General features: G+C 43.1%; 3 protein-coding genes across 3 annotated transcripts; 1 reads left to right on the top strand and 2 right to left on the bottom strand.

Moving 5' to 3' along the window:
* Positions 1-15,373: 15,373 nt before the first annotated feature.
* Positions 15,374-18,896, bottom strand: LOC138843293 (neutrophil antibiotic peptide NP-5-like). Its single transcript, XM_070047101.1, has 3 exons — positions 18,827-18,896; positions 16,280-16,464; positions 15,374-15,702 (listed from the first exon to the last, which is right to left on the bottom strand). Exons 2-3 carry the CDS (start codon positions 16,449-16,451, stop codon positions 15,587-15,589), a joined length of 288 nt encoding a protein of 95 aa, XP_069903202.1. The 5' UTR covers positions 16,452-16,464; positions 18,827-18,896; the 3' UTR covers positions 15,374-15,586.
* Positions 18,897-41,621: 22,725 nt separating this feature from the next.
* LOC100009136 (corticostatin-6) lies at positions 41,622-44,614 on the bottom strand. Its single transcript, NM_001082300.1, has 3 exons — positions 44,551-44,614; positions 42,418-42,602; positions 41,622-41,851 (listed from the first exon to the last, which is right to left on the bottom strand). Exons 2-3 carry the CDS (start codon positions 42,587-42,589, stop codon positions 41,736-41,738), a joined length of 288 nt encoding a protein of 95 aa, NP_001075769.1. The 5' UTR covers positions 42,590-42,602; positions 44,551-44,614; the 3' UTR covers positions 41,622-41,735.
* Positions 44,615-62,447: 17,833 nt separating this feature from the next.
* LOC100009135 (defensin NP-4) lies at positions 62,448-64,967 on the top strand. Its single transcript, NM_001082299.1, has 3 exons — positions 62,448-62,511; positions 64,123-64,307; positions 64,736-64,967. The coding sequence occupies exons 2-3, from the start codon at positions 64,136-64,138 to the stop codon at positions 64,849-64,851; spliced, it is 288 nt and encodes a 95-aa protein (NP_001075768.1). The 5' UTR covers positions 62,448-62,511; positions 64,123-64,135; the 3' UTR covers positions 64,852-64,967.
* The last annotated feature ends 6,840 nt before the right edge of the window (positions 64,968-71,807 follow it).

The raw sequence follows: 71,807 nt of genomic DNA, 5'->3' as shown, positions 1-71,807 counted from the left end.
TTTCCCAGACATGCGTTGTGGCATCACAAGCTGGGACTACTTGACCCAGAATGCATTTAAGGAGTCTGGGGCTCCTGCTGCACTTCTCACCAGGACTTTGCGACTACATTGCACTGACATGGGGGAGAGTGACCATGAATCAGTGGGTATGTGGGAGAGGGAAGGAGAGGCCATGCAGGAAGTAGACTCATATCCCAACCAACAGGTGTCAGACTGGCCCTAGCAGATGCTGTGCTTGTCAGTGAGTGTGACTTATAGGAAGATAAGAGGGAGCAAAATAGTGACTTCAAGTCTAGGAAGTTCAAGAAGAAAAGCAAGATTCAGACACAAATTGGCAAGAAAATTGCTTTTCACTGCTTGTTTTGATTTATAAGAGAATGTAATAGTGAAGTGGAATTTAAGAAACATTTCTTGAAAGAAGGTTGAGACCATTTGGCTTGGAGGGGCAAAGAATGATTTCTTGGTGTATTTGATAAGAAAAAATAGTGACATTAGTCAGACATAAAAAAGAATGAGATCCTGATAATTATAAGAATATGGATAGCACTGGTCTCTAACGTGGATGGCAGGAGCTGAAGTACTCAGGTGATTTTGCTGCTTTCCCAGGTGCACTAGCAGAGAGCTGGATCAGAAGCAGAGCAGCCAGGACTTGAACCAGTGCTTATATGGGATACTGGCTTCCCAGGCTGTGGCTTAACTCCCTGTGCCACAATGCCTGCCAGCCCCTATGTGTCCTAAATAAAAGCATGGTAAGTTGGAGACAATCTGGAGTAGAATCATCCAATATGTTTTATTTAATCCCACAGTGGAGGAATTCCAGTCCCTCTTCTTTATCAGACTGCCCTTTTGCTGTCCTAATAGCTGGTATCATCCATAAGTTGTGCTGCCTGAAACTGGTGGGGTTTGATCTGGACCCCTGCACCTGTAGCACTACCCTTTCAGTTTGCTTAGTGGTCTCTTGCAGGAGTAAGTCAACACCACTGTGAACTCAAAGCCACATTAACTGTTGTAATGGTTTTCCTCCAATACTGAGGTTTGGCCACACACTACACAAAATTCAAGGCCAGAATACCATTGTAACATTTCTGAGTAGCATCTGGTGTTCAGCAGAACACAGGATTCTCTTTGCAGTTACCAAATCCCTCAGTCCTGACCATCAGGCCCCCAGCCACTTTGCACCAGGCCCACTGTGTATTAATGGGAAATTTTCTGCACATGCCTCCTGTTGGTCCCTGTCTCAAAGGCTCATCTGTGCTATCAGGAGGATGTGCCCTACATGCTATTGGGACCCACACCAGGATCCAGATACAGCTTGTCGCACAGGCCATCTCCAAGGTCATGCCCCTGATACAAGCAGGTTTGGAGATTTGTGTGGAGACCCTCCCTACTGTCGATGTTGTCTCCTGGAGCCTATGAACTGACATGTCCCATGTGACTACCTTTGGCTTCTGGACACATAGACTGTAAATGACATGGCTTGCTATCCCCATGTAAGGCAGGTGTTCCCTGCACATACACCCTCACTGAGACCAAGACACTCACAGGATATGATCCTGTGCCACCGTGGAGCCAGGTGACATTCATGACCTGGGTCTCCACCTTCAGGTGAAGAGCATATCAGGTTAGTCCTGAGGAAGCTCTAATGAAAGTGTGTTTACCTATAGTAGAGTTAGTATGAGATGTGTTGCACTCCAAACACATATGTTGACCCTCGGATTTCCCAGGTTTGGAGTCCTCAGAATGGCATCTTGCCCGTCACCTGTCTGAGAGTGAAGGGCAGGTTAAGCCCAGTTCACTCTGCTTCTAGCCTTATTCACTTTCTCTTATTAACTACCAGGGAACACTTCTTTCCTGATCACCTGGTTTGCAAGACTAATAGTCTTTTGAACTTCATGAGGCTTCAGGAGTCAGGTGAGCTGTGTAGTGGCTTGATGCACAACTTTTTACCAATGGGCAAATTTATAATAGATAATGTTTGGCTGAACAAATAAAGTCTTTCAGATAATTTTTTTCCTTGTTATGTAGAGATAAAGCCATTCCTTGGTAACACAGGGAGCATTGTATCTGCACTGAGGTTAATCATTAACCATATGTTCTTACATGTGCATACATATTCTCTTATTTTCAAAGGATGAAAGGAAATAATTAATGAAGTAATGGAAATTATGATAGGGGCTGCCGCTGTGGTGCAGCAGGTTAATGCCCTGGCCTGAAGTGCTGGCATCCCATATGGGTGCCAGTTCTAGTCCCGGCTGCTCCACTTCTGATCCAGCTCTCTGCTATGTCCTGGGAAAGCAGTAGAAGATGGCCCAAGTCCTTGGAATCCTGCACCCTTGTCGGAAACCCAGAAGAAGCTCCTGGCTCCTGGCTCCTGGCTTCGGATCGGTGCAGTTCTGGCAGTTGCAGCTATCTGGGGAGTGAACCATTGGATGGAAGACTTCTCTCTCTCTCTCTCTCTGCCTCTCCTCTCTCTGTGTAATTCGACTTTTGAATAAATAAATGAATCTTTTAAAAAAGGAAACTATGATGACTCTATCATCAAATTGAGAACATCACATAAACACATTAAAGTTAGAGAAAAATGAGAAATTACTGATTTGAGAAAGACAAAAGTCAGGGACCACAAAGCACACTAACAATCCAGAGGGCACGGGGACAATGACCACACGTAGAAGGACACACAGAGAACTTGATGTACAGCCAGGGCAGGGGTGTATAGAGAAGGACATTTAGAGCAGAACGGAGTTCTGAGTGGTTCTTGTCATGGGGCTGTCAGGGTCTTCTCAGGCAGGGACAAGTGTGAGAGCCTCCTTGTGATGCTGAGGAACTAGGAGGAGGGAGAGCTCAGGGGAAGGTCTGGACAGACAGGGTAAGTTAGTGACAAGGAGCTTTGGACTCGATATTCAGAGAAGGAGGAGTTGCAGGAGATGGCAAGACACAGGGTGATGTTATGGGTTTGGAACTGGAGCAAAAAGAAGGGAGGAACACCGTCCATAAGAAGGTCAAAGTCCTTGAGTTTTGTGGGGTGAGCTGGCAGCTATGTGAGGTCAGGTCCTTTTCTGTGATATTTAAGTTTTTAAACGAGTCCTGGGCTTTTGCTGGCAATGGGGAAACATAGCTAGTAGCCTAGAAAGATAAAAATGATTGTTTTTAAAAGCCCCCTCCATTCTGGTTCTGATTGTCAGCAGAGTTTAAACATCATAGAAGACACGTTTTGCTATTTTGAAAACATTACATCAGACACTTTTTAAAAGCAGTAGGGAAGACTTCTTCAAGACTGTTGCTATGTGGGTCGAGATATTGCGACAGGGAGAAGACTTGAACTGAATTCTTAGGATGCTAACGGCAGGAGCATTTCTAAGCTCTGGACCGTTGCAGGGAAAGCTCTCCATGAGGTTAGTGGGAGTTTGGTAAAGGTGATTACCACATCTGTGTTCCTTAATTTGCACTAACTGAAGTGAGACTCCTAACTGCCCACAGAGCCAGGGGTGCTATGTCCTTGGGCAATTACAGTTTCAAGCTGTGGCTCCTTGTGACTTACCCTTCACCTGCCTGTCTTAGCACATGAGCAGATGATTTAAGATAGAAAATGTCTTTCTGGGTGTTCAGTAGGTACACAATGTGTGTGCATCTCACTGATAAGATTTCTGTCATATGTGAGGTTGAACAGGTGCCCTGGTTGGTGGAGCCTCTTAGACTTTTTCCCCACTGCCTCTGTCCTTGGGTTTGCATCTATCATTTTCCAGCCTGGATTATAGCAGCCACAAACAAATGTGATAATCCCTGTGTTCCACGATCCATGTGGTAGACAGGGATGTCTCTTCCCCCATTTGTCTCTTTAATTGGTGGTGATTCTGAATTTATCTACTTTGAACTCTATTTAATCCTTCTCATAGAGTGATTGATACACTTGGCCTTTCAGTTCTTCTCATTATATCTTTGTGAGCAACCTGTTCTAATCTTAATTCAAGTTGTCCAGAGAAACTGAGGAAACAATAGTTCTTGGAAGGCATTTGTGTAATGTGGGGCACTTTAATGCAACTGCAGCACTTTGAAAAAGAGGATGTCTGGTTCTCCAGAGAAGGGACGATGTCGGGACTGCGTACACTGGAAGCTGACAATAATTGCTTTGTCTAACCCGAGGTAGATGTGTTTGAGAGTCAATCATTCCAAAATGAAGGTGTGGCTAAGAGAGAAGTAGATAGAAGGTTTGTTCAAAAATTTCATCCATAATTAGAGTTAAATTGCAAGCCTAGTATGATGTAAAACATTTTTAAAAATATTTAAAGATATGTTTGAAAGAGTAGCAGAGAGAGAGAGGGAAACACAGAGATCAAGAGATCTCTGTCTGCTGGATCACTCTCCAAATGGCTGTGGTGGCCCAAGGCTGCACTGGTCCAAAGGCAGGGACCTGGAATTCCATCCAGTTCCCTCATGTGGATGGCAGGGGCTCATGTATTGGTACATCTTCTTCAGTTTTCCAGGCTCATTAGCATGAAGCTGGATCTGAAGAAGCACTTCCAAGTCTCAGAAATCAAAATCCCTTTCTTCTTCCAGATCATTTTACAATTATTTACATTTTATTACATTTACATTTATTATAATATCATATTAACATCTATTTTTTATTTGGAAGGCAGAGTTACAGAGGAAAGAGAGAGAGAGAGACAGAGACAGATCTTCCATTTGCTGATTCACTCCCCAGATGGCCACAACGACAAGAGCTGTGCCAATCCAAAGCCAGGAGCTAGGAGCCAGGAGCATATTCTGCATCTCCCAAGAGGGTACAGGGGCCTAAGCACTTGGACCAATGTCTGCTGCTTTTCTGGCAGCATTAGCAGGAAGCTAGATCAGAAGCAGAGCCATCAGGACTTGAATTGGTACCCACATGGGGTGCCAGTGCCACAGGCAGGGGCTTTACCCACTATTTGTGTGAAAGGCAAAATTACAAAGAGTAGGAGTGAGAGACAGAGATTGTTCATCTGCTGTTTCACTTCCAAATTGGCTGCAATGGCCAGGGATGTTCTGGGCCAAAGCCAGGAGCCAGGAGCTTCTTCCAGTTCTCCCATATAGGTGCAGGGCCTCAAGCACTTGGTTTACCTTCTGCTGCTTTCCCAGGCACACTAGCAGGGAGCTAGATAGGAAGTGGAGCAGCCAGGACACAAAGAATTGCCCATATGGGATATTGGGGTTTGCAGGAGGCAGTTTAATGCACTACAGCCACAAACACAGGCCTCTCTAGCTTCGTTCTTCTTTCTTAATGACAATTTTTTAATTCATATAAGGTGAACAAATTTCATGTATTTCATATATACAGATTCATGAGCATACTGATACTTCCAACCCTCCTTCCTCCTCCCTTCCTATTCTTTAAGTTTTTATCATTTTTTACTTTATATATATTTTATTTGATGTATGTAAAGCTACTCTTCCTTCTTTATGTTTCTATTTCCACTGAATTTCTTTTCTGCTTCTACAGTTTTAACGAATCTGCATCTTTACTGGTGAAGTGAGTTTATCTCAGGCATAATAGACATGTCATTTTTTATTTTTGGCATTCATTCATGAGTACTGTATCTTCTAGTTGTGGAATTTAATCTCTTTACATTTGATGTTATTATTTGTTCTCAGAGTTCTTTTATGTTTCAAATTGTTCAGTGAGCATGAATGAATTTAGTAATTTTTAACATTTTGCCATATTCACTTCATACTAACCATAATACTAATTTTTGAAAGCAGGGATATTAATATCACACACTGTGGGAGTCATGACAATAAAGCAAATTGAGTAAAGAAGGGTATATTATAATGTAAGGGGTATAACTTAGTAGAGACAAAATTTATGACTCTCTATATATCAAATATGGCATCCTCATATCTTGTACTATATATTTGGTATATATAAGATATATTGTTACATGTTATATGCTGTGTCTTTTAATTCTACGATATCTTGAGGACTCTCATGCTTGTGCATTGGTAAATAAGTGGCCTTCACTAATTTTGATGAGTGACTTTGGTACAAAAGACCTTCTCCTGGAATTGTGTCCTATGGGGTCAGTTTGGCACCCTGTGCTGCCTTTGGTACTTGTGGCAGTATAGTCTCTGCGTCACTTATGAGATGTAATCAACACTGGGAGTGCCTGAAAATACAGACATTGCCCTGATCCCAGCAACTGGGCTTCTGCGTTTCAACTTCTAACTCTAAGCATTTATATAGAAATTGCTTATATACCAGAATATTCCCTGAGATTTATTGGCAATGATAAAAGTGTGGAACTTCAGGCCGGCGCCGTGGCTCAATAGGCTAATCCTCCACCTAGCGGCACTGGCACACCGGGTTCTAGTCCCGGTTGGGGCGCCGGATTCTGTCCCGGTTGCCCCTCTTCCAGGCCAGCTCTCTGCTGTGGCCCGGGAAGGCAGTGGAGGATGGCCCAAGTGCTTGGGCCCTGCACCCTATGGGAGACCAGGAGAAGCACCTGGCTCCTGCCTTCGGATCAGCGTGGTGCGCCGGCTGCAGCGCGCCAGCCGTGGCGGCCATTGGAGGGTGAACCAACGGCAAAAGGAAGATCTTTCTCTCTGTCTCTCTCTCTCTCACTATCCACTCTGCCTGTCAAAAAAAGAAAAAAAGAAAGAAAAAAAAAAGTGTGGAACTTCATAGGCCATTTCATTTACCAACACTTAATAAATGTAGTTCCATATGGGACAGGTGTTTGGAGTAGCAGTTCAGACGCTATGTGGGATGCCCACCTCCAACACCAGAGTATCTGAACTTGAGTCCCAGATTCACTCCCTGTTCAGCTCCCTGCTAATGCTCACTCTGGGAGGCAGCAGAAAACAGCTCACGTATTTGTGTCCCTGCCTGAGTTTTGGTCCCCTGGTTTCAGCCTGGCCCAGTGATTCCTCTGGTAGATATTTGGGGAATGAGCCAACAGATGACACCATCTTTCTCTCTCTCTCTCTCCCTTTTTCTCTTTCTTTGAAATAAATGAATAAACATTTTACATAAAAGAATTATAATAGATTTCTTAAAATTAACTTTTACAATTTTTATTCTGATCTCTGCCTACATTTTTATTAGTTTATTTTAAATTGCTTGAGTTCCTTACATATTTTGCATATTCACATCAGATCTTTTCTCTAATCATATTTAGTAGTGCATGAAATATAATTGTTTGTATAACACTTTGTATCTAGTGATTTTGCTAAACGAGTTTATGAATTATAGTATCAGAGATTCTTTTGGGTTTTTCTTTAAAAATGTACCATCTGTGAATAAAAGCATTTAGTTCTTTTTTTTATGGAAAATGAATCATTGCATACATTGTTTAGGTGGCCTTTATTCTAACTGAATGTTTCCCTTCCTGCATGGCAGCTTCACATTTCAGTGCAATCCCACATGCTTATTTGCCTTTTGTTTCCTGTGTCTTTGCCTTCATTTCCAAGAAATCATTGCCCACATCTCTGTCAACATTTTGGCAGGAGATAAAGCAAGATAGTGAGTGGTGAAGCAAGATGCTCCAATGATCCCTTCACCGAGACACAAATTTGAACCATTTTTCATGCATCGTTAATTTCAAAACAGTCAAGGAGGCCAAGTGAGAGGCCATGGTGCCTAGTTTGAGAAACATAAAAAAAGATGTCTTGAAGAAGGTAGGGAAGAGTTGCCATGTCACATCTGTCAAGGGGCCCAATAGCCCAGTGTGAGAGGGAATGGGAACAAAGTTGAGACCCTAAGCCTGAGACCCAGCACCATGCCCACTGTGGTGAAACCTAGGGGACACTTCCCCAAACCAGTAGCTGCAGACTGAGCCATGAGATCCTCTTAGCCAGGAGGCTAAAAGCTGCCTCTAACACCCCTCCACCAACCGAAAGTACAGAGCTGAGGAAGATTGTAGGTCCTGTAGAAAAGACTGGAAAAGAGAACATAGCACTTTACCTGAAAGTTCAGTCGCTGCTTCAGGTGGACACCTGTGTCTCAGGGGGACAGACTGGCTTTGGCCTGCGTCACCACCAACAGCATGCAGGCCTAGCACACTGCTGCATCTGTGCAGCAATGGGTAATTGTAAGACTTAGAGTGACTCAGTTTAGCCTAAGTCTGGCCTGAGAATAGCCTGTCCATCTCTCTCGAAACTCTGGCAGACAGCAGAATAAACTCCAGCAACTGGGAAGTAGAGTAGGAACGTGAGTTCAGAGCTCTGCCTGGACACAGAGCTGGGCCTACTGTGCAGAAATCCAGCACCAGGAAAACCCTACAGGTCGCTACACTGCAGGCAGTGCTCAGAGGCACGGGTCACATATTTGCCATATTTGCCCTAGAACCAGGCAGAGACCTGCACCATGGTGAATCCGATGACAGTCTCTGGCTGCACCACCCCCAGCCTACCTAGGTCTGCTGTGCCTCTACAGGACAATAAGAGCCTCATAGCTGTGAGAATCCATAGCACCCAGCTTTACTGTCAGCCTGGGAGGCCAAGGGACTGCCCACATTACCCTCTCCCAGCAACGAGAGATAGGCTAAAAAAATACATAAATGGGAATATTTCAAACTAAGAGGCTTCTACACAGCAAGTATACAACCAACACTGTAAACAGAAAATTTACAGAAAAGGAGAAATATGTTCAAACTATGTGACTGACATTAGGTTAATATCCAGAGAATATAAGAAAGTTAACCAAAAACCCTTAACAACAGGAAGCAAGAATCCAGTTAAAAATGGGCAAGGACTCTGAATAAACAGCTCTCAGTACAAGAAATATACAAGACCAACAAGTGCATAAAACTTCACAATTTAACTAGTCATCAGAGAAACGAAAACCACAACTATAATGAGGCATCACTTCATTCCCGATAAAATTGGTATTATCAAAAAAACAAAAAATAATGGATTCTGGCAGGGGTGTGGTGGGAGTTCAATTATTATGACCACTGTGATGAACAGAATGGAGCTGTCTTAAAAACTAATTTTAGATATATCATATGACGCAGCTATCCCTCTTTTGGGTACATACCCAAAGGAAATGAAATCAGCATATAAAAGATACCTACACTTTCATATTAATCATAAGCATTATTTACAACAACCAAGTTATAGCATGTATCTAAAAGTCCTTTTTGGGAGAATTGATAGAGGAAATTTGGTATACAAACATAATGAAATATTATTCAGCCATCAAACGAGTGAAATAATGACATTTGCTGCAAATTAGTTTGAACTGGAGATAATTATGTCAGGTGAAATAGGACAAAGAAGAAAAGAAAATACTGTATATCTCTCTGATATGTGTAAATTCAAACAAGAGCCAAGCAGAGCTTATAACACTGACTAGCAGATGTCTGGAGGTTGAGGAAGGGAATAGAGAGGTTGTAAGTGGACATCAATAGCAGTGGATAGCAGTCCCAAGAGGCCAATACAGTGGGCTGACGATGATTCATAGTAATGCTTTATACACTGTAAAGGACTGAAAGGAAAGACCTGGCAGGCTGCAAACGTGTGAGGAAGTGGAGACGCCTACTGGCCTGGTTTGGTTGGTTCTTGCAGTGCAGAGGTGTTGAGATATTGAACTTTGCCCCATAAAATGTACAAGTATTGCATGTTAATCAAAAACATCTTAAATAAAACAATTTTAAGGGCTCAAGCTGAATATTTGTGTCATCAGTCTTTTTTTTTAAAGATTTATTTATTTATTTGAAAGTCAGAGTTACGGAGAGAGAGAGAGAGAGAGAGAGAGAGAGAGAGAGAGAGAGAGATCTTCCATCCGATGGTTCACACCCCAGTTGACTGCAATGGCTGGAGCTGTGCTGATCTGAAACCAGGGGCTGGGAGCTTCTTCCGGGTCTCCCATGTGGGTGCAGGGGCCCAAGGACTTGGGCCATCTCCTACTCCTTTCTACTGCTTTCCCAGGCCATAGCAGAGAGCTGGATCAGTTTCAAACCGATAAGGGATGTTAGAGCTTCCGGCCAGGGAGTTAACCCTCTGTGCCACAGTGCCAGTCTGGTCATCAGTCTTTGAGTTGATGTTCCTTTATAGTACAAGACACGTATACATATGTGTGTGTGTATATATATATATATACACATATGTATATATATTTTATATATCAAGCTATCAGGTAATGTATTTTAGATAAATAAAATTTATTATTATCACTAATACATCAGTAAGGCTGGAAACAAACTAGTTTAGTTTACATGAATTCATTATCTCTTTGATCATAGCCTAATGCACTTATTATCCACTCCCTCCTTGCTCCAACAAGAAATTACTCATCCTACAACCTGAAGCCCCACTTCAGAGGCCATTATTCATGAATTCCACAAAGAATTAACTATCTACTCCCCTGAAGTCAATGTGTGGGCCCCGTTTATATATACCAGAGAGTAGCTTGTCATAGAATAAGAAATAAGAGGGTGCCATGACTTATTAAATAAAAGTACTGCTTTACTTTTTTATATTCAAAATAAACATTCAAGCAGATATAAATAAGAAAATATGCAGGGCGTAGCGGCATTATCTACTTATAGTGACGAGCAACATGAAATGTGCTGTGATGATTACTGGGAAAACAAAAGGTCATGAAGACATCAAAGGGACCTGAGGACAATAGCAGCCTCCCCCTCCCCCATCATAGGAACATCTTCTCTAGCTGCCTCCTTTGTCTCTAAGCCTTCTAACAGCCCAAGAACCCATGCTGATTCTTCACTTCCTATATACTCTCAGCTGCTCACAAAGTTGCTGCCAGCCATAAGCACCTTCATCTTCTCACTGCCATTCCCCGATTGGCCCTCCAGGCAAAGGCCAAGCCTCTCCTAGACAGATAGAAGAAGATTCCAGCCCATGCCTGCAAGGGGTAGTGGAAAATGTTGTGGCCATCTACTTTGCAAGGGTGGAAAGCCATGTTCTAAAATCTTCAGGTGAATGATACCTAAATGACCTAGCTATGAAATCTGGAAAGGTAGGATGGGAGATGTGCTCTGGAACCACTTTGTACCCTTCCTGGACCTTCACTTTCTCATCTGCAAATTAAACACTAAGAAAAATAAAGATAAGAGATTTCTTTATCCAGTGATTTTTGACTCTGAGAAATGCGAAGTTTACTGAGTTTAAGATATAGAGTCATAGTAACTAGTTCTCTGGATCTATATGGGTAGAAGCAGTCATAGGGAGAACAGTGCACTCTGTCTTTTAAGAGGAGACATGAGAAACTGGACATGGGCCTTAGGTTGTGTTCAGATGTGTGCGTTATGGGGGACAGGAGCTCATAGAATAAGGACATATGAGAATGGCCCTCAAATACTGTGTGTGACCAGTACTTCCCATATATATTGATTCCTGTTGACAAAATTTGATCATGTTGCTGACCATAATGTCGGCAACATGACAAATCTTACCCCAGCACTTAACCTCTGCACAATTATCTATTGCCGTCTCAGTTGTCTAGTTAATGTCTGATGCTCTCCTTGTTCCTAGTCATCATGGACAGCTTTGGCTGCTGATGCACATGAGCAGCTGATTTACGGTAGAACATGTGTTGTGAGCATTCAGGAGATACACAATGAGTGTGCATCTTAACGATGAGGTTTATGTTTCACGTGCTGCTGAGCAGGTGCACTGGTTCCTGGAGCCTATCACTCCTTTTGCAATCAGCTCTGTCTCTGGGGTTGCATCTGTCACTGCCCAGCATGAATTGTTGCAGCCACGAGCAAATATGATGTTTCTTGCCTTCCTCCATCTACACAGAGTAGGCATGGATGCTTCATCCTTCCTGTATCCCTTTTCCTTTAATTGCTAGAGGATTCTGAACACAGCAGCTTTGACCTTCACTTCACATTCTTGCTTGCAGCACCAGTGGCATGAGACTCTGACCTAGCCCATCTCTCTCCCTTTTACCTCTCTTTATACCTAAAATTCTAGTTTTCTAATCAACCCATTTAACTGTAGTATAGCCATTCTATTAATCTATCCAAGTTTTATGTATCACTTATGCTTCAAATTAGTATTTAAAATTCCTTGCCATACTTTTCCTCCTTCTAAAATTTAAATGCTTAGTGAATTCACATTTTACTTATTATCTTTTAATGCACTTAAGTTGTGAGTGATTTTAAGCCTCTGTTTAAAGATAAACTGTCACAAAATGAAATACATAGATTAATTTATCTCTGTAGGTTATGGTTAATTTCTGTGCAGTTTAGTAGTGATAATGTAATTATATAACATTATATTAAGTCAAATAAAAATAAAATTAATTTTTAAAAATTTTGTTTATTTTCATCTTATTTAAGAGGCAGAAAGTTGGAGATCTAGATAGACACAGATATATTTTTTCAACTTTTATTTAATAAATATGAATTTCCAAAGTACAAGTTTTGAATTATAGTGGCTTTCCCCCCCATAACCTCCCTCCCACCCACAACCATCCTATCTCCCACTCCCTCTCCCATCCCATTCTTCATCACGATTCATTTTCAATTATCTTTATATACAGAAGATCAACTTAGTATATACTATGTAAAGATTTCAACAGACTGCACCCACAAAGACACACAAAGTATAGAGTACTGTTTGAGTTGTAATTTTACCATTACTTCGCATAGTACAACACATTAAGGACAGAGGTCCTAAGTGGAAGCAGGTGCACAGTGACTCCAATTGTTGATTTAACAATTGACACTCTTAAAATAAGACATCAGTAATCACCCGAGGCTCTTGTCATGAGCTGCCAAGGCTATGGGAGCCTCTTGAGTTCGCCAACTCTGATCTTATTTAGACAAGGCCACAGTCAAAGTGGACGTTCTCTCCTCCCTTCAGAGAAAGGTACCTCCTTCTTTGATGGCCCGTTCTTTCCACTGGGATCTCACTCACAGAGATCTTTTATTTAGGTCATTTCTTTTGCCACAAATACCATGGGTTGAACGATTTAATTAGACACAGATATCTTATATATATACTTGTTGACTCTGAAAATGCCTGCAACAGCCCAGGCTGTGCCCAGTCAAAGGCAGGAACTATTCACTCACTGAGTCTCCCACGTGGACATAGGGACTCAAGTCCTGGAGAGTTCACCTGCTGCCTTCATGCAGTATCCATTAGCAGAAAGCAAGTTCAGAAGCAGAGGAGCCAGGAATGAAAATAATCATTTTGATACCAGTTATGCAACTGCTGCACCAGATCCCTGCCACCCAATTAATTTTTCAATCATCTTGTTAAGCAGTGATCTAGGCACCAAAGTACAACAATGAGAAAAAACTGAGCTTATATTCTAGTATAAGGAAACAATGTCTCATAAAGAAAATCATTAAAATGTGTAGTATGTGAAATTGTTTCAAATTTTACAGAGACTAATAAAGAAAAAATAAAGGATTGTATTCACCAGGAGGAACATGGTGTAATTTGATGTAGGGAAACCAGAACAGCTCTCTATGTCAGGGTGAGTGTGTGCAAGAGACCTGGGAACTAGAGAAGTGACCCAGATGCACTCTGGGTTCAGCACAGGTGCCCTGAGATGGGTTCCACAAACCCAGTGGACAGCTAAGGAACAATACAAAGAGCAGAACTTCATTTCAGTGGCAGTTAGAGGAATTTGAAACAAACTTCCTAGACCTCAACCCCAAATCGCGGTGTTTGAGCTTAACCTGGTACACAAGGGGAAGAACACAGTTCTGTGTCCAAACTGCAGGCAGAGACTCTGACCCCCTTGAGCCTGGGTTGTGAGTCCCCAGCATGGCGGGTCTCAGTGGGGTGCCTGGACCCCTGCACTTGCCTCCTGGTACAGACACAGCTGGGACTGGGACCCATGCCAATGTTAAAACAGAGTGGCATGGACAGGATCTGTTTCCTTCCCTGGGTTCTATGCACGTGTTGTTGGTGCTGGTGGTCAGAACAGTGTTTGGGACCCTCGGGTTGTCTAGTGTCTTTCTCTGCACAGGATAGTCCCTCTTCCGTGGGAGGACTTTGGAGGCCTTGTGCCAGTGATCACCCCAATAAGGGCTGTCATTGAGAACTGACATAACGATTTCCAAACATGTGCACTAGGATCACCCACCAAAACTACCAGGTCCAGCATAGACATAAGTGGTGAGAGCACACACTGGACCCCTCCCAGGGGCCAGTGCTCACATCCTGACAGGAACACCTGCTGAGGTTCAAGGGCCAATGGGTATCAGAGGGAGGGAATATGAGGCTCACGTCCTACCCTATCAGGTCTCAGAGTGGTCCTTTAAGGACCCTGTGCTTTTCCATGAATGCGACTTCTCAGAAGGGAAGAGGAAGAAAGGCTCAGGAGGGACACAAGTCTCACACGTGGTCTGTGCACTGTGGTGAGCAACAGTTGGGACAGAGCAGCAGGGGGCGCTATGGTTGTCCCAGAGCAATGACGCCTGCTTGACCAGACCTGGATTCCCACCCTCACTCACTCGTGTGCTTGGTGTTTGGTATCAGAACCTCAGTTCCCTGCAGCTTCACAGGGAACAAGTTCGCACAGAGCACTTTCCCTTCACTTTCCTGGATGCCCATCTGAAGCTGTATTTTTAGACACCATCAAGTTCCCAGAAGCATACATTAACTCAAAAGGAGACACATCTCAAAGTACCCAAAGAATGGAGAGTGTGCATTTTGTGTGTGAAAACCAACTTTTTATGGACACAGTCCAGCTTTTGCAACTGCACATGTGTTACTGAGTTTATCTCTTTGTGGTGCTCCTACTTACTAGGTCTTTGTTAAAAGTCCATTTGAATCTGAACTCAAGTCATTTCAAAGAAGCTGGTAAAATCAAGAACCTCAGGGATTTATATATATATATATATATTTTTTTTTTTTTGACAGGCAGTGAGAGAGAGACGGAGAGAAAGGTCTTCCTTCTGTTGGTTCACCCCCCAAAATGGACACTACAGCTGGTGCTGGGCCGATCTGAAGCCAGGAGCCAGGTGCTTCCTCCTGGTCTCCCATGCCTGTACAGGGCCCAAGGACTTGGGCCATCCTCCACTGCCCTCCCAGGCCACAGCAGAGGGCTGGACTGGAAGAGGAGCAACCAGGACAGAATCTGTCGCCCCAACCGGGACTAGAACCCGGGTACCGGCGCCACAGGCGGAGGATTAGCCTACTGAGCCGTGGCGCTAGCCTGGGGACTTGTCTAGGTCTTTTCAATAGAAATCCTACAACCTGGATAAGAGGATGGTGGTTTTTCATGAAGGATAGCTGGTAACAATTGCTCAATCATACACATGGGAAATGTCTTTGGGAGTGGAGCTTATTTGAATGAAGGCAGTGGGAAGAGGAAATAACGTCTGTAGAGAGATGAGAACCACGTTGGGGTTTTCTGATCACTTTTTGCCTGAAGTCTGAGTTCAAATAAATCCAACCTGTACCCTGGAGCCAGTGTCTTATGTAAAATGGTTTATGATTTTAGAGCTTGCTCTTCCAAGAGCCATTACTAACATAGAGAGGAGCATCAAGGGCAACAGCACTGAATATTCACTATAAGCTCTTTTTTTGGGTAGGAAAGGAAAGGACGTGGCACAGGAGTCATAACATTTCCCCTCGAGATCTCAAGCAAATAAGGAACTCTTTTCTTCTCTGTTTTTGATGTTCAGCGGCGGCAGCAAAGTGAGAGGCGGATTCCACTCTTTGTGCAGTACCCCGCGAAAAGTTCCCCAGACTCACAAAGGTATCGTCTGCAAACACACATGGCCCTTGCCTTTGCACCTGTGGACACAGAGGGAGCATCAGGCATTGAGCATTGAGCATAGAGTCAGTCAGGGTGGCAAAGGGCAACCTGCAGAATCTTGCTGTGTGTCTAGTGTGTTCATTAGGTTGGCTGCAGAGTAGCAATTAGCATGGACAGTCCCTCCAATAAGAACAATTACACACAGCAAGTGCTGGTCACACAGAACCTGAGACCCATTCACATGCCTTCACTTCTATGTGCTGTGCCCTCATCACACCTGCACTTCAGCACAGCCTTGCTCCTGGCTCCAGTTTCTAAACTTTCTATTATAAAGGGTTCAAATTCTCTTTACAATGAATTCTACACATTTAGATACAGAAACAAATACTGTGAATCTGTCTGTCCATGTGCTAAACCTGCAGAATAACACGCACATCTCTCCCATTCAATAGTCTGTGCAGAAAGTGTCAGATTCATTTGGACTTCCAGTGTTCTATTTACAGTGGAGAAAATCTGGGGTCTGGGAGGTTACGTAACATCATCTACTTGCTCGCCCAGACTCCTGGAGTCTCCTCCCCTGGAGTCTCTGCAGCTCTGCTATGCTGCATCTCTCACCCAAAACTTCAAGAGGGGAGGTTTCATCCTGTTTAATGTAGACGGCCACGTCCAGATCCTGTGCCCGGGGCTGTTGCTGGTCCACACCGTCATCAGCCATCCCTGAGTGGAGCTCAGCCTGGGCCTGCAGGGTCACCAAGAGAATGGCAGCAAGCAGAGCGAGGGTCCTCATGGCTGGGAGGCACCTGCAGGAGGGGAGAGCAGGGTGTGGGTGTGGGGTGAGGAGTCAGCCTGTGTTCACAGGTCTGTTAGGGGAGCCTCGGAGACGAAGCCTGCATGAGGGAAGGTGTGCGCTGATCTGCAGGGTGAGGGCTGCTGTCCTCTAGGTCCCATGATGCTCCTCTCTCTGGCAGCTGCACCGTATCACAGGTGTGGTCGCTCACTGCCTTTCTTGGCTGACACTAATAATTAGAAGGGGAACCTGTCATCTATTCCTGTTTCTGTTGTTTGAATATTTACCTTTTCAAATTCAAGATGGAAAAGAAGCAGTGCTTCCATTCACTAAGATGAGGGAACAAATGGTCCTCTCTCTGCAGATGGGCCCTGCTGCTCTGGGGGTCTGAGCTCTCAGCCCAGACTTGCACCCCAGTGAGAAGAGAGGTGGTCACTGCTGTGTTAGGGCTTGGCCATTGCTGTGAAGGAGGACTTTCAGGTTAAAGAGGTGAGGAGGCTCCTGCTGGCCAGAGTGTGTAGAGGGTACCAGCACAATATTTAATCTAAGGTTACAAGCATTTTTCCCACTTTTATTTTTATTCTTGAGTGATAATTTATTTTGTGCATATCTAAAGTGTGTCCCAATCAGATGACTTCACATATTTATACAACTAGATCCTCATCTCAAATCATATTTTAAAAATTTACTTAACGAACACTGGAGGCCTGAGACCATAGGCCTACTAGACAACCTCAGTGAGTTGAAGCTGTTGACCTGGATTTGGACAATGATTCCTTGGCAATGGTCCTAGCAGTGAAGTTAAATTGACGAATAGGATTGTGAAGCTTCTGTGGAGCAAAGGAATAATCAGCAGAGTGAGAAGCAAACCAGGAAACAACTGGAAATATCTGCAAACCATTCAAGGATAAGGCTAACAACCAAAATATGGAAACAACTAAGTAAAACTCAATAACGAAAAACATATGACCTGATTGTAAGTAGGCAACAAGGGTCAGACATTTGGTCCAGTGTTTAAGATTTCGGTTGGGAATCCAGTATCCCACACTGAAGAGCCGAATTTTGAGATCCACTTACCCTGATTACAGGCTCCTGTCACTCAAACCCCAGGAAGCCATAGATGATGGTTTAAGTGTTCTGGGTCCAAGATACCCATATGAGAGACTTAGAATGAGTTCACAACTCCAGTCCTCAGCCTAGCCCAATGCCAGCATTTCATGGCTTTTGATGAGTGATGATTGGTTGGGAGGGTTTCTCTCTCTCTCTCTCTCTCTCTCTCATAAATAATTATATAAAAAAGTATTTTAGTGGACCAAGTATCTCAGTATACATCTTTTAAAGTAAAAGAATGTGGGGCCAGCATTGTGGCATAGTGTGTTGTTTCTGCCTCTCACACCAGTGTCCCATATGGGTGCAAGTTTGTATCCCAGTTGCTACATTTCTGATCCACCTCTCTGATAATGGCTTGGGAAAGCAGTGGAAGATGTTCTAAGTGCTTGAGACCATGCACCCACATGGGAGACCTGCAAGAAACTCCTGGTTCCAGACTTTGGGAAGGCCCAGCTCTGGTCACTGCAGCCTTTTGGGAAGTGAACCAGCAAATGGAAGACCGCTGTCAGTCTCCCTCTCCCTGTCTGCAACTCTGCCTCTCAAATAAATAAAATCTTTAAAAATAAATAAATAAATAATGAAGGCCCGAAGAAGGTATTATGATCTTCAATGGAAACATTGATTGCACGTGTTCTTTTTTTAAAAAAGATTTTGTTTATTTGTTTGAATGAATTATAGAGAGACAGAGGCAGAGAGAGAGAAAGAGAGATATAGATAGAGGGAGAGAGAGAGAGAGAAAGAGATAGATGGAGAGAGAGATATTCTATCTGCTGGATGACTCTCAATGTCCTCAATGACTGGAGCTGCGCTGATCTGAAGACTTGCTAATCTGAAGCCAGGAGTCAGGAGCTTCTTCTGGGTCTCCCATGTGGTACAGGGGTCCAAGGACTTGAGCTGTCTTCAACTGCTTTCCTAAACCATAGCAGAGAGCTGGATCAGAAGAGGAGCAGCCAGGACTTAAACTGCCACTCATGAGATGCTGGCAATGCAGGTAGCAGCTTTACCTGCTACGCCACAGTGGCAGCCTGCAGCATGTGTTTGTATGAACAAATCATTTCAAGCTTCTCTATTAACTTGCTTTCCAATTTCTCTTTTAACTCACCAGCAGTCCCCAGCAGCCACCACAGGCCCAGACAGAAGAGGCCCCAGCAGGGAGTCCACATGCGTGGGTTCCTCCAGGGCAAACTCATTTTAAGGAGTCAGACTGAAGCTGGGCTGCAATGGCACATCCAAAAAGTGAGGGTCAAGAGCTCTTCAGTACTTACAGATCCTCAGGCTATGTGGGATGAGCAGAGAGGGGCAGGCAGCAGTCGCTGATCCTAGCCAACTGGGGCAACAGCCACTACACACATGGAGCACAGGACTTCTATTTAAGGATGTCCTGGGTGAGATGTCCTAATTTCTCAGGATTACTTCCTATTGGGCAATTCAAACAACTCTGGGGCAAGGACATTTGGGCAGTTTGATTTGAAGCTGGGGTAAAACAGGGCTTAGCAGAGAACTTCGCATCTGCCTTGGTCAGTCTTTCCCAGGCCCAGGCAGCAATCGCTATTGCTTCTTCAGTATTCCTAGCACAACTGATTCTGCAATGCCTAGGCCATTGCCCGGGATGAATCTCTTAGAGCTAAGAACTATAACGGTCTGCTGGAGCCCCTTGACCTATTGGGTAGGAGGTTAGATATTAGCCCACTTGTAGGAGAAGGGCCTGAGAGAGCGCAACCAGCAACTGCAGAAGCTTACTTTGGAAACAGCCCAGCATCTACAGTTCAAAGTCCTGTCCAGATCCTGGTAACTTTCCAGCTTTCCCCAAGGAGAATTCTCTCTTCTGAGGACCAGCTAGATCACCTGGCCTGATAACACTGAGCAATAAAACCATTATCTCTTTCTTTCAAGGCAGGCACCCCAGGGAAGCTCCTCTGCCCCAGTCCAGGAGAGCTCCCCAAACTGGGAAAGGAATTTCCTAATTTATACTCAGCAAACCCTTTATCCTGGAGGAGGAAGTGGAGAGGTAAAGAGAAATGGCAGACATGGACCGGACCCTTCCCTTATAAATCTCAGTTTGAAAAAGACAGCGCATGCTCAGCTTTCTCAGCTTTCCACTGAGCAGCCTGCCTGGCCTGCCAGGTGCATTCCCTCCATTTAACCACCTAACCTCACTTCCCCCTGTTTGAGTGACTGTGCACTCTCTCTGTCCCTTCCATTCTGATGGATGCCCTGTCCCCAGTAAAACCTTACTATTTTGCTCTCTTCTCATGCCTGAATTCTTTCTTGCATGAAGACAAGAACCCCACCCAACTCCTCTCTCGATACAGACTTACACTTTATAGTGTATTCCTTGTTAGGGGAACTCGGTTGAAAATTCCAGTTTCCCATCAGCCTCACCAGGACCTAGATTCTACCCATGAATGTGAATCAAATCTGGGAAGTTGGGGATATTGGTGAACACCTGGGTATATTGTACCTGGGTATATTGAATAGATCATGACCACAGCAATGGCACCAAAGGTGTTGTCTCATCAGTCAAATTGGTTATGAGACTGCTCACTCCATCTTCTGCACAAAAGATAGAAACTCAGGATGACTCTGGTCTTTATGGAAGTTGGGAGGTATCATCTGTGGATTGGCAGTAACTCCTGAGAAATAAAGTGTCCCCCTCCAAACCAAGGAGACTTGAGGTGTCTCAAGGCTAGTAACAGGGGTGGCTGTGCTGGATCTCTGGGGTAAGCTCTTATGCCAGGGGGACAGTAAATTTATGCCATGTGGTGGACTCAGCAAATTCAGCCTTAGAGGAAGTGGACATAGTCTCAGCCCAGCAAATAGGCAAATTGGGGGATTTTGGGTGCAGCAAGAATCAGGTGATGTTGTTAGGCTCTAGGGATTTAGTGGTCACCTGTAGAGACCTGGTGAAAGTGTGTGAAGGTACAAGAAGTCGTGTTGTGTGCATATGGGGAAGCCCCCATGGTTATGGTAACCATCAATAGACAACAGAAGCTGTAATGGGCACAGCCTCTTTGCACACAGCAGTACTCACTGAAACCCAAAGGTGTTTCTCCACCAGGCAAGAGAGAGGGACACTGTGGGTAGCAAGTCCAGTTTTGCGATTTGACCTTGTGTTTTCCGTGCGGTGGGATTAGAGTTAATTAGGCTGCAAAGAAGGTAATTAGGATCTCAGGAAAGAACCAATCTCTTATCATCTGTGAGGGATGTAGAAGCATCATGGCAAGGGGAAGAGGTACCATGCATGAGTTAGTGGCTTGCCAAGGTACATCTGCTTGGCACCAGCAAGAACAGGTAATTCATTGTGAAGTCAAAGTGAGATTCATTGATGTCCCGGGTTGCAATGAGACCATTATTTCCCTTAACGACTTTCTGGGCTGAGCACTGTGGTCTGAGATGTTGTCATATACACCAACAACCTCGTGGGTTAAATTGGTTTCATCAGAAGCAGTGGCACCCAAGTACGGGTCACTTTCTCAAATGGAAAGCTGTGATGTGCTCCGGGTTGAGCATTATGATGACTGATGTGCTGAGTTTCACAAATGATGAGCTGGGACACAAAACTTCCTCAGAACAGCATCCCCAAATAGCTCTCAGTCAGCACCTTTTATTATACTCGGGGTTTACACAGCAATTCAGCAATCAGGGTTCTACATCTTCATTAATCCTAGCAAAGGAAAAACAGGCAGGTGAGCAAACCATCTTGAGACTCCAGTGTCAAAGTCAGGCTAGCCTTTAGATCAGTGTTTCTTATTTTTATTCTGCTAAAGTTGCCTGAAATAGTTTGTTCATTCTAATTTCCAGATTAATAAGTAACTCTTATTTCTGCTGCTGCACCATGGAGCAGGAAGGTATGCCTTCACTGAGAGTTTTGGCAGAAACTGCCACAGCCATGCCTCATGTTCAGCATATTGTGGTCTCACTGAAGACCCTTTTGCAGTCTTTCCCCTACATCTAATCCTTTTTTATTTGTTTTTGAAGGACCAGGAAATCCCAAGCAACCAGAGCAGAAATACCAGAGAGAGTGCATGGTCCAAACAAGCAAGCCAACAGGATAATGATAAAACGCCTTAGGAAAGACAGCATCTAAACTAACCAAGAGCCTTTAAGATGCCATCATTTTGGGGAAATATTCATGTTTTATACATCTGGTTGAGTTTTATTAATTCATTTTTGAATCAGATTAGAAATATCAATAATATTAAAACAATAAAAAGTAGGAAACATTTGACAACCAATGATATTCCTTAAGCAACAGGTAATCAGTAGCAGCTCTATTTTGTAGCACCGCTTCCCACTCCTGGCTTAATTCTGTGTTAATATATAAGAAAGCAGTGGCTGCATCAGTAGCAGTCTTTGATAATATACAGTCAAGCTGCCCCAGTTCTTTATGAACTCCCAGAACCATTCCAGGGACAGGCAGGATTGAAGGCAGCCATAACCACTGCAGTAGACATACTCATTAAATCAAGAGAATCAACACAGTTGGGGGACAAAAAATATGTACCTTTTGCCTGCTTCAGCAGTTTTGGTAAAGGAGGAAATTTTTGGCACAACTTGGCCCACACAGCACAGTCCTGAGAATGAAGGAGGCAAAGCTTGAATAATTTCCAAAGAAAAGACCATTCTAATAGGAGTTGAACAGAGCTATTAAATTAGGCAAATGAATTATTTTTATGCAGAGAAAAAGGAAAGTGACAATAAAGAGACTGGGCCCTTTACTTTACCCAGCTTATCCATTAATTGAATGAGGGGGTATCCAGAGGTTTTTGAAGAGCCCAAACTTACAAAGTTATTGGCAAGAATCTAAGAGGTGGAAATTCCCTCTCATGTAAAAGGGAGTCTGATTAAGTACAGAATGGGCTAAATGTAACCATAGCTTGCCTCGGGTGATTAACAACAGAGATGGTTTAAACGGATCTGGACCATGATGTTTACAGATTATAAAAATAGAGGGGTATGAAGTGGTCTCCCAAGGAAAATTTTGCAATATAGTGTCCTCCATCATCAGGACCAGCTTGCATGGTGCTGACTGTGAGACCTTGATTTCCAAAGGACTATGAAAGATCGGTAAGATTGCACCAGTTATCCCCCAAATCAACAAGCTGACCATCTTTATACTACAAAACTATTAGGGGCACAGATCAGGACAAGCCCAAATCCAGTGCAGCATCAGGTGGTCACCCTCAGATAAGAGAAAGCAGACATTCGTAGTTAACAAGCAATCAACGGACACTTATCCATGATGGGTGTAGGGAGAAAAACTAGTAAGCAACACAGTAACAGTAAAGAATTATGAGTCAATTGAGCAAAAATGGCAATCAGCAATGTCTCTGGAGTTTCTTCTTGATCTTCCTGGAGCAGCCGTTAGCTATCACACAGGGTGAGGACTTGCTATCTCCCCAGGTGACTGTCCGTCTGCTGGAACATCTCTGTCTTCACCGAGGGAGTGGAGATTCCTGAGGTTCCTCTGGTATCACAGAGAGCAATAGTGCGAGAGTGTGAAGCTGCAGGGCTGACTTTGACTGAAGTTAGGGAATTGGATCCTGAAGACCTTTCCAAGCCATCATTAAGGAAAAGCTGATGAGAGGGTGTGCACACCTGGCAGGAATCCATGAAGCACCTGTAGGAGATAAAACAGAAGCATACCCTGTCCCCCAGGTTGTGAGAGGTTCAGGGCCTTTTCAGTTAGGATCAGGAGGTTCTTTGTAATAAACTAATGACTTTGGTCCTTCACACATAGAAGGAAAGTGCTTCTGTGCTGGGGTTTCACGGTCTTGCTCTTGAAGCAAGGTCTCCACCACAAGTAACATTTCTTTAGAAAGGCACCATTGTTCACTCCATACTGGCTCTCCAGGCAGCCAAGTTAGATGTAAGGCTGTGTGGGGGTTGGTTTGGTGGAGGGCCCTATTATAAATTCCTGTGGATGGTAGCTTGGACTTGTTGTAATAAGTCCCTACTCCAAATGGGAAAGGGATTAGGAAGAACATAAAGACAAATATGGGCAGCAAGATGTTGGGCTCCAGATCATAAAAAACCTGTGAAGTATTACTTTGTAGAGCCTGAGAATTACCACCAGTTCCCCACAAGGGGTCAGCAGGGACCAAGGGCCAAGAGGCAGGCCATTGTATTAGGGGAATTATGGAGATGTCCTCTCCAGTATCCAGTAATCCTGATAACTCTTTACTGTTAATTTGTGAAGTCATTTTAGGCCAATCATCAGAAATAGAGGTAATGGTGGCAATCAGGGTAGATCTAAAGTCCTTATCTTAGTTAGAGATTGAGAGATATGGGAGAACAAGAAAGTGAGGAACAGAAGTTTGTACTGGGAGTGGGAGTTCTTGAGGTAAATTGGATCAGACTCGTACATAAATAATTCTGGTATAATCAGCATCAACAACTCCAGAAATCACACAAATTCCTTTTTTGTAGGCATGAGATTGGGGGAGAACTAATCCTACAGAACTCAAAGGCAACAGACCTGTTGGTTGAGTAGGGACTTTGCAGATAGTCTCAGATATTTGTAGGGAAATAGGCTCTTGTAAATATAAGTCTGCTCTGGCACTGCAGGCTGTAGCATTAAAGGATTGTTGGAAGATTGTTGGCGGGGTTGAACCACAGGAGGGCTTTGTTTTTGAGCAGACACAACTTCTGTTGAGCTGTGGCTGGGGTTGGCCTGTTTTGGAGGTGCCTGATGTATTGGAATGACACTGATTAGCCCAAAGATAACCTTTTTGACATTTAGGACACTTTTCTGAGGTGTGAGCTTTAGCCTTAGGTGTGGATCGGCAATCTCACTTAAAATGTCCAGCTTTACCACAACCAAAACATTTTTCCTCAGGGCCCCTAAGGGCTGTGGCCAAAAAATTAGTTTTATGAGTTGTGCCTACCTTTAACATAATTTAATTTTTCCTGCCAAAGTTGTTCCAGGTTTGGAGGCAAATGCTTTCAAAACATTCTTACATTCTTGATTTGCATTTTCATAAGCCATTTGTTTTAACAAAACTTGAGTGGATTCCTCATGATCACACTGGCATCCAATACCTTTTGTAATTTATCTATAAAGAACATATGACTTTACGTGGGATCTTGTTTGATAGCATAAAAGGAATAGAAGTGTCCTGAATGTCAGAAATCTTTATGCACACTTATCAGGGATGGAGTGTTCCACTTGTTTAAGTAAATAATACAATACTGCCCTATGTTTTCTTTGCACAAAGGACAGGGAATTCTCCATATTAATGACCCACCAGGATCCTGAAGAGATGAGCAACCAGTCTGTATCCCTTGCTGGGTGAGGTGAGCTGTCCCTTATTCTAATGTTCTCTGTTTGGGGGGCACTTCTTGGATTCCAAAAATGATGAGCTGGAACACAGAAGCCTTCCTCAGAAGATTGTGGCCCAATAGCTCTCAGTCAGCTCCTTTTATTAAACTCTATTATTTTATTAGCAATACAGTAATCAGGGATCTACATCTTCATAATCATAGCAAAGGAGTAACAGGCAGGTGAGCGAAACTTCTTGTGATTTCAAGGTAAATGTTAGGTTATCCTCTAAGATCAGTGTTTCAAATATAATTTTGGTACCTCATGATTTATCCAGCTAAAGTTGCCTGAAACTGATTTGTTCATTCTAGTTCCCAGATTAATAAGTAACACTCTTAATTCTGCTGCTGCACCCCGGAACAGGAAGGTATGCCTTCACTGAAAGTGCTTTGGCCGATACTGCTGTAACAGGTCCTAATGTTCAGGAGACTATGGTCTCACTGAAGGCCCTTTTGTAAACTTTTCCCTACATGATGAAAATCTGTGAGATACACTGGGGAGCAGAAACACTTATACTGGTGCTGTTGGAGAAAGGTAAAATGTGTGTTGTTTTAAGCCAGTGTGTTTTGTGGTGGTTAATTACACACCAGTAGGCAACCATGGCATTTCCACAGCCTTGGGGAGGAGTCAAAATATGACATCTTTTATATGTAAAGTTCAGCTTATCCATAATATTCATAATATGAGACTGATCTTCTCACTTTATTTCCAAAGTACATAAAAGGTCATTGCACAGTTAATGTACTTATGATACTGGAGGAGTTGCATGACAGGTGAAGAGCCTTCTACTCATTGTTACTCCAAATTTCTCTAATGGGAATGCAGGGGCACTAAATGGTCCATTCCTCTGCTTCAGGACACATTCAAAGGTGGCATGTAACTGAGAGTTTATTGGAACCTTGGGGAAAGAAATAAATATTTTCTCCAGGTCATGTGGCTACTATTCCTACTATATAGGGATACCATTGATTAACTTCACTATCTCATGAGAAGAGTTCTAAGAAAACCCAAGAAATAGCAGAGACAAGACGATGTGGACAATACTTTGACTCATCCTTTGAATTCTTGGGTCAAGTTCTTTGTGAAGCCTTAACTTTCATAGATGTGGGAGGCAAATGTGCTGCCTCAGTGGGACAGTTTCTGAAATTTGAATTCAAGATCCAAACTACTAGGTAAGGTAAACATCTGAAATGCCAAACTCATGGACCGTGACAACAAGACACTGCACTGTTTGAGGGGAGGATGTTGAGAACAGATTACAGATGTTCTGGTGTGGCCTGGCCTCAGACTGCACAGGAGATTGTGATGGTCAGCCAGGGTGAGAACCACCTGCTGCTGCTGCTTAGCAGGGAGGAGGCAGAGTGAGGTGAGAAGGCTGCGAGGACAGTGGTTGAGCTTATGGAAAAGGATGGAGGACGTTAGTGGGGGGTTGGTCAATGTGATTAGGCAACCTGTTTTCTGATTTGCATTCACTGAAACTAGATTCTTAACAGTAGATATACAGTGCATGCACATCCCAGTGAAGAGGTTTGCATCACGCGTGAGGCTGAGTAGGTTCCCTGGTTGTAGGAGCCTCTCCTCACACATCTTCTCACCATCTCTGTGCTTGAGGTTTGTATCTGTAATTGTAATTTGTATTGTAATTTGTATTGTAATTGTATCTGTAATTGTAGCAGCGACAAGCAATGTGATGATTCCTTCCTGCATGGAGAGTAGACAAAACGTTCCTGCTCTCATATGCCCCCTTCCCTTTATCTGATAGACACCTGTGTACTGACCTACACTTACCTCTCTGTGACCCTTTATCTCTTGCAACATGGCTCCCTCACATCTGATGGTGTTAATACTGACTCCGTCTTACTTCTGCCCTTAGAGAATTCTTTTGCCCAAGAGTCTGCTCTATCCCTTCTATTAATCTATCCATGTTTTCTTTTCCATTTTTCTTAAATTTTGGATTAACATGAGAAGTTTTATATTTTATTATGTATAGCACAATATTTCCACAATTAAATACAGTGTACACCAATCATGAGAAGCTACTACCCCATCCATGTTTTGACTATATCTACCCACCTTTTCTTGTAGAACACCAGGAGCAATTACCTTCACCCAGCTATATTTTAGTATCCATTACCAATCTCAATCCAACTGCTACCATTCTCGGCCTCCACAAATCACTACTTTATATTCATATCATATACATGTATATATACACTTACCATTACAACAGAAACCACGCATATCTTTCTGGATCTGCCTGATTTCACATAACAATGATCTCCATCCTATAGGTTTTGTTGAAATTATAAGGATTTCATTATTTTTTAAAATTTATAAGTAATATTGTTATGTCTCATTAGAAAATTCAACACTTTTGTAACAAAAATGTATTCTTATATCACTATGTGGAGTTGAAAAAATGAATTCATTGGCTGAAACTTAAGTTCTTGATCATCTATTATGTTAGTGACATAAACAGTACATACATATAAAGTTGAATAAAACGTGGGCATATAATCTAGCAGGGGGACAGTATTCACATAAAGCAAGGAGTTCCAATGCTCTAATGGAGATGGCTTTAAATTCTATACAGAAAGCTGAAGAAGAGAGGAGAGGTGACCACCACAAGGAGCATGGTGCAATTTAAAGTAGGGAGATCAGGGCATACCTTATGGTAAAAGTAAATTGTCTCAGAGGTCTTGGAGCTGGACCTGCCGGACTCAGAGTTCAATGCATATGTTGTGAAACGGAGTCAGTATGCTTCAATGGTCATCTCAGGAACACTACAGAGTAGAAAGAAAACACCACTCAAACAGGGAGTCCTTTGAAGTCACAGGAACCCAGACAGCTCCATGACTTTCACACATACCATTCAGGTATGGGCAGGGACAGTTGTTTTGTCAGAACCACTGGGTTGCCTTGACCACTGTGAGGTCTGCGCTGTGGATTCCAGCCATGATGTGTCTCCCATCCCATGAGGTGGGTGTCTTTATGGCATTTTGTTAAAAAAGTCAGATTTTAGATTCTGGAATTTGGATCTGTGAGAATTTCAACTCAGACACAAATGAAGCAGTGAGGAAGAGCAGGAAGCTTGCTTGAAGGACTTTATTTGGGATGAGGAATGGAATTGAAGACATGGTACAGGAATAACGTGAGTTCCCTTGTACAAATCATGGCAAAATGAGGTCTTGTTAATCCCTGAGAGTGAAGATGAGCAGTACCAGCAGAACCTGAAGGGGACATCAGCAGCTTTACAGGCTGAAAGTCCTGTTCTCCTAAAGGACAATATCCTATACTGCAATGACAGGTGAGACCATCAGTGACCATCAGGGACAGAGAAAGCATCTGGTATTGAGTTCTAGGGTCAGTGGAGAGTGAGGAGGAGTATCCTGGAAAGGTCATCCTCAGCACTGGGCATATTTGTCATGGGCTACCCTGCAGTCAGAGCACTCACAGCCCCACACAGGAGGGTAAGCATTGGACACATGCAGGCTGGCAGACTTGCTCTCACCATGCCCTTTAGCAGGTGCTCCTGCCCCAGCTCACACACACATTCACACACACACTCACACACATCTAAACTCAACCTAAGTCCCATGCCCGTTTCTAAGGGCTCTCCTACCAGACAAGGTTAAACAAGCTCCCTGTAACTAATTACATGTTTTATTATGGAAGAAATTTGTCGGTAGCTATCTGTAATCAAAACAGTGATTTAGAGAATCCCTAGTGATCAGCCTTTCTCCCTTAGCTCTCCTTGGTTCTCATTATTCAATTTACAGAAGAGAAAGCAAGGCCTTGAGAGGTAATTCAAGTCACCAAAGAGAGGCAGACAGTCCCTGACCCAATGTCTGATCCTGTCTCAGTCCTTCCTCCCTAGAAACTGTAGCTCTGGCCTGGTGAAACCTCTCACCTGAGAATCTGAGAGCAGAGATTACAGACCTGCAAAGAAGCTGTTCACTCTCTGCCCTGCTACCCTGGTCAGAGGCCATGTTAGCCAGGAGAATGGCAGTGAGGAGGGCAAGGAGAACAGGAGAATGGCTGGGAGTCCCCTGGAGGCTGCGGGAACAGGAGCTAGAGTGTGTGAGCAGCAGGGGTCATCCTGCATTTGTGGGTCTGTTAGGGTAGGCTCAGGGACAGAGGCTGCAGCTGAGCAGGTGTGCGTGGGTAGGGAGGGTGAGTACTGGTGTTTCATACAAGGTCACTACTGTTCTTCTGTTTTCACTACTTCCTTTATAACATGAGTGTTTGTGTGAATGAAGGGTCTGTGCTTACTTCCAGTTGATAATCGTGAAGTGGATACGTCTGTATTTTCCTTACAGCTGGAACACATACTTTCTCATGTTCAAAAAATAAGTGAAAGTGTGCTCACTGAGTAAGCTCAGGAACAGCTTTTTTATTTTGGCAGAGGGCCCTGCCACTCTCTGGAGGTTAGGTCCTAGGGTAGACGTAGGCCTCTGTGGAGACGAAAGCTAATTCTGTGCAGGGCTGAGGGCGTTACCTTTCTGATGGAGGGTGAGAGGGTCCCTGTTGGGATGAGTCTGGGGTGGACAATGACTTTATCATCTATAATGGAGATGAGCTCAGTGGGCACTAGGAAAACGATTGGTCTAAGGCTATGAGATTGCTTACTTTTCTTGATTTGTTGAACTATGAGTGACAATTTAATATCTTCCTGTGTATATAAAGTGTACAATGTAATGATGCTTATCTCATACTTTTTCTAAAAGCTACTCCAACACTTGAAGGCATCAAACTGTTAGGAGAAAACAAAGTGAGCCCTGCCATGAGCACTGTCATCCCAGTGACTGTGAGTGCACTCACAGCTGTGCCCTTAGACACAGCAGCAGAGGCTTGACAGTGTGGGAATCAAATCAGCTCCAGGAGTCAACCCAGCCGGTCACAAGTGAAGAAGCAAAGAGCGTCACAACATGGGAAGTGGGGAGGACCAGTTTCACAGTTGGTATGATATCTTTAATGCTCACTTTCTTTTTTTATTAAATATTTTATATATTTATTTCACAGGTAGAGTTACAGACAGTGAGAACTGAATTTTGATGTAAAATAGAGAAAGTCTTCCTTTGTTTGTTCGCTCCCCAAATGGCAACAATGGTTGGAGCTACACTGATCTGAAGCCATGAGCCAGGTGCCTCTTCCTGGTCTCCCTTGTGGCTATAGGGGCCGAAGCACCTGGGCCATCCTCCACTGATTTCCCAGGCCACAGCAGAGAGCTGGACTGGAAGAGCTGCAACCACGACTAGAACCGGCACCCATATAGGATGCTGGCGCTGCAGGTGGAGGATTAACTTATTATGCTTCGGCGCCTGCCCCCGTGCTCACTTTCTAGTAAAATTTAAAAGTATATTTAAAAATCGGAATTTAAAACTAATATAAAAGAAGAAATAGGGCAGCATTAACTTCCCACAAGGACAAACGTATGTTAGATTTAATAGATTGCATATTCAAACTACTCATGACATGCATGCAAGGTCATGTTAAAAGAATGAAAGGAAATCACTGCTGAAGACCTAAGGGATCTCTGATGACACTATCTCCTTAAGTGCAGAACATCAAATAAACAGAAATTATGGAAAAATGTGAAGATATTGAACTGAAAAATACGGGTGAATGAAAGAATTTACTGTAGGACATCAGTAGAATGGGAGAACTGGTAGGGGAAAGAATGAGAAACCTGAGGATACAGGTATGGATTTATGTAAACAAAGAATAAGGGAAGAAAAAGAATAAAGCCCAGAGAAAATGGGGGGGGGGTACCACAAAGCACACTGGCTGTGTGTAATAGAGTCCAGAGGACCGGGGACCACAGAGCACTCACAGATGGACACACAGAGAACTTGATGTAAAGCCAGGCCAGGGTGGGCCCGAAAAGGACATTTAGAGCAGATCAGGTGGCTTCTGGGGGAGCCTGGCCGTGGGGCTGCCCAGAGGCTTCCAAGGCAGGACAAGTGTGAGAGCCTCCCTGTGATGCTGAGTAACCAGGAGGAGGGAGAGCTCAGGGGGAGGCCTGGAAGGACAGGAATGAGATTAGACACCTGGAGCTCTGGACTGGGTATTCAGACAGGGGAAATTGCAGGTATGGAGGGTGCAGGGTGTGGCTATGGTGTAGGAGCTGGGGCAAAGGGAAGGGACAACACTGTCCCCAAGAAAACCGAGGAGCATTGTGGGGTGAGGGGAGCCATGTGAAGGTCAGTTCCTTTTCCATGATCTGTAAGTTTTTAAAATGAGTCATGGGATATTGATGGCAGTGCGGGGAAAAAACCTGGAAGCCTAGAAAGAGAAAAATGACTGTTTTTAAAAATCCCCTCCTTTCTGGTTCTGGTAGTCAGCAGAGTTTGAACATCAAAAAAGCCAGGGGCTACTATTGTGAAAGCATTGCACCAGACTCTTTTTGGAAAGAGTAGGGAAGACTTCTTCAGGACTGTTGCCATGGGGTCAAGATTTGCAACAGGAAGAGGAGTTGAACTGAATTTTAAGCAAACAGCAGGAGAGTTTCTAAGCTCTGGATCAGTTGGTGGGAAGTTCTCCAGGGGGGTTAGTGGGGAGGTTGACAAAGGTGATTACACCATCTGCGTTCCTTACTTTGCACTAACTGCAGTGGGATTCTAACTGCCCCCAGAAACAGGTGTGTTATGTCCTCGGGCAATTACATCTTCAAGGGATAGCTCTTTATGGCTTATTCTTCATCTCCCTGTCTTAGCACATGAGCAGCTGATTTAAAGCATAACGTGTCTTGTTAGGTGTTCACCTGATGCATCGTGTCTGTGTGGCTCCCACTGATAAGATTTATGCCATATGTGAGGCTGAGAAGGTGCCCAGGTTGGTAGAGACTCTCTCGCATCTTCCCACCATGTCCATCATGGGGTTTGCACAAGTCATTGCCAGTCTGGGCTGTAGCAGCCACAGGCTAATGTGATGCACCCTGTGTCCTTTTCCATACACAGTAGACAGAGGTGTCTCATTCCCATTTGTCCCTTTCTGTTTATCTGGTAAATGAATCTGACTATATCTGCTTAAATTGGTTTTACTCTGTGTCTTTCCACATCACTTCCTGTAATTAGCACCTGACACTGGATTTCTCTTTCCTGTATTCCACTGTCTGCCTAAAATTCTGCCCCGAATCTTATTTTAATCTATTGAAGTTTTCAGTATCTAGTGTTTTAGCTTCAGATCTCCATGAACTGTTCTTGCTACTCCAAGACATAATGTTCCCCACCTACTTTCTAATTCCTAATGCTTCTTGAAGTTAGATTTTAAAAATTATCTTGTATATATCAGTTTGCATTCATTTAAATCAATTGTTTTTATTGCTACACTGTCATATTCTCTGGATAAACAGAGTTTCTGAACTCCACAATTCATATTTAGTCTATGAGGTGGAACAATAATGATGTGTTTTCCTGTTCTATGAGAACCTGCTTGCCTTGGGCAGCTGTCTAGGCCCTGGATACAATGATCAACAAAATCTGAACCTTACATTCTATAGAAGGGAAAGAAATGTCACAGCAAGTATACAAATAATATGTACTGAGTGGGATATAATTTGATTTTCTATAGTGAGAAAGAAAGCAAGAATGGGGAATAGCGAACACCATGGAGGAAGCAGTTGTAACTTAAAATATAGACATCTGGACAGTTGTCTAACAAGGGAAAATTTCAGTTGAGACCTGGCGCTGTGGGAGCAGTGGGGCTCTAGGTTTAGTGCAGACACTTGCAGATGGAGTTGGACTATATTGGTGGACATTTCAGGAATATGACAGAGAGCTGTAAAATCACCAAAAGTCAAGTCCTTTGCAGTTACAGGAACTATATAGCTCACTGAGTTTCATATCCTGAGTCCCCAGCTATGACCTTGTTGTATACACGGGAGAGGAACCAGGACAGTATCTTTGTCAGACTCACAGCTCCCTGAACTCCCAGGGATCTGGGCTGTGAATTCTCAGCCTTGGAGGGTCTCAGAGTCGTGCCTGGACCCCTATGCTTGCCCCCTCAGACACCTGTACCCTCAGTCTGGGACTATGACTCAGCTCAAGGTCAGAAAGGAGTGGACATGGAGGAGACCTGTTCCTTTCCCTGGGAACCTTGGCATTGGTTGTTGATTCTGGTGGTCCCACCAGTGTCTGTGCAGATCAGACTGTTTTAGTCAAGGTGGTGAACACCCCTAGTAGAAACACTGTCCTTTTCTCTGCACACTGTAGCCTCTCCTTTACTCTCAGAGGAGGTGTGCCAATCTACCAGTGACCAACTCAGTAAGAGTAGCCATGGAAATAACTGACACATTCTTTTTCCAGACAAGTGTAGTGGCATCACAGACTGGGACTACTTGACCCAGAATGCATTTAAGGAGTCTGAAGCTCTTGCTGCACTCCTCACCAGGACTTTGTGGCTATGTTGCACTGACACAGGGGAGAGTGACCAAGAATCAGTGGGTATGCAGGAGAGGGAAGGAGAGGCCATGCAGGAAGCAGACTCACATCCCAACCAACAGGTGTCAGACTGGCCCTGGGGGTCACTGTGTTTGTCAGTGAGCATGACCTATAGTAAGATAAGAGGGAGCAAAATAATGACTTTAAGAATAAAAGCAACATTCAGACACAAATTGACAAATAAATCCCTTTTCACGACTTGTTTGGACATAGGAGAATGTAATAGATAAGTGGAACTTAAGGAACAATTCTTGGAAGAATTGGCATGGAGGGGAAAAGAATAATTTCTTGGTGAATCTTGTAAGAAAAAATAACCATATTAGGCAGACATAAAAAAGAATGACAATTACAAGTTAATGGGTAGACTAGTGATCATTAAGTGAAGTAAGCTCAACCCAGCAAGACAAACACTGCATGTTTTCTCTCATATGTGGGTTTGAAATACATATATTTTATATGAACTTAAAATACTCAAGAGCAGGGTCTGGGAAGGGAGTAAGCTGAGCTGATATTAGCTAATGGGAACCACACTGCAAGTGAGTGACAATAATGTGTTCTGGTGGTCCACAGTGCAGGAAGGGAGCCTTAGTAACTTACTGAATGGTGCACTAAAAGTGAAAAGCTGAATTGTTGCATGGGTATATTTAAACATGTTTTTGAAAAGACTTATTTATTATTTGAAAGCCACAGTTACACATAGAGTGAGTGAGTGAGAGAGAGAGAGAGAGAGAGAGAGAGAGGGATCTTCCATCCATTGATTTATTCCCAAATGGTCACAAGTGCCAGGGCTGTGACAGGATGAGACAAGGAGCCAAGACACCATCTGGTCTCTGATGTCAGTGGCAGGGGCTCAAGTACTCAGGTCATCTTTCACTGCTTTCCCAGGCACACTAGAAGAGAGCTGGATCTGAAGCCAAGCAGCTAGGACTTGACCCAGTATTCTCATGGGATATGACTTCCTAGGCTGTGGCTTAACTCACTGTGCCATAACACTAGTCCTTTGTGTCATCCCAAAGTTGAAAAATTCTAAGTAAAAGCATGGTAAATCAGGGATAGTCTGGAGTAGAACTGTCCAATGTGTTGTATTGAATTTAATAATCGAGGAATTCCAGTCCATATGTTTTAACATTTGCAAGGAATGAGTACACATGTATCAGACTGCTGCTTAGCTGTCTCAATAGCTGCTATCGTTCATAAGTTGTGCTGCCTGAAAGTGGTGGGCTTTGATCTGGTCTCCTGCACCTGTGGCACTACCCTGATCAGTTTGCTTAGTGGCCTCTTGCAGGAGTAAGTCAATACCACTGTGAACTCAAAGCCACATTAACTGCTGTAATGGTTTTCCTTCAACACTGAGGCTTGGCCACATCCTACACAAAGGTCAAGACCAGGACATCATTGTAACATTTCTGAGTAGCATCTGGTGTTCAGCAGAACACAGGATTCCCTTCAATCCTGACCATTAGGCCTCCAGCCACTTTGTGGCAGACCCACTGTATATTGAATGGGAACCCCTGCCTTTGGGAGACAACTTGCACCCTGTTGGTTCCTGTTGCTAAGGCTCATTTGTGTTCACACTTTGGATACATTATTGGACCTCCACCACGATCCAGCTACTGTTGGCCCCAGAGGCCATCTCCCAGGCCATGCCCCTATTCCTAGCATGTTTGAAGATCTGTGTGGAGCCCCTCCCCACTGTTCATTATGCCTCCTGGAGCCTATGGTCTAAACATGATCCATGAAGCCACCTATGGCTTCCAGACACATGGACTGCAGGTGGCCAGGCTCACTATCCCCAAAGAAAAGCAGGTGTTCCCTCTACATAAGCCCTCATTGACACCACTCATAGGGTATGCTCCTGGGCCATCATGCAGCCAGCTGACATTCCTGAGCTGGGCCACAGACTTCAGAGGCAGAGTACACCAGGCTAGGACTGAAAGAGTTTCAATGAAAATGCATTTAACCACAATACAGTTATCATGAAATGTGTTGGGCTCCAAACATATGTGTTTACTCTCACAGTTCCCTGGCCAGGAACACTCAGATTGGCATCTTACCTGTCGTCTGTCAGAGAAGTGAAGGGCAATTTAAGCCCAATTCACTTCGCCTCTTTTTCTTCTGCATTTGTATTTTTCACTCCTGGTAACATTTCTTTCCTGATCAGTTGGTTTGCAAGACTAATGGGCTTTTGACCTTAATGAGGCTTCAGATTTCAGGCCAGTTGTATAAGAAGTGACTTAAGAGGGCAAGCGCTGTGGCACTCTAGGTTAATCCTCCGCCTGCAGACCCAGCATCCCATATGGGCGCTGGGTTCTAGTCCTGGTTGCTCCCCTTCCAGTCCAGCTCTCTGCTGTGGCCTGGGAAGGCAGCGGAGGATAACCCAAGTGCTTGGGTCCCTGCACCTGCATGGGAGACCAGGAGGAGTCACCTGGCTCCAGGCTTTGGATCTGTGTAGCTCTGGCCATTGTGGCCATTTAGGAGTGAATCAACAGAAAGAAGACCTTTCTCTCTGTCTCTCTCTCTCTAATTATACTTGTCAAAAAAATAAATAAAAATCTTTAAAAAAGTAATTTGGAAAACATTATGCTGAGTGAAATAAGCCAATCCCAAAGGGACAAATACCACAACTAACTGAGCACCAAAAAGGAAACCTGTTAAAGTGAAATGAACACTAGGAGAAATGGTGACTTGATCAGCCCTCACCCTGACTGTTGACTAGCAACTTAATATGTTATCCCTCTTAGTAGTTTTTTTTTTTTTTGTTCTACTTAATACTTTTGGTTGAATACTGTAATCAATACACAATTTTTCTTAAGTGCTGAAACAAAACTGAAAAGTGATCACTGTTAAATATAAGAGTGGGAATAAGAGAGGGAAGAGATGTGCAATTCGGGACATGTTCAAGCTGACTTACTTCAAACGGTAGAGTTAGAAACATACCAGGGGATTCCAATTCAATCCCATCAAGGTGGCATGTACCAATGCCATCTCACTAGTCCCAGTGATCAATTTCTGTTCACAATTGATCATAATGATAGGACTAAGAACCAAAGGGATCACATAAACAAGAATAGTGTCTGCAAATACTAGCTGATAGAATCAAAAAGGGAGAGAAGGATCCAACATGGGAAGTGAGATACACAGCAGACCCATAGAATGGCAGATGTCCTGAACAGCACTCTGGCCTCAGAATCAGCCCTTAAGGCATGCAGATCTGGCTGAAAAGCCCAGGAGAGTATTCCAGGCATGGAAAGCCAAGACACTCTGGGGAAAAAAAAAAAACCTAAATGAAAGATCTCTGCGAGAGAGATCCCAGTGGAAAGAACAGCTCATCAAAGAAGGAGGTACCTTTCTCTGAAGGGAGGAGAGAACTTCCACTTTGACCATGGCCTTGTCTAAAAATTATCAGAGTCGGTGAACTCAGGGGGCTTCCATAGCCTTGGCAGCTCTTGACAAGAGCCTAGGGTGATTACTGATGCCATAAACAAGAGTGTCAATTTGTTAAGTCAACAACAGGAGTCACTGTGCACTTACTCCTCATGTAGGATCTTTGTCCTTAGTGTGCTGTACATTGAGATTTAATGCTATAACTAGTACTCAAACAGTATTTTTCACTTTATGTTTCTGTGTGGGAGCAAACTGTTGAAATCTTTACTTAATGTATGCTAAACTGATCTTTTGTTTATAAAGAGAATTGAAAATGAATCTTGATGTGAATGGAAGGGGAGAGGGAGCGGGAAAGGGGAGGGTTGCAGGTGGGAGCGATGTTATGGGGGGCGAAGCCATTGTAATCCATAAGCTGTACTTTGGAAATTTATATTCATTCAGTAAAATTAAAAAAAAAGTGACTTGATGCACATTTTTTCCCCAATGGGAAAAACATAATAGATAATGTTTGGCTGAACAAATAAAGTCTTTCATATAAGTTTGTCCTTGTTAAATAGAGATAACTTCATTCCATGGCATGGAAGGGAGATTTTTATCTGCACTAACAGGTTAATCACTAACTACTTGTACATACTGGGGCATTCATATACTCCATTGTTCAAAGAACTGAAGGAAATCGTCTTTAATGAAATAATAGAAACCATGATGACAATATCTCATTGAATTGATAACATTGAATAACCACATCAAAATCAGGGTTAACATGAAATTAATGATTGGAAAATACAATGGAATGAAAGAAATTGCTGTAAGGAATCAGTAGTATATGGGAAGTGGCAGAGGAAAGAATGAGCAGCTGGAGGATACAGAGATGGGTATTATGCAATCCAAAGAACGAGGGAAAATGAAAATTAAAAGTACAATGAAGCCCCAAAAAAAGTCAGGCACCACAAAGCACACTAGCAAAGGTGTAATGGTGTCCAGAGAACAGGGGAGCAATAACCACCCATAGAAGGACACACAGAGAACTTGATGTAAAGCCAGGGCAGGGTTGCATAGAAAAGGACATTTAGAGCAGACGGGAGGGCTTCTGGTGATCCTGGCCTGGGAACTTCCCAGGGTCTTCTAAGGCAGGGACACGTGTGAGAGCCTCCTTGTGATGCTGAGTATCCAGGAAAGAGGCCTGGAAGGAGAGGAGTGACGTTTGGGACCAGGAACTCTGGACTGGGTACTCAGAAGGGGGTAAATTACAGATGGTGGAAAGGGTTAGGGTGAGAATCTGGGGTGGGAGCTGGAGCAAAGAGAAAGAGGGCAACTGTCCCCAGGAATGTCGAAGTCCTGAGAGTTTTATAAGTTGAGCTGCAGCCATGTGAGGATTTTTCCAAGATCTGAAAGGTTTTTTTTTTATTTTAAAATTTTTTATTGGCCCTGGGTTTTCATTGCAAAGAGGGAAAAAAAAACAAAAAAAACCAGAAGCCCAGAAAGACAAAAAGAACTGTTTTTAAAAACCCCTTCATTCTAGTCTGGTTGTCAGCAGATTCTGAACAACAATGCCTGGTCTGCTATTGTCATACATTACACCAAAGACCAGGGAAGACTTCTTCAGGACTGTTGCCATGGAAGACAAGATATTGCAACAGGAAGAGGAGTTGAACTGAACTCTTTTGAAGCAAACCACAAAGGGGTTTAAATCCTGAACAGATCTATGGGAAGTTCCCCAGGAGGTTAGTGGACAGGTTGGTAAAGGTGATTGCACCATCTGTGTTCCCTAATTTGCAGTAACTGAAGTGAGACTCCTAACTGCTCACAGAGACAGAGGTGCTATGTCCTTGAGCAACTGAGTCTTCACTGGATGTGTCCTTGTGGCTTGTTCTTCATTTCCCTCTCTTAGCACATGAGCAGCTGATCTAAGCTAAAACTTGTCTTATAGGGTGTTCAGTAGATACACAGTGTGTGTGCATCCAACTAATGAGATTTAAGTCTTATGTGAGGCTGAGCATGTGCCTTATTACTGAAGCTTTGGTCACATCTTTCAACCATGTCTGCTCTCTGGTTTGCACCTGTCATTCCCCAGCCTGGATTGTAGCAGCCGCAAGCAAATGTGATGTCTCTGTGCTCCTTCACCAACACACAGTAGACAGAAATGTCTCATGCCCCATTTTTCGCTTTATCTGACAGATGATTCTGACCACATCTGCTTAAATTGATTTTACCCTTGTGTCTTGCAACATCACTTCCTGACACTGTATTTCTCTTTCATTCCATTCTCTCTGCCTAAAATTCTTCTCTACCTCCTTTTTTTTAAAAAAAAAAAGATTTATTTATTTACTTGAGAGACAGAGTTACAGACAGAGAGGGGGAAAGAGAGCAGGAGAGAAAGATAGATAGATAGAGAGAGAGAGAGAGAGAGAGAGAGAGAGGTCTTCCACTGGTTTACTCCCCAAATGGCTGCAAGTGGCCAGAGCTGAGCTGATCCAAAGCCAGGAGCCAGGAGTTTCTTCCAGGTCTCCCATGCAAGCACTTGGGTCATCTTTTACTGGTTTCCCAGGCCTAGCAGAGAGCTGGATCAGAAGAGGAGCATCTGGGACTCAAACTGGTGCCCATTTGGGATGCTGGCACCGCAGGCAGAGGCTTAGCACACTATGCCACAATGTCAGCCCCTCTCTCTTCTTTTAATTAGTTGACATTTTCAACACTTGTTGTGTTTAAGTTTCAGATCTCCATGAAACTGTTCCTGACACCAACAAGCTGTAACATTCTCTGCCCTATTTTCTATTCCCAATTCTTTAATGATTTAAATCATTTTGAAAGATTCCCTGTCACAATATCTGGATAAATGGACTGATTGAACTCTAAGTTTCAGATTCATCCTGTGAAGACAGCAAAAATAATGTATTTTTAAACATTTATTTGAAAGAGTTACAGAGAGAGAGAAAGAAAGTGAAAGAGAGAGAGAGATCGAGAGAGAGAGATCGAGAGAAAGAGAGAGAGATCTTCTGTCTGCTGGTTCACTTCCCAGATGGCCACAGTAGCCAGGGTTGAGCCAGACCAAAGGCAGGAACAGGAGCAAGGAGCTTCATTCTGGTCTTGCATGTGGGTGGCAGGGGCACAAACACTTGTGTCATCTTCCATTGCTGTTCCTCGCCCATCAGCAGGGAGTTGGATGGGAAGTGGAGCAGCTGGGACTCCAAGTGGTGCCCATATGGGCTTCTGGCATTTCAGGCAGTGGCCTTGCCTGCTATGCCACAATGCCTGGTCCAATAATATATTTTTATTTCATGTGAACACCTACTTGTCTCAGGCACTTATCTAGGCCCTGGGGTACAAAGACCACCAAAGGTGAATCTTACTTTTCTAGTGAAGGGAGACAAAAGTCTATTATGTACAGATTGTGAGATAATTTGGTTTTCTATAAAGAAACAAGAAAGAAAAGTACAGGGTTAGGTCACCATGGTGAAGATGTTGCAATTTAAAAAGAGGGAGATCTGGACAGTTCTCAAACAAGGTCAAGTTTTAGCTGAGACCTGGAGCTGTGGGAGCCAGTTGCCTCTGTGTTCAGTGCATATGCTCCATGATGGAGTTGGTCTGTTCCAGTGGACATATCAAGTACACAACAGCTAGTAGTTTAAAAGCACAAACAACTTTAAGTATTTTGCAGTTACAGGAACTGAGAGACCTATGACTTTGCTGTGTACACAGGAGAGGAACTGGGACCACATCTTCATCAGACCCACAGACTCACTCTGAAATCCCTGGGATTTAGGCTGTGAATCCCTGGCCATGGAGTGTCTCAGCGGGGTGCCTTGTCCCCCCCCCCCCCCCCGAGCTGGCCTCCTCAGACACACCCTCAGTCTGGGTCTGTGATCTACATCAGAGTCAGATGGAGTGGACATGGGGGAGACCTGGTCCCTTCTCTGGAGGCCTCAGCATGTGTTTCTGGTGCTGGTGGTCACACCAGTGTCTGTGCCCATCAGATTATGTTAGTCAAGAATGGTGAATGATCCACCAGAAGTACTGTGCCTTTCTCTGCACAACATAGCCCCTCATTCACCCTCAGAGCTGCTGGGACAGTCTACCACAGTAAGAGAGGCATGGAAGGAACAGACATTTTCCTTTTCCAGACACTTACTGTAGAATGACAGGCAAGAATGGCTTGGTCCAGAATAGATGTAAGGAGTCTGGTGCTCTCCCCGGACTCCTCACCAGGTCTTTGTGGTTATGTTGCACTGACATATGGGATTGTCCAAGAGTCAGCAGGTAAATGGGGGAGGGAACAGTTACAAGACTCTGAGGCAGACAGAGTTGCCCAAAAGCAGGAGTTATCCAGGATCAGCAGGTTACCCTCACAAGACGTGAGATAACTAATGAGCTAAGGATCACCTGGAGTTCAGTGTGCACAGGTGCCTGTCACCTGAAGGGTAGTGGGCAGATGAGGGAGGGGAATTCCCTGTCTACTCTGTGTGCATTATCAGCTTAAAGTGAAGAGCTACACGAAATGTGCTGTGATGATTTCTGGGAAAAGAGAAGAACTTCAAAATCAACAAATGGACCTGAAGGACAATGGCAGCCCTCACCTTCCCCCATCATGAACCTCTTCTCTAGCTGTATCCTTTGCCTCTAAGCCTTCTTCTAACAGCCTTATGAACACAGGCTGATGCTTGACTTCCTATATACTCTCACCTGTTCTCTTGCTTATCTGAATGAAGCCAGAGGGAAGAGGCAATACAGATCAGTAGACAGATCAGAACGAGCTTGGAGCTTTCTGATCACTCTCAGCCTGGAGCCTGAGTTCAACACAGTTCAGCCTAGAATCTGCAGCCAAATTTTATTCAAAATGCTTCATTTTGGGACTTGCACTTCCATGAGCCAGGACAAAGATATACATGAGCATGAAAGGAGCACCAGCACAGAATGTTGACTACAAGCTCTTTATTTAGGATGGGAAAGGAAAAGATGAGGCAAAGGGTATAGCATCTTCCCTCGAGGTCTCCACGCAAATAAGGAACTCTTTTTCTTTGTTTTTGATGCTCAGCGCCGGCAGCAGAGTGTGTGGCGGACTCCATTGATTGTGCAGGACCCAGAGGCACGTTCCCCAGACCCACAAAGGAATCCTCTGCAAGTACAGAACACGCCTGCCTTTGCACCTGTGGACATAGAGCATTAGGCATTGAGCATGGGGTCCTACAGGGTAGCAAAGGGCAACCTGCGGAAGCTTTCTTTCTGTTTAGTGTGTTCATTAGGTTGGCTACAGAGTAGCAATTAGCATGGACAGTCCCTCCAATAAGAAAATTACACACAGCAAGTGCTGATCACTCAGAGCCTGAGACCCATTCTCAGTGTCTTCACTTCTATGTGCTTTGCTCTCATCACACAAGCATCTCAGCACAGCCTTGCTCCTCTCTCTAGTTTCTAAACCTTCTCTTATAGAGGGTTTAATTCTCTTTACAACGAATTCTACACATTTAGATACAGAAACAAAATACTGTGAATCTGTCTGTCCATGTGTTAAACCTGCAGAATAACACACACATCTCTCACATTCAATAGTCTCTGCAGAAAGTGTCAGATTCATTTGGACTTCCAGTGTTCTATTTACAGTGGAGAAAATCTGGGGTCTGGGAGGTTACGTAACATCATCTACTTGCTTGCCCAGACTCCTGGAGTCTCCTCCCCTGGAGTCTCTACAGCTCTGCTATGCTGCATCTCTCACCCAAAACTTCAAGAGGGGAGGTTTCATCCTGTTTAATGTAGACGGCCACGTCCAGATCCTGTGCCCGGGGCTGTTGCTGGTCCACACCGTCATCAGCCATCCCTGAGTGGAGCTCAGCCTGGGCCTGCAGGGTCACCAGGAGAATGGCAGCAAGCAGAGCGAGGGTCCTCATGGCTGGGAGGCACCTGCAGGAGGGGAGAGCAGGGTGTGGGTGTGGGTGAGGAGTCAGCCTGTGTTCACAGGTCTGTTAGGGGAGCCTTGGAGAGGAAGCCTGCATGAGGGAAGGTGTGCACTGATCTGCAGGGTGAGGGCTGCTGTCCTCTAGGTCCCATGATGCTGCTCTCTTGGCAGCTGCACCATATCACAGGTGTGGTCGCTCACTGCCTTTCTCAGATGAAACTAATAATTAGAAGGGGAACCTGTCATCTATTCCTGTTTCTGTTGTTTGAATATTTACCTTTTCAAATTCAAGATGGAAAAGAAGCAGTGCTTCCATTCATTAAGATGAGGGAACAAATGGTCCTCTTTCTGCAGATGGGCCCTGCTGCTCTGGGGGTCTGAGCTCTCAGCCCAGACTTGCACCCCACTAACCCCAGTGAGAAGAGAGGTGGTCACTGCTGTGTTAGGGCTTGGCCATTGCTGTAAAGGAGGATTTTCAGGTTAAAGGGGTAAGGAGGCTTCTGCTATGAGAGTGTGGAGAAGACAATGACACTATCAGGATATAGGGGAAATAAGCTAAGAGAGTTCTAGGCAAATAAGTAATCTAAGGCTAGAATTTTTTTGTGTGGCTTTATTGTACCAGGCGTGACAAATTAAATTGTGTATATCTATAGTGCCCAACCTTCACTATTTATACAACTTGATTCTTACGTCAACCATATTTTTTTGACAGGTAGAGTGGACAGTGAGAGAGAGAGACAGAGAGAAAGGTCTTCCTTTGCCGTTGGTTCACCCTCCAATGGCCGCCAGGGCTGGCGCGCTGCGGCTGGCGCACCGCGGTGATCCGAAGGCAGGAGCCAGGTGCTTCTCCTGGTGTCCCATGGGGTGCAGGGCCCAAGCACTTGGGCCATCCTCCACTGTACTCCCGGGCCACAGCAGAGGGCTGGCCTGGAAGAGGGGCAACCAGGACAGAATCTGGTTCCCCGACTGGGACTAGAACCCGGTGAGCTGGCGCCGCAAGGTGGAGGATTAGCTTACTGAGCCACGGCACTGGCTTTATGTCAATCATATTTTAAAAATTAAGTTAAACTATATTGAAGACCTGAGACCATAGATCTTCTAGGCAACCAAAGGATATAAACTCTTGATCTGGATTTGGGCAATGATTTCTTGGATATGGCAGCAATGGCTCTGGCAGTGAATTTAAATTAATGAGGGGATTGTGACGATCAACAGAGCAAAGGAAACAATCAGCAAAGTGAGAAGCAAAGTAGGAAACAGGTGGAAATATTTTCAAAACGTACATCTGATTAAGGCTAGCATCTGAAATACAGAAGCAGCTAAAGAAAATTCAATAACAAAAAACATGTGACCTGGTTTTAAGTGGGCCAAAAATGTCAGATATTTCTTACAGTGATTAAAATATCAGTTGGGATGCCAACATCCAACATAAGAGTTCTAGGGTTTCAGATCCACTTCCTGTAAGTATTGGTTCCTGCTACTCAAATCTCTGAAAACCACACATTGTGATTTAAGAGTCTGAAGTCCCTGTCACCCATGTGAGAGACAGAACAAGTTCCCAACTACTTTCTTCAGCCTGACCTAATTCAAGCATTTAATGGTATTTGACAGGTGAAAAGAGGTCTCTCTCTCTCTCTTAAATTAAAAAAAAAAGTATTCTTAATGGACCAAGTATCTGAGTAGACATTCCTAAAAATAAAGCAATACCTTAAAAGGTATTATTGTCTCCAATGGACATGCTGGCAGCACCTGTTGTTTTGACAAATCATTTTGCGTTTCTGTAATTGCTGTCTCCAGCAGTCCCCAGCACTCACCAGAGGCACAGACAGAAGGGCCCAAAAGGGATCCACAAGCATGGGTTCGTCCAGGGCAGACTCACCTTTAGGGGTCAGACTGATGCTGGCCTGCAATGACACAAACACAGAGTGAGAGTAAGAGCATTTCAGTACTTACAGATGCAAAGGCTGTGTGGGATGAGCAGAGAGGCAGGCAGCAGTCCTCTGACCCAGGCCTTCTGGACCAACAGCCACCACACACATGCAGCACAGGACTTCTCCTATTTAAGGATCTCCTGGGGTGAGTTGTCCTAATTTCTCAGGATCACTTCCTGTTGGGCAATTCAGACCACTCTGGGGCAAGGGCAGTTGGGCAGTTTTGTGTGACACTGGGTAAAACAGGGATCTGTTAGGACTCTGCACTTGCTTTGTTCAGCTTTGCCCAGGGCCAGGAAGCAACAACAGTTACTATTCTTTCTCCAGTACTCCTAGCATGGCTGATTCCATGATACCTAGGACATCCCCCAGGCTGAATCTCTAGGAGCAGGAAAGTATTATAGTCTGCCTGAAACCCTGGACCTACCCTTTATAGTATATTCCTTGTTAAGCAGACTAAGATGAAACGCCAATGTACACTCAGAGCACTTGCAATCCAGTTCTCCACCAAGCTCTCTAGGACTTGGGGTCTACTCATGAAAGTGAATCAAATCCACTGTGTAGAGTGGGGGTATTGAAGAACACTTGGATTATGTGCACTATCACTGCATGTGTAGCCACATTTAACCATTGTCCTCATTTTCCTGTTCAGTTAAGTAGCATAAATTTTGGGAAGAAGAATAATGCCTAAAGCCACTATCTGGACAATGTTACCAAGTGTGCTAGCCTGCCAGTCAATGTGATCAGGAGGATGCACACACCATCTGCAGGCACAAAGGATAGTCTCAGGACCAGTCTGAGGTCTTCTTTGAAATGCTGGGTACATTGCCCTATGGAGTGGGAGAAACTGAGTGATAGGTGAAGTGTCTTCTGCCAATCTAAGGAGAGATCAGCTATATCAAGACTTGTAATAGTGGTGACTAAGAGTGGTGCCCATACTACATCTCCGAGCTAGGTTTTCTAGGGGAGCAGGGAGTTTGTGTCATGTGGCAAACTCATTGTCTTCAACATTAGAGGGAGTGGGCACAGTCTCAGCCCAGCATGTGAACAAATTTGGGCTTTTGGGGGGGAATTGAGTTGCAGGTGTCAGTGTGAGTTTCTATGGGTTTAGTAGTTGCTGTAAGGACCCAGTGTGTGTGTGTGTGGTGATACAAGGAGAAATGGTAGTGTGAGCATGTGGGGAAGGCTCTATGGTTGTGGTTTTCTGTGGTAAGCAAAAGAAGTGATGATGAGATCAACTTCTTTGCACACAGCACGTCCTGCAATCCATATATATTTCTGTACTTGCTAGGAGAGAGGGACTTTATGGGGAAACAAGACCACATTTTTGTACAACTTCTTGAGCAGCCTCACAAACTGACTTGTCTTTGTTTCCTTATAATAGTGGAGTTAATTGATTACAAGTAAGACAAATAGCAATCTCAGCCAAGTGCCTTTCTACAGGGTCATCTGTGAGGGGCTTAGCAGAGCTTGAGCTAAGGGAAGCAGCACCACAAGGAGCAGTATGTTGAGCATGCTAGCTACGTCCATCTTCTTGGTGGAAGTAAGTCCATCCTAGGCTAGCTACGTCCATCTTCTTGGTGGAAGTAAGTCCATCCTAGGCTAGCTACGTCCATCTTCTTGGTGGAAGTAAGGGAGGAAGCTCAGCTGACTCTGTGGCCAAAGTCAGATTCGTTGATGCCTCCAGTTCTTGGGAAGCCACTGTTTCCTTCAACGACTTCTTGGGTTGTGGTGCTGTGGTCTGAGATGTTGTCATCTATTCCAACATTCTTTGTGCCATGGATAGGGTGTCAACTTCTCAGAGGGCCACCCATGAAGTGAAGTGACCTCTATAACTCTGGCTCTCTAATAAATAATATATAGCTTTACAAAAAAGAAGAGGAGTAAACTGTATTTCTCTATGAGAATGTCAAATATTTGACTATGTTTTAAACTGCTGAAACTAGTTTATTTTCTTTTCATTTATTTAAGAAATGCCGAAAACTACCAATATAAAATTAAATGTGGGAAGATGGAAAAATGGGAGTAGCCTGTAGGCTCCCTGGCTTTCCATGTTGGCTCCTTAGGGCCATGTGTCCCTATGTAATAGAATTGGCTCCAGGAACATCCAAGTTTGAAGTCAGGACAATATGTCTACAGGATGGGACAGTAGCAGTACACTCCGAAAAAAGCTTCAGAGTGAACTCTCACTGCCTCACCTGCTCCCCACGTGGAGCCCCCATCCTTGCCTCCATCCCAAGGTGCCCACTAGGGTCTCTCCCCAAGCCTTCTACACCTTGTCAGACCATACACTCAGGTCATGCTTAATGCCCAGACAACCACATCTGCTAGGGCCACTGGAGATAATAACATATGGGACATATCTGTGTTTCTTCTAGAATTGTAATTTCTCATCCCTACACAGGCTCACACACACACAGCTTCCCTGGAATATGAATTCCTAAATGATGGGGTCAGGTGTCTTTCTGAATGTCGAGATTCACTTATATATTCTTTGTGAATTCAACTATACACGTATGAAAAATCAGCTTCAGTTACATCATTTTGGTAATGAAATTTATAATATGGACACAAACCTATTTTATAATAAAATGTTCAACATCTCCATTAATTTATTGAATACATTACTGAAAGTGAAAACCAGAGTTTTTGAATGGGTGCTTTTCTGTGCCATCTTAAAGTTGAAAAATCCTAAGTCAAAGCACGGTAAGTCAGTGACTATCTGTGATTGACTTGTCCACTGTATTCCTTTAAATTCCATAATGGAAGAGTTCTAGTCCATTAGCTTTAACTTTTGCATGAAATGAATGCACATTTATCACTTTGCCATGGCCTAACACAATATCTTGGTTTCATCCATAAGTTGTGCTACCTGAATTCATGTGATTTAATCTGGACTTCTTTTTTATGTGCCTTTGTCCCAGTCACACATTTCTTAGGAGCCACTTGGAGAAATAAGTCAATGCTACTTGGGAAACTGTGATGTCAAATACCATTGAGCACTGTAGTGATTTTCTTCCAAGACTATGGCTAGGCCACACCCCTACACAAAGTTCAGGGCTAAGCCACCCTCATAATGTTCCTGAGTAGCACCTGAACCTCAGCAGACCATCCCTTGCAGGTATCAAACCTTCAAATCTTGACCATCAGGCCTCCAGCCACTTTGCAGCAAGCCCAACATATGTTTATAGGAACCTTCTGCGTTTGAGAGAAAACACACACCCTTTGGTCCATGTTGCTAAGACTCACCTGTGCCATCAGGAGGGTGTGCTGCATGTGCACTTGGGCAACACACCAGGATCCAGATATAGTCGGCCCCACATTCCATCTCCTTGGAAATGACCCTGATCCCATCAGGCTTGAAGATTTATCTGGAGACCCTTTCTACTGTCCATTATGCTTCCTGGAGCCTATGGACCAAGCATAGCCCACGTGATTATTTGTGGCTCTGGACACATGGACTATAGGTGACCTGGCTTGCTATTCTCCAAGAAAGGCCAGTGTTCCCTACACATACACCTTCAATGAGATAAAGGTACTCATAGGATCTGCTCCTGTGCTCCTGTGCAGCCAGTCATGCCCTGGGTTTCCAACTTGAAGTCTCAGACCTCAGGGGAAGAGCATACCAGGCTAGGACTGGAAAAGGAAAAGGAAAACACGTTTAATTGTAGTATAGTTAGAATGAGATGTGCTGGGCCTCCGAACACGTGGACTCACTCTCACATTTCCCAGGTATGGAATCCTCAGCATGGCATCTGACCTGTCATCTTTGTGAGAGACGCAGGGCTGCTTAACATGAGTCGTTTTGCTCCTTTCCTCTTTGCCACTTACCTGTTCACTACCAGATAACACTTCTCCCCTCATCGCCTGGTTTGCAAAACTGTGAGTGGCCTTTTGACCCTTAGGCTACAGGTGTAAGACCAGTTACATAGGAGATGATCTGTTGCACAATGTTTCTCCAATAGGCAAATTATAATAGATAATATTTGACTGGACAAATAAAATCTTTTAGATAAGTTTTCCCTTGCTATATAGATATAAAGCCATTCCTTGGTAACATAGTGAGCATTGTATCTGCCCTGTGTAATAGGTTAATCACTAGCCACATGTTCTTATATGTGTATTACATACTCTTGTGTTCGAAGAACTAAAGGAAATTATCTTTGAAAAAGTACTACAATGACAATTTCTTTCTTTCTCCCTTCCTTCCTTCTTCTCTCTCTCTCTCTCTCTCTCTCTCTCTCTTTCTTTCTTAGCTCAATGGGAATTTTATTCTTCCTCAAAGCCATTTCCAGAAATCTCAGTTACTCCTCATCCTTTCAGGCTTAATTTAAATGCAGGCTTTGTTTTACTTTAAAAAAAATCTTTTATTTAATAAATATAAATTTTGAAAGTACAACTTTTGAATTACAGCAGCTTTTCCCCCCATAACCTCTCTCCTACCCATAAGCATCCCATCTCCCACTCCCTCTCCCATCCCATTCTTCATCAAGATTCATTTTCAATTATCTTTATATACAGAAGATCAACTTGGCATATACTAAGTAAAGATTTCAACAGTCTGCACCCACACAGATACACAAAATATAAAGTACTGTATTTCTCATCAAATAGAGAACATCAAAAAAATACCAAAGTTAGGGAAGAACATGAAATTATTTATTTGAGAAACACAGTAGAATGAAAGAGTTTGCTGCAGAGTTTCAGTAGTACATGGGAATGGCTGAGGAAAGAATGAGCAAAGTGGAGGTTACATGCTTGGATGTTACACAATCCAAAAGATGAGGGAGAGTGTGAATTAAAGTGAGTTAAGCCACACAAAAGCAGGGTACAATAAAGCACGGTAGCCAAGTGTAATAGGGCCTACAAGAGGGGAGAACCTCTTGGACACACAGAGAGCTTGCTGCAAAGCCATGGCTGGGTTGCTTAGAAATGGAAATTCAGAGCAGATTGATGAGCTGCTGGGAAATCCAGGCCATTGGGCTTCCTGGCAGCTTCTAAGGCAGGGGAAAGTATGAGAGATTCCTTGTGATGCTGAGTAACCAGGAGGAAAGAGAGCTCAGAGACAGGCCTGGAAGGACCCATAGTGAGGTTAGGAGCTCTGGAGGGGATACTTAGACAGGAAGGAATTCCATGTGATGGTAAGCACTGGAGTTTGGCTGTGGGGAGGAGAGCTGAATTAGAGAAGGGAGGGACACTGTCCCCAAGGAGGTCAAGGTACTGAGAGCTTGTAGGGTGAGCAGGAGGCCACAAGAGGGTAAACATTTCCCTTTTTCTGGAACTTTTTAAATGAGCCTTCAGGCTTTGATCATAATCAAAAAATATTACTCAGAAGCCTAGAAAGAGAAACATGGTTTTTCTAGTTTCTTCCATTCTGGTTCAGATTATCAGCAGAGTTTGGAAACCAAATATAAAAGCAGAAGGAAAAAGGTGATACCTTAACTTTTGAAATCTTTACTTAATATATACTAAATTGATCTTCTGTATATAAAGATAATTGAAAATGAATCTTGATGTGAATGGAATGGGAGAGGGAGTGGGAGTTGGGAGGGTTGTGGGCAGGAGGGAAGTTATGGGGGGGAGCCATTGTAATCTATTAGCTGTACTTTGGAAATTTATATTTGCTAAACAAAAGTTAAAAAAAAGGTGATGTCTTGTCTTATAGAGGACACTTTTTGCAAAAGACAAGTAGATTTTGTACAACTCTGTTGCTACAGGGGTCAAGACATTGAGGAATGAAGAACTGAACTGAACTCTCTTGAAGCAAAAGGCAGGAACATCTCCAAGCACAGGCCCACTGGTGGGAAAGTTCCGGAGGAGGTTAGTGGCAAAGTTGGCAAAGGCGATTATGCCATTTGGGTCTGTTACTTTGCACTAACTGAAGTGAGACTTTCAACCACAACAATAACAGGGGTGCCATGATCTTGAAAAGCTGGATTTGAAAGAGATGGTAGCTTGTGACTTATTCTTTATTTACATATCCTTGAATTTGAGCCTTCAGCTTATGTTAGAACTTGTCTTCTGGGTTTTCAGTAGATACAGTGTGTGTGCAACCTACTGATGAGATTTGCATCATATGTGAGGTTGAGCACGTGCTCTGGTTGCTGGAGCCTCTCACACTTCTTCATCCCACCTCTCCTGGGTTTCTATCTATCATCTCCCAGACTGGATTACAGCAGCCACAAGAACGTCATGCTTCCTGTCTTCCTTCATCACAGAGCATGGTTAGGGATGTCCCATCCCTCATTTGTCCCTCTGATTGATAGGTGATTCTGAGGACATCTACTCTGAACTTTATTTAATCCATGTCTCTTGCAACACCAAATCATAAGGGCACAGCTCTTGACCCTGCACATCTCCTTCCCTTACATGGTGCTCTCTACCTACAATTCTGCTCTACCCTTTCTTTTAATAAATATCTGCAATGTTTATCTTTCACATTCACAGTGAAATCATTCCCCGCCACTCCAAACCACAATAGTGTCTATTTTCATTTTCTTTTATCTTTTGACAGGCAGAGTGGACAGTGAGAGAGAGAGAGAGACAGAGAGAAAGGTCTTCCTTTACCATTGGTTCACCCTCCAATGGCCACTGTGGCCAGCGCAACGCGCTGATCCGAAGGCAGGAGCCAGGTGCTTCTCCTGGTCTCCCATGCGGGTGCAGGGCCCAAGCACTTGGTCCATCCTCCACTGCACTCCCTGGCCACAGCAGAGAGCTGGCCTGGAAGAGGGGCAACCGGGACAGAATCCGGCGCTCCGACCGGGACTAGAACCCGGTGTGCCGGTGCTGCAAGCGGAGGATTAGCCTACTGAGCCACGGCGCTGGCCTATTTTCATTTTCAATCCTAAAGCGTCATAAAGTTGCATTTCCTGTTATCTAAGTCTATATTTCAAACTTAAATTACTCTTTTCACATTAACTGGATGAATGCATTGATTTACCTCTGTAGGTTTCAGTTTTCTTCCTTGCAGTTTAGAAACAATGATATGATTTTATTTATTTTCAAAATTAAAACAATGTATCATTACTTTATTATCACTTGTGGTTATTATTTAAGTACTAGCAAAAGGTAATTTGAGGGCCGGCGCCGCGGCTCACTAGGCTAATCCTCCGCCTAGCGGCACCGGCACACTGGGTTCTAGTCCCGGTTGGGGCGCCGGATTCTGTCCCGGTTGCCCCTCTTCCAGGCCAGCTCTCTGCTGTGGCCAGGGAGTGCAGTGGAGGCTGGCCCAAGTACTTGGGCCCTGTACCCCATGGGACACCAGGAGAAATACCTGGCTCCTGCCTTCAGATCAGCGTGGTGCGCTGGCCGCAGTGCGCCAGCCGTGGCGGCCATTGGAGGGTGAACCAATGGCAAAGGAAGACCTTTCTCTCTGTCACTCTCTCTCACTGTCCACTCTGCCTGTCAAAAAAAAATTTAAAAAATTGCAATCTTTCTTTTTTTTATTTTTTTAAAATGTTTATTTAATGAATATAAATTTCCAAAGTACAGCTTATGGATTACAATGGCTTCCCCCCCATAACGTCCCTCCCACCCGCAACCCTCCCCTTTCCCACTCCCTCTCCCCTTCCATTCATATCAAGATTCATTTTCGATTCTCTTTATATATAGAAGATCAGTTTAGTATACATTAAGTAAAGATTTCAATAGTTTGCTCCCACACAGAAACATAAAGTGAAAAATACTGTTTGAGTACTAGTTATAGCATTAAATCTCAATGTACAGCACACTAAGGACAAAGATCCTACATGAGGAGTAAGTGCACAGTGACTCCTGTTGTTGACTTAACAAATTGACACTCTTGTTTGTGGCATCAGTAATCACTCTAGGCTCTTGTCATGAGCTGCCAAGGCTATGGAAGCCCTCTGAGTTCACCGACTCTGATAATTTTTAGACAAGGCCATGGTCAAAGTGGAAGTTCTCTCCTCCCTTCAGAGAAAGATACCTCCTTCTTTGATGACCCGTTCTTTCCACTGGGATCTCACTCGCGGAGATCTTTCATTTAGGTTTTTTGTTGTTGTTGTTGTTGTTGTTGTTTTCCCCAGAGTGTCTTAGCTTTCCATGCCTGAAATAGTCTCATGGGCTTTTCAGCCGAATTCACATGCCTTAAGGGCTGATTCTGAGGCCAGAGTGCTGTTCAGGACATCTGCCATTCTATGGGTCTGCTGTGTATCTCACTTCCCATGTTGGATCCTTCTCTCCCTTTTTGATTCTATCAGCTAGTATTTGCAGACACTAGTCTTGTTTATGTGATCCCTTTGGTTCTTAGTCCTATCATTATGATCAATTGTGAACAGAAATTGATCACTGGGACTAGTGAGATGGCATTGGTACAAGCCATCTTGATGGGACTGAATTGGAATCCCCTGGTATGTTTCTAACTGTATCGTTTGAGGTAAGTCAGCTTGAGCATGTCCCGAATTGCACATCTCTTCCCTCTCTTATTCCCACTCATATTTAACAGTGATCACTTTTCAGTTAAGTTATGCAAAATTGCAATCTTTCACCCTCACTGTAGACACAAGGAAGACAAGTGGTCCATTTCTACATCATGCCCATACACTCACTCTGCCCTCCCTAGATTTCTGTTGGGGTCCCCAGCCTACAGGAAGAACCAAGTAGCAAGGTTTGGTCACTCAGTATCTGAGACCCATTCTCATGTGTCTTCACATTCAGATGCTCCTTCCCCTCAACTCCCCCCACAAGCACATCTGAGCACAGCCTTCTAGCAGTCTCCAGCTTCCAAAACCCACTCTAGTAGACAGCATAAAATCGATTCCCTATTGCTGATTTTATACATTTGATTCCAGAAAGAAGTAGACAGTATGTCTCTTGTGTTAACCTAGTGAAATGCACAGACGTGCCTTGTAATCAAAAGCCTTTGCAGAAATAAAATCTCTCAGATTAATCTGACCTTCTTTATTCCATTTATAGGTGAAAAAATCAAGGCCCACAGGCTTAACTGCAGTTGCTTAACTGAGTAGATGTATCTAGACCTGATTCTAAAGCCCATCCCCACTGTCCATAGCTCTGCCATGTCGGCATCTCTCAGATGCAGTGTTCACATAGGAGACTCCACCTCTTACAAAGCAGACAGCCACTAGCTTGTCTTCTGCTTTTGGATGTTCCTGGGCTGGAGCCACATGAGTTCTTGGAGAAAAAGGCTCAGCCTGGGCCTGAAGGGCCACCAGGACAATGGCAGAGAGCAGAGTGTGGGTCCTCATGGCTGGGAGTCCCCCTGGGGGCTGGGAGAGCAGGATCCTGAGTGTAGGAGGAGTGCAGAGTTAGTCTGTCTTTATAGGTCTGTTAGGAGAGTTTCAGAGACGAAGGCTGCATTTAGAGAAGGTGTGGGTTTAGTTTGGGATGGTGAGTACCACCACCGTCTTCAAGCTCCCTCTCAGCTCCATCCAGGCATGAGTTTTGTGAGTTTAGTGTTGGTTTTTGGTTGAGCCTCACAATGATGAGATGGACTCTGTATTTTCATGCTTCTCATGTGCTTGAATATTTATTTTTAAAGTTCAGGATGAAAATAGAAACAGTGGTTTCATTGAATAAGTTCAAGGAATAAATGTTTCTTATTTTCTGAATATGGCCCTGCCACTCTCTAGATCTGTAGACCCTGGGGCCAGACCCATTCCTCAGCAAAGGAGAGATAACTCTGTACAGGATTCAGGGGCATCACCATGGTCCTGAGGGGGTTTTGAGGTGACAGGGAGAGTTAGCTCCTGTGGAGGGAGATGAGAGGACCTTGGCTATGAAGCCACAAGGGAAATTATCTCAGAGGACACTAGGAATAGAGTTGATATAAGGTTAATGAAAAATTAATTTTTTCAGATTTGAGGTATGATTGATAACTAAAAGTTGTGTATACCTACAGTGTGCATCCCAATGATTTGATATATGTACATACATGAATCCTTATCTTACTGTCTGTATGTAAATTAACTCTCAGTGTAATGAAGGCCTACATATAAAGACCTGAAGCCAGAACAAGACTGAAAACACATAAGAGTAAATGTTTTTGGCATAGATCTGGGCAATGACCTTGGAAATGACACTATACGCACAACCAACATAAACACAAATAAACAAGTGGGATGACATCCAAACAAATAGCTTCTGCATAGCAAAGAAGCAACCAACAGAGTAGAAAAGGCAAACTAGGAGGTCAAAGACAGTATCTGCAAAGCATACAATGTGATGAGGGGGCATCCAAAATGCACCAGGAGCTGAAACAATTCAACAATGAGAAAGCAGATAACTTGATTTAAAAATGAGTAATAAAACTGCATAAATATTTTCAAAATAAAAGATTGCTTTAAGAAGTTATAAGAAGTTTAGGAAGTCATGTTTTCAAAAAGGCAAATGTTTATTATGAAAAAACCACATTGGTTGAAAAATTATTTGCATATTATACTTTTAGATCTTTTTTTTCCACAAGCTTTTGAAGTTTCCAAATGCTGTGGTCTTTCTTGATCTTGCACATATTATTCAAGTCATTCACCTCTGTGTCTTGAGATTTATCAAAACGTTAATAAAACACAACTTCCTTCTGCTGTGTTTATTGTTGTTATTTTTAACTGACACAACATTTACACATTTTCTTGTTGTCTAGTGTGATATTTCAGGACATGTGCACATTGTTCAATGACTGACTCAGGGTGTTTAAGTTATCCATCATTCAAACACTTACTTTTTCTTATGACAACATTCAAAGTCCCCTATTCTATCTGATTTTTTTTTAACTTTTATTTAATGAATATAAATTTCCAAAGTACGATTTATGGATTACAATGGCTTCCCCCACATACCGTCCCTCCCACCCACTACCCTCCCCTTTCCCACTCCCTCTCCCCTTCCATTCACATCAAGATTCATTTTCGATTATCTTAAATCTATCTGATTTTTTAAAAAGGCTTATTTATTTATTTGAAAGGCAGAGTTGTGGGGAGCAACTCGGACTAGACTAAGTTACTGGAATTAAGACTTATTCTATGCATCTGCTCTCCCACAATATGGCGCTGAGAAGGGAGAAACAGCTTCTACACAGCTGCGTCCAGTTCAACCAATAAACTGTAGGACCTACTCCTGATTGGAGGAGAGCAGCGTACTCGGCGTGTGGGTAGCAGAGTTGGGATTGGTGGAAGAGGACTATAAAGGAGGAGAGAGACAACATGCACAAGGAACATCTAAGGGGAACATCTATCTGAAGGAACACCTGTGCAGCCCCCGAGAGAGCCGGCCGGCAGTGTGCCGCTCCCCCGCGGAAGTGGGGAATGTGGCAGGGGGAACCGCCCTTCCACGGAGGTGGAAGGGTCGGTAGCCAACCCGGGAAGAACCAGCGGCAAACCCGGGGAGGGCCGAGCAGACAAAAGAACAGCGCAGGGTCCTGTGTCGTTCCTCCACGAAGACGGGGAGCGACACAGAGTCACACACACACACACACACACACAGAGAGAAAGAGAGAGAGAGAGAGAGAGAGAGAGGGAAAGAGAGCATGCTCCCATTCTGTCTGCTGGTTCATTCCCAAATGGCCACAATGGGCTGGGCCAGGCCAATACCAAGAGCAAGGAATACTATCTGTGTCTACTGCCTAACATCTCTACCTAGGACTTGCAATATCTTATGGGTAGAAGTGGGTATCCTTGTTTTGTTCCGGAACTTAGAGAACACACTTTCAACTTTTTTCATTCAGTATGAGGTTAGCTCTTCTTTTGTTGTACGTGTTCTCTACTGCACTGAGGTACTTTCCCTCTATTTTACCACATTTGCTTTTTTCTGTATCTATGCAAATGACCATATGATTTTTGGTCTTGATTCTATTGATGTGATGTATCATGTTTCTTGATTTGCTCATATGTAAACACTCTTGCAGCCCTGGGAGGAATCACACGTGATCACGCGCTCTGGGATGAGTTTCCAAGAATTTTTTTCCTCTTTGATTTTTTAGAATAGTTTGGATTTTCTTTGTATTGTTAGTTCTTATTAAATGTTTGACAAAAATCATCAAAGAAGCCATGAAGTCATGTACTTTTCTTTAATGGGAGACTTTTTAATTACTGATTCAATTTCATTTATCATTATTCATTTTTTCAGGTTTTTTGTTTCCTCTTTAGTTCAACTTTGACAAGATGTATATGTTCAGGAATTTATCCATTTTTTCCAACTTTACCAATATATTGTGTATATTTGTTCCTAATACTACCATGGCACTTCTGAGTCAGTGATTTCAGCTGTAATTTTTTCCATCTCATTTCTAATGTTATTTATTGAGACCTCTCTTATTTTCTTATTCTGCTACAAGTTTGTTGATTTTATTTACATTTTTCAAAACAGAACTCTTCATTTCCTTGATCTTTTGTGGATTTTTAGCCTCTGTTTTATTTCTACCTGATCTTTGTTATTTCTTTCCCTGTACTTGTTTTAGGTTTAGTTTATTCTTGTTTTTCTAATTCTTTGAGGTACAATGCTAGTTTATTTGAGATCTCTCGATTTCTGGTGTAGGCATTTTTATTATAAACTTCCCTCTCATCACTGTTTTTGCTATGTCCCATAGATTTTGAATGCCTTGAAAGTTTATTCAGTTTCCTTCATAATTTCCTCATTAGCTCATTAGCTGTTCAGCATAATGTTAGTTTCTATACACTCAAGTTTTCTCACCGTTCCTCCTGTTGTTGATTTTTGTTTTGCCCTTTTGTTGTCAAAAAGCCCCTTGATATGATTTTTTAAAAAAATTTATTGAGGCTTGTTTTGTGGTTTAACGGATAGTCTACCCTGGAGAATATTAAATGTACTATAGAGAAGAATGGGTATTCTGCAGCAGTTGGATAAATGTCCTGTAAGTGTATAAAAGGTTTATTTGGTGTAGAGTATAATTTAGCTTGGAATCAGTAATAATGCTTCTGATTTTTAAATGCTAATGTTGTATGCAGTAACACCATTGAATTCATTTATCAATTCTAACAGTATTTTGGTAGTGGCTTCAGGTTTTTCAACATGTAAAATTATGTTTTCTGCAAAATGGGAAAAATTGACTACCTCCTTTCTTAGATGTCACTTATTTGTTTTTTATCTATTATTTTTTTAACCTAATGGCTTTGACTAAGACTTAAAGGTCTCTGTTGAGAAAGTGGTGGAAATTGATATCCTTGTCTTCTCCCTAATCATATAAGAAATGCTTTCAGATTTTTCTCTTTCAGTATGATGTTGACTATGAGTTTGCCATAGATACCCTTTTTGTTGGAGTACTTTACTTCTGTACCTAATTTGTTGAAGGTTATTATCATGAGTGAACACTGACTTTTACTGCATGTATTTTTTGCATTTAAGGAGATAGTCATTTGTCATATGGATTTTTCTTGATTCTGTTTATGTCATGCATCACATTAATCCATTGTATTTGTTGAGTCATTCTTTTATACCTGGGATGAGTCACAATTTGCCACAAATAAAAATTGCTTTATGTATTGCTTGCTTGTAGACATTTTGTTATAAATTTTGCATTTGTGTTCATTATTAATTTTGGTCTGCAATTTTCTCTGGTATATCTTTTTCTGGTACCAGGTAGATGCAGTTGTGTAGATTTTGTGTCATTTCTTAGCTGAAATCAGCATTCATATAAGCACATGAGAAGGGATTTTTGGATATTTCAGAAATTTAGATTAATGTTAATATGGAGAGAAAAAATGACACATGCCATATTTGAAATATCCAACAAATATTATAATAGATTCCCTTAAAAATGTGTTATTTTGAATAATGTTTATTCAGGTACCTTGCCGACTTTTAAAATCAGTGGTTTCTTAGTTGTGTTACTTGGTTTCTTTATATATTTTCTATTTCTTAAGGTTTGTTTATTTTTTGAAAGTCAAAGTGGAAAGAGAGAGGGAGAGAGAGTAAGGGAGAAGAGAGAGAAAAAGAAAGGAGGGGGGAGAGTGAAAGAGAGAGAGAGAGAGAGGGAGAGAGAGAGAGAGAAAGCTTATTCATGCATTCACAGCATTTTGTGTCTGAACCCAGCACTACTCTGAATTCCGCAAGTGAAAGAGGCAATATTGTGATTTTACAGTTCAGTGAGATTGTTGTTTCTTGCATTTAAATTTATCTTCTGTAAAAAAAAAAAAAAAGAAATTATCAATTCCCAACTTGACTCTCACTGGGATTAAACATGACAATAGGTCTGATCTGATTTCATCATCATTTAAAAAAAAAATCATCTATTATTTTTCACTTTATGTTTCTGTGTGGGAACAAACTGTTGAAATCCTTACTTAAGGTATACTAAGCTGATCTTCTGTATATTAAGATAATCGAAAATGAATCTTGATGTGAATGGAAGGGGAGAGGGAGTGGGAAAGGGGAGGGTTGTGGGTGGGAGGGACGGTATGGGGGGGAAAGCCATTGTAACCCATGAGTCGTACTTTGGAAATTTATATTCATTAAATAAAAGATAAAAAAAAATAAATTAGTACCACCTAACACACATGTGAAAGATCACAAAATCAGATACAGAGAAATCTGCAGGTACAGATTTTACTTGGAGTTAGGAAAAAAACATGAGGGAGAAGCAGAGAAAGTGACAATGCTTTGTCTCTTGCCTTCACATTGATCCTTGAACATTTTTGTATTTAGGTTGAAGCAGCCAAAAGACAGCAATGCCTGTAAGGAACTTTAGTGCCAAAGGGATGCCCCTGAGGCTGTAGCATCCTTGTCTGCATAGCAAGGCAGGCTCAGTGTGCCTGGAGGAAAAGGGCAGAATGGGATGGGAGTGTAGAACAAGTGGAAGAAGGAAGAATCATGGAGAAGTTTATTTTGATTTAGAGAAGCCATATAAAATGCAAAATTACAGTGATAATATTCCTTTCCATCAGAATGAAAAAGATTTGACTCAATGATGCCTGTCAGAGAAGACTTGGGCCCTCACCTGTCTTTGCTTCATGCTTTAGGATAATTGTCCCCTCTCTTCCACCCTTGATACACATTCACTGATTCCTTCATTTTGCCTTGTCTCCAAATGTCTCATTAAGTAAAGACTAAAATCAGTTTTGCGATAAGAAGCTGTTACTACTTTTGGGTCAGGTTTGCCCACCAAATGTTAAATCCTGTTAGAACTTTGCCAGCTTACCCAACTACATGTTATCTCTAGCTGCCTCTAGCCTCAGAGGCTGTTCCACTTGTCATGAAGTCAAAAATCTGTATAAAATGTAACTGCTACGAGACTAGACAGGCCAGTGTTTTCAGCTTTCAGATGATGACACTGAGGCACTGGGATATTCAATGAGGTGCTCAAGATGACATAATTGGTTGAGCCAATCTTGAGGCCAGAAACAGGTGTCTCAGTTCTTTATAGCACTCAGATGTTGACACCTGACACCTGGAGCCTTTTGAGCTGAGTTTTTATCTTCTACAAAGGAAATGTTACTGCCTGTGTCCTCTGTCCCAGGTCCCTCCTGAGCTGCAACCTCCAAAGCTCCTTCTGTTGCTGGCTGTGATGAGGCAGAGTGTGTTGAGTGGGTGAGCCCTAAGAAACGCTACTTCCGTCAGTCTGCTGCTGCAGCGACTCCATCTATCACAGAGCTCTATCTCCCTCAATGGTAATGAGGACAACTGTAACCTTCCTGTTCTATCTGTCTGAATATTGGCTGTTTCCTCCTTCTGTCACCCTTAACCTCTTTTTTATGCAAGCACATACGTATGTACACATACACACACAGGGAACCATTGATTCCATAAAGATGATTAGGGGTACTAAGTCCTCTATTACCTATAAAAGACTGTTATTTCCTGGAGTTAGCCATTCCAGGTCTTTCTAGAGCTGTTTTGATGCAGCAGTGATGCCAGGCTTTCCTGCTACAAGATATTGATGGCTTTGACATCAAACATCTTTTGGTGACTCCATTGTAGACAAGGTAGACCATATTCTATTTAAGATTGACAGCCCCACACAGGGATCAAGAACAGGGCCGCAATACCTGTGCTAAACCATACATAGCTAACTGATTAGAAAATTCCAAAAGAAGCTCAGGTTTTTACTAGTTTTAGAGGTTGGTTGATATTTCCCACAAACTTATATGAACTAGAGATTATTTCTCCAGGTACCATGGAAGGCAGAAGTGAGCAGAAGTCTTTGAACTGGTGGACATGGATGGCATCAGGCAATGGCCTATACTGAATGTAGAGGAAACCATTCACAAAAGATGGCCTGAGCCAGCACTGTGATCAGTGTCATTATAGGAGCAGCAATGAAAAAGTGCTGAGTTATAGGGTATTGTTGCCCTTTAAAGTTGGCCTTTCTTGGGGTCTTATATGTGGTGGGGTTTACAGGGCTACTGCTGGATACCAGGCTAGAGGTGTGCTGGCACAGAACTACGCTGGTCAGAAATCATTGCCCAAGCTGGACAGCCATGTTAGGACTGCACTCCAAATGGTGACAGATTGAGTTCAAGTCAGGAAATTCTACCTGTTAAACCAAATGGGTCCAAAGGCACCAATGTGTAACCACCACCAGCACTCAACACCCCAGATCCCACTGTAATGACAGATTGGTAGCCAAGTATGTGGATGTCCAGATATCCCTCCGAATGAGTGAATGGTGCTATCCAGCACAAATCCACACAACATACAGAGTGGGCCTCAGGGCAGAGAAAGCTCAGAGTTGTCATCACACCAGGGATGTACACAGGCCTCCAGTTTTACAGCATGTGGATAGAAACATCTGTTTCACCCAGAAAAGAATCCATAAACTTTCCTAAAAGCTTTGCTGCAGGTTTTATCCTCTACCCAAGCTGACTTTTTATCTTCTCCATGAGACATAGTTATACCTTAGTCATCTGTCCCAGGTCCCTCTTGTCTGGGCACTCACAGGAGCTGGCAGGCTTGTGCCATACCTGCAGAAAGAAGGTCTAAGGGGGAACTCTCCAAAGGGCCTCACAGACTTTCATGAGCCATCAGAATCTCCAGACTCTACTTCACTTCATGGGTGGCCCTCTGAGAAGCTGACCCCCTATCCATGGCACAAAGAATGTTGGAATAGATGACAACATCTCAGACCACAGCACCACAACCCAAGAAGTCGTTGAAGGAAACAGTGGCTTCCCAAGAACTGGAGGCATTAACGAATCTGACTTTGGCCACAGAGTCAGCTGAGCTTCCTCTCTTACTTCCACCAAGAAGATGGACGTAGCTAGCCCCTAGATCACGCTCAACATACTGCTCCTTGTGGTGCTGCTTCCCTTAGCTCAAGCTCTGCTAAGCCCCTCACAGATGACCCTGTAGAAAGGCACTTGGCTGAGATTGCTATTCGTCTTACTTGTAATCAATTAACTCCACTATTATAAGGAAACAAAGACAAGTCAGTTTGTGAGGCTGTTCAAAAAGTTGTACAAAAATGTGGACACATACAGTGATAGTACACATAATCCAAGTGTTCTTCAATACCCCCACTCGGCACAGCGGATTTGGTTCACTTTCATGGGTAGACCCCACGTCCTAGAGAGCTTGGTAGAGAACTGGATTGCAAGTGCTCTGAGTGTACATTGGCGTTTCACCTTAGTCTGCTTAACGAGGAATATACTATAAAGGGTAGGCCCAGGGTTTCAGGCAGACTATAATACTTTCCTGCTCCTAGAGATTCAGCCTGGGGGATGTCCTAGGTATCATGGAATCAGCCATGCTAGGAGTACTGGAGAAAGAATAGTAACTGTTGTTGCTTCCTGGCCCTGGGCAAAGCTGAACAAAGCAAGTGCAGAGTCCTCAACAGATCCCTGTTTTACCCAGTGTCACACAAAACTTCCCAACTGCCCTTGCCCCAGAGTGGTCTGAATTGCCCAACAGGAAGTGATCCTGAGAAATTAGGACATCTCACCCCAGGAGATCCTTAAATAGGAGAAGTCCTGTGCTGCATGTGTGTGGGGGCTGTTGGTCCAGAAGTGTTGGGTCAGAGGACTGCTGCCTGCCTCTCTGCTCATCCCACACAGCCTTTGCATCTGTAAGTACTGAAATGCTCTTACTCTCACTCTGTGTTTGTGTCATTGCAGGCCAGCATCAGTCTGACCCCTAAAGGTGAGTCTGCCCTGGACGAACCCATGCTTGTGGACCCCTTTTGGGCCCTTCTGTCTGTGCCTCTGGTGAGTGCTGGGGACTGCTGGAGACAGTAATTACAGAAACGCAAAATGATTTGTCAAAACAACAGGTGTTGCCAGCATGTCCATTGGAGACAATAATACCTTTTAAGGTATTGCTTTATTTTTAGGAATGTCTACTCAGATACTTGGTCCATTAAGAATACTTTTTTTTTTAATTTATGAGAGAGAGAGAGAGAGACCTCCCATCTACTGATTACCTGTCAAATGCCTTTAAATGCTTGAATCAGGTCAAGTTGAAGAAAGGAGTTGGGCACTCATTCTTTCTTTCTCATATGGGTGACAGGGACCTCAAATTCTTAAATCACAATGTGTGGTTTTCAGAAGTTTGAGTAGCTGGAACCAATAATTAGAGGAAGTGGATCTCAAACCCTAGAACTCTGATGTAGGATGCTGGCTTCCCAACTGATATTTTTAACACCGAGTGAAATATCCAACCTTTTATGCTCACTTAAAATCAGGTCATATGTTTTTTGTTATTGTATTTTCTTTAGCTGCTTCTGTATTTCAGATGCTAGCTTTTATCAGATATATGTTTTGAAAATATTTCCACCTGTTTCCTACTTTACTTCTCACTTTGTTGATTGTTTTCTTTGCTTTGCTGATCGTCACAATCCCCTCATCAATTTAACTTCACTGCCAAAGGTCCTGCTGCCGTATCTAAGAAATCATTGCCCAAATCCAGATCTAGAGTTTATCTGCTGTGGTTTCCTAGTAGGTCTATGGTCTCAGGACTTCAATGTAGTTTAACTTAATTTTTAAAATATGATTGACATGAGATTCAAGTTGTATAAATATGTGAAGTTTGGTACTATGGATATACACAATTTAAATGGTTACTTTAGGCACAATAAAGCCACAAATTCTCATAGCCTTAGATCACTAATTTGGTAGACCCTCTGAAATCATTTTCCCTATAGCCTGTTAAGGTCATTGTTCTTTACACACTCTGGCCAGCAGGAGCCTCCTCACCCCTTTAACCTGAAAATCCTCCTTCACAGCAATGGCCAAGCCCTAACACAGCAGTGACCACTTCTCTACTCAGTAGGGTTAGTGGGGTGCAAGTCTGGGCTGAGAGCTCAGACCCTCAGAGCAGCAGGGCCCATCTGCAGAGAGAGGACCATTTGTTCCCTCATCTTAATGAATGGAAGCACTGCTTCTTTTCCATCTTGAATTTGAAAAGGTAAGTATTCAAACAACAGAAACAGGAATAGATGACAGGTTCCCCATCTAATTATTAGTGTCAGCCAAGAAAGGCAGTGAGCGACCACACCTGTGATACGGTGCAGCTGCCAGAGAGAGCAGCATCATGGGACCTAGAGGACAGCAGCCCTCACCCTGCAGATCAGTGCACACCTTCCCTCATGCAGGCTTTGTCTCCGAGGCTCTCCTAACAGACCTGTGAACACAGGCTGACTCCTCACCCCACACCCACACCCTGCTCTCCCCTCCTGCAGGTGCCTCCCAGCCATGAGGACCCTCGCTCTGCTTGCTGCCATTCTCCTGGTGACCCTGCAGGCCCAGGCTGAGCTCCACTCAGGGATGGCTGATGACGGTGTGGACCAGCAACAGCCCCGGGCACAGGATCTGGACGTGGCCGTCTACATTAAACAGGATGAAACCTCCCCTCTTGAAGTTTTGGGTGAGAGATGCAGCATAGCAGAGCTGTAGAGACTCCAGGGGAGGAGACTCCAGGAGTCTGGGAGAGCGAGTAGATGATGTTACGTAACCTCCCAGACCCCAGATTTTCTCCACTGTAAATAGAACACTGGAAGTCCAAATGAATCTGACACTTTCTGCAGAGACTATTGAATGGGAGAGATGTGCGTGTTATTCTGCAGGTTTAACACATGGACACAGTCACAGTATTTTGCTTCTGTATCTAAATGTGTAGAATTCATTATAAAGAGAATTTGAACCCTCTTTAATAGAAAGTTTAGAAACTGGAGACAGAAGCAAGGCTCTGCTGAAGTGCTTGCGTATTGAGGCCCACTAAATGAACCCACTAAACACACAGGACACCCTGTCTGACCCCATGCTCAGTGCCTTATTTTCTATCTGTGTCTGCAGGTGCAAAGGCAGGCGTGTCCTGTACTTGCAGACGATTCAGTTGTGGGTTTGGGGAACGCGCCTCTGGGTCCTGCACAGTCAATGGAGTCCGCCACACACTCTGCTGCCGCCGCTGAGCATCAAAAACAGAAAAAAAAGAGTTCCTTATTTTCTTGGAGACCTCGAGGGAAAACATTATTACTCTTTGCCTCATCTTTTCCTTTCCCACCCTAAATAAAGAGCTTGTAGTCAACATTCTGTGCTGGTGTTCATTTGAAGTTCATGTACTTCATAGTCCTGACTCTGGTTAGCAAGCTCTAAAATATGAAACCCTTTTAACGAGAACTCTCCATCTAGAATCTAGGTTGACCTGAGTTGAACTCAGGCTCCAGGCAGAATGTGATCAGATCTGATCTCTCTATTGACATCTATTGCCTCTTCCCTCTGCCTTCAATCAGATGAGCAGAACGGGTGCGAGTATATAGGAAGTCAAGCATCAGCCTGTGTTCCTGGGGCTGGAGGCATCACAATACCAGATTTCAGGACATACTACAGGGCAGTTGTAATCAAAACAGCATGGTACTGGTACAGAAACAGATGGATAGACCAATGGAACAGAATTGAAACACCAGAAATCAACCCAAACATCTACAGCCAACTTATATTTGATCAAGGATCTAAAACTAATTCCTGGAGCAAGGACAGTCTATTCAATAAATGGTGCTGGGAAAATTGGATTTCCACGTGCAGAAGCATGAAGCAAGACCCCTACCTTACACCTTACACAAAAATCCACTCAACATGGATTAAAGACCTAAATCTACGACCTGACACCATCAAGTTACTAGAGAACATTGGAGAAACCCTTCAAGATATTGGCACAGGCAAAGAGTTTCTGGAAAAGACCCGGGAGGCACAGGCAGTCAAAGCCAAAATCAACTGTTGGGATTGCATCAAATTGAGAAGTTTCTGTACTGCAAAAGAAACAGTCAGGAGAGTGAAGAGACAACCGACAGAATGGGAAAAAATATTTGCAAACTATGCAACAGATAAAGGGTTAATAACCAGAATCTACAAAGAGATCAAGAAACTCCACAAAAACAAAACCAACAACCCACTTAAGAGATGGGCCAAGGACCTCAATAGACATTTTTCAAAAGAGGAAATCCAAATGGCCAACAGGCACATGAAAAAATGTTCAAGGTCATTAGCAATCAGGGAAATGCAAATCAAAACCACAATGAGGTTTCACCTCACCCCTGTTAGAATGGCTCACATGCAGAAATCTACCAACAGATGCTGGCGAGGATGTGGGGAAAAAGGGACACTAACCCACTGTTGGTGGGAATGCAAACTGGTCAAGACACTATGGAAGTCAGTCTGGAGATTCCTCAGAAACCTGAAGATAACCCTACCGCTCGACCCAGCCATCCCACTCCTTGGAATTTACCCAAAGGAATTTAAATTGGCAAACAAAAAAGCGGTCTGCACCCTAATGTTTATTGCAGCTCAATTCACAATAGCTAAGACCTGGAACCAACCTAAATGCCCATCAACGGTAGACTGGATAAAGAAATTATGGGATATGTACTCTTTAGAATACTATACTGCAGTAAGAAACAACGAAATCCAGTCATTTGCAACAAAATGGAGGAATCTGGAACACATCATGCTGAGTGAAATAAGCCAGTCCCAAAGGGACAAATACCATATGTTCTCCCTGATCGGTGACAACTGACTGAACACCAAAAAGGAAACCTTTTGAAGTGAAATGGACACTATGGGAAACGGTGACTTGATCAGCATAGCCCTGACTGTTAATGAACAACTTAATACATTATCCCTCTTAGTAGTTTTTTTTTTGTCTGTTCTACTTAATATGACTGGTTTAATTCTGTAATTAATACACAGTTATTCTTAAGTGTTGAAATTTAACTGAAATGTGATCCCTGTTAAACATAAGAGTAGGAATAAGAGAGGGAAGAGATGTACAATTTGGGACATGCTCAAGCTGACTTGCCCCAAATGGTAGAGTTAGAAACATACCAGGGGACTCCAATTTAATCCCATCAAGGTGGCATGTACCAATGCCATCTCACCAGTCCAAGTGATCAATTTCAGTTCACAATTGATCATAATGAAAGGACTAAAAGTCAAAGGGAGCACATAAACAAGTCTAGTACCTGCTAATACTAACCGATAGAATAAATAAAGGGGAGAGTGATCCAACATGGGAAGCGAGATACTCAGCAGACTCATAGAATGGCGGATGTCCTAAACAGCACTCTGGCCTCAGAATCAGCCCTAAAGGCATTCGGATCTGGCTGAAAAGCCCATGAGAGTATTTCAGGCATGGAAAGCCAAGACACTCTGGAAAAAACAACAACAACAACAACAACAAAAAACAAACAAAAACCCTAAATGAAAGATCTCTGTGAGGGAGATCCCAGTGGAAAGCACAGGTCTTCAAAGAAGGAGGTACCTTTCTCTGAAGGGAGGAGAGAACCTCCACTTTGAATATGACCTTGTCTAAACAAGATAAGAGTCGGTGAACTCAAAAGGCTTCCATAGACTTGGAATCTCATGACTGGTGCATAGGGAGATTACTGATGCCATAAACAGGAGTGTCAATTGGTAAAGTCAACAACAGGAGTCACTGTGCACTTACTCCTCATGTAGGATCTCTGTCCTTAATGTGCTGTACATTGAGACTTAATGCTATAGTGAGTACTCAAACAGTATATTTCGCTTTGTGTTTCTATGGGGGTGCAAACTGTTGAAATCTTTACTTAATGTATACTAAACTGATCTTCTGTAAAAAAAAAAAAAAAAAAAAAAAAAAAAAAAAAAAAAAAAAGAAGAAGAAGAAATTGTTAATTCCCAACCTGACTCTCGCTGGGATTAAACATGACAATAGGTCTGATCTGATTTCATCATCATTTAAAAAATCATCTATTATTTTTCACTTTATGTTTGTGTGGGAGCTAACTGTTGAAATCTTTACTTAATGTATGCTAAACTGATCTGCTGTATATAAAGAGAATCGAAAATGAATCCTCATGTGAATGGAAGGGGAGAGGGAGTGGGTAAGGGGAGGGATGCAGGTGGGAGAGATGTTATCGGGGCGAAGCCATTGTAATCCATAAGCCGTACTTTGGAAATTTGTATTCATTAAATAAAAGTTAAAAAAAAAGTTAAATAAAAAAAATTTTTTCTGGATATTAACCTCATGTTAGTTGTGTAGTTTGTACATATTTTTCACTGTCACTTGCTGTTTACCTTGTTGGTTGTATCACTTGCTGTGTAGAAGCCTCTTAGTTTGAAATAATCCCATTTATCTATTTTTGCATTGCTGGGAGAGACTGATGTAGGGAGTCCCTTGGCCTCCCAGGCTGACAATGAATCTGGGTGCTTTGGATTCTCACAGCTATGAGGCTCTTATTGTCCTGTAGAGGCACAGCAGACCTAGGTAGGCTGGGGGTGGTGCAGCCAGAGAGAGTCCTCAGATTCACCATGGTGCAGGTCTCTGCCTGGTGCTGGGGCAGGTTTGGGAACCGTGCCTCTGAGCACTGCCTGCAGTGTAGCGACCTGTAGGGTTTTCCTGGTGCTGTATTTCTGCACAGTAGGCCCAGCTCTGTGTCCAGGCAGAGCTGTAAGCTCTCTGTCCTGCTATACTTCCCAGTAGGTGGAGTTTAGTCTGCTGTCTGCCAGAGGTTTTGAGAGAGATGGCAGGCTATTCCCAGCCCAGACTTACACTAAGCTGAGTTACATGCAAGTCTTATAATTACCCATTGCTGTTCAGATGCAGAGTGTGTGCTAGGCCTGTATGTTGGTGGTGGTATTGCAGGCCAAAACCATTCTGTCCCCCTGAGGCAGGGACTGATCTTCAAATAAAGTGCGATGTTCTCTTTTTTAACCTCTTCTACGGGGCTGGAGTCTTCCTCAGCTCCATGCTGGGGGTTTGTGGAGGGGTGTTAGAGGCAGCTTTTAGCCACCTGGCTAAGAGGATTTCATGGCTCAGTCTGTAGGTACTGGCTTGGGGAAGTGTCCCCTAGGTTTCACCACAATGGGCGTGGTGCTGGGTCTAAGGTTAGGGTCTTGACTTTATTCCCATTCCCTCTCACACTGGGCTACTGGGAGCCCTGGCAGATGTGACATGGCAACTCTTCCCTACCTTCTTCAAGGCATCTTTTCATAGGTTTCTCAAACGAGGCACTGTGGCCTCTCACTTGGCCTCCTTGGCTTTGGGAAATTAAAGATGCATGAAGGCAAAGGCACAGGCAACAAAAGGCCAATGAGCAAGTGGGATTGCACTGAAATGCAATGCAGTAAGGGAAACATTCAGCTAGTGTATAGGCCACCTATACGTATATGCAAGGATTAATATTCCATCAAAGAGAATGAGCTAAAATCATTTTATACACTGATGGCATATTTTTAAAGAAAATTCAAAACAATCAGCAATAGTATAATTGATAAATTTATTTAGCAAAATCATTAGTTGCAGAGTGTTATACAAACAATTATGTTTCATGCACTAATAAATATGATTAGTGAAAGATGTGGTATGAATATTGAAAATATGTAAGGAACTCAAGCAATTTAATGCTAAGAACAAAGAAACATAAATATGGACAGAAAGCTTAAAAGAGTATTCAAAAAGTAGTTTTAATGTTAGGAAATATATTATAATCCTTTTTTGTAAAATGTTTACTCATTTATTTTCACTTATTTCAAAGGAAGTGAAAAGAGAAAAAGAGAGAGAAAGATTCCATCTTTTCATTCATTCCCCAAGTGTTTACCACAGGACTCACTGGGCCAGGCTGAAACCGGGAGACCAGAACTCAGGCAGGGACACAATTACATGAGCTGTTTTCTGCTTCCCCGCCCCCCCAGAGTGAACATTAGCAGGGAGACAAACTGGTAGTCAAGCTGGGACTTGAACTCAGCTACTCTGATGTGGGATGTGGGCATCATACATAGCATCTGAACTACTACTCCAAACACCTGTCCTATGCTGAACTACATTTATCGATTAAATATTGGTAAATAAAATAGCCTAGGAAGTTCCACACTTTTATCATTGCCAATAAATCTCACTGAATATTCTGGTACATAAGCAATTTCTATATAAATACTGAGAGTTAAATGATGAAACACAGAAGCCCAGTTGCTGGGATCAGGGGAATGTCCGTATTTTCAGGCACTCCCAGTGTTGATTACATCTCATAAGTGACGCAGAGACTATACTGCCACATGCACCTGAAACCAAAGGCAGCACAGGCTGCCAAACTGACCCCATAGGACACAATTCCAGCAGAAGGTCTTTCAGTACCAAAGCAACCCCCTACATTAGTGGAAGCAGATGATACACTAATGCACAATCATGAATGTCCTCAAAATGTTTGCAGAAGAATGGAATTAAAAGACATAATATAATACATAACAATATATCATACATATATCATATGCAGTATACATTCTGTATTATTTGGTTTATAGATATTCATAAAGGTTATATCTACTAAATAATAATATACCATACTTTCCTCCCTTTTTTTATCTTGGCCAGGAATCCCACGTTATGTGATATTAATAGCTGTGCCTTCAGGAAAAATATCTTCATGGTATTTATATCATATTCACACATGAAGTGAAATTGACAAAATGCTAAATATTTAATTTAGTGTGGTCATTGAACTATTTGAAAAATAATAACAGCTTCTGGAAAAATATAACATCAAATGTGAAGAGATTAAATTCCACAATTGGAAGATATAGTATGGATGAATGGATAGCAAAAATAAAAAAAATGATGTAATTCCTCTGCCTGTAACAACCCGATTTCACTTTTCATAAATTAAATACTGTTAAAGATGCAAAAATATTAAAACTGAATATGTAGAAAAAGCTATTCAGTGGAAATAGAAACCTAATAAGGAAGAGTAGCTTTATTTATGTCAAGTAAAATATACTCAAAATAAGAAGCTGAAAACACACAAGGAAAGCCACTAAAATGATAAAAGAATCAATTCAAGAAGGGGAAATAACAATTGTGAATATATATGTACTCAAAAATGGGTCACATATATGAGATAAATATTTTCTATAAGGGGAGATACAGATCTCTAAGGACCTCATCATAATTTCCTTATTGAGAAGTTCATTCAACAAGGAAATTTGAAGTTAATTGATGCCTTTGATCAAATGGATGCTTAAAGACATTTACGGAACATTTCACCCAACAGATGCAGAATGAGCATTCTTCTCATCTGTACAAGCAACATTCCCCAGGATAGACCATGTGCTGGCCACAAAACAAGTCTCAACAAATTTAAAATACCAAAACTATGACACATGTCTACCCTCACTATAGTGTGATAAAACTAGAAGCCAATACAAAGGGAACTTTAGAAATTATACAAATATGTGGGAATTAGATGCAATACTTTTTTTTTTAGCCGGCAGAGTAGACAGCGAGAGAGAGAGAGACAGAGAGAAAGGTCTTCCTTTGCCATTGGTTCACCCTCCAATGGCCGCCGTGGCCGGCGTGCGGCGGCCGGCGCACCGCGCTGATCCGAAGGCAGGAGCCAGGTGCTTCTCCTGGTCTCCCATGGGGTGCAGGGCCCAAGCACTTGGGCCATCCTCCACTGCACTCCCGGGGCATAGCAGAGGGCTGGCCTGGAAGAGGGGCAACCGGGACAGAATCCAGCGCCTCAACCGGGACTAGAATCTGGTGTGCCAGCGCCACTAGGCGGAGGATTAGCCTATTGAGCCGGGAGCCAGCCCTAGATGCAATACTTTTGAATGCAATGGATCACTGAAAAAATCACAAGAGAAATTAAATATTTCTTGAATCAAATGAAAATGTAATCAATGTCAGAAACTTATGTGATTAAGCAAATCAGTACTGAGAAGGAAGTTTAAGGGTGAATTCCCACGGCAAAAAATTAGAATGATTTAAAGTAAACAACTTACCAATGAAATTCAAGTAACCAGAAAAACCAAACTCAACTTTGTAGGAAAGAAATAAAAAAAGATAGAGGAAATTGATAGGGAATAATAGCAATTCAAATCACAATAGCTAAGATTG

The sequence above is a fragment of the Oryctolagus cuniculus genome, chromosome 8 (assembly GCF_964237555.1).
Source record: "Oryctolagus cuniculus chromosome 8, mOryCun1.1, whole genome shotgun sequence".
NCBI classification, from domain to species: domain Eukaryota; kingdom Metazoa; phylum Chordata; class Mammalia; order Lagomorpha; family Leporidae; genus Oryctolagus; species Oryctolagus cuniculus.
This window is presented reverse-complemented; position numbering and strand designations above follow the sequence as displayed.

Coding starts and splice junctions, on each gene's coding strand:
- LOC100009136 (NM_001082300.1), bottom strand. CDS start 42,589: ATGAGGACCCTCGCTCTGCTTGCTGCCATTCTCCTGGTGACCCTGCAG. Junction 41,852..42,417: donor CTCCCCTCTTGAAGTTTTGG/GTGAGAGATGCA, acceptor CTATGTCCACAG/GTGCAAAGGCAGGCGTGTTC.
- LOC138843293 (XM_070047101.1), bottom strand. CDS start 16,451: ATGAGGACCCTCGCTCTGCTTGCTGCCATTCTCTTGGTGACCCTGCAG. Junction 15,703..16,279: donor CTCCCCTCTTGAAGTTTTGG/GTGAGAGATGCA, acceptor CTGTGTCCACAG/GTGCAAAGGCAAGGGCCATG.
- LOC100009135 (NM_001082299.1), top strand. CDS start 64,136: ATGAGGACCCTCGCTCTGCTTGCTGCCATTCTCCTGGTGACCCTGCAG. Junction 64,308..64,735: donor CTCCCCTCTTGAAGTTTTGG/GTGAGAGATGCA, acceptor CTGTGTCTGCAG/GTGCAAAGGCAGGCGTGTCC.